We start from the raw sequence: 60,948 nt of genomic DNA on the forward strand, positions 1-60,948 counted from the left end.
TTAAGCCTTTTTCCAATGACAATGACAAAGAAAAAAAGATCAGAAAATCCATGCTACATCCCACCACTTACATTCCTTTGGCCAAGGATAGTGGTAAAATATATGAAAAGAGCTGACAAATGTATTTCTCACAAATGATGTCATTCTCTGAATATAAAAACTGGACTCTGGGCAGCTTCCACTGAGGAAAACATACTATGTTAGTACTAATTTCTGCTGGATGAAACTGTGTTTAGGATTTGTTGTCTTTTTAACATTGCATTTTGGAAAATACGCAAGCAATGTTCTGGTAACTAAGGCTAATTATTCCTAATGTAGAGTCAGCTACGCCAGCCAAGTAGTTTCTTGCTGATAAAGCCTGTTTTGGTCATGAAGGTTAATATGTAAAATAACAGTACAAGTGCTTGTTAGAGATTTAAGTTGCATCCAACAGCTCATTGTCAGTGGTACAGCTTTACCACAACACTTGTCTGCTTGCCTGTGGCCACTATAATTTTCCAACAGTGCTTGCCCAGCACATACTTCCTATTACCAAGTTACTACTGGTGGCCCACTCTAGGCCACTGCATTTCTGTAACACTTTCCTCACGTACAGCAGTGAGCTCCCTACTGCTGCTGTCTGTTGCAGCAATACAGTGCTGAACAGGAAGAAAAAATGAAATAGGCCTATATTGATGATCTGATAGAATATATTTCAATAACCAGCTCATAAGCAATATTCATAACTGTCTGTCATGCAAGAAATATGACAGATAACTGATTTTATAATTATGCAGGACATTGGAGGGGTTAGGACAATGTCCTGAGAAGTCCTAGATATTCCTGAATTTAGGCCAAAGGCAGACTTTGTGACCATGATGATCAATGCAATATATGCAAAAATAGCTTGCCTTTTTTGAGTCATCTTTCAAGAATGAATAATAGGACAATCACTATATGAAATTATTTAGTTCAACACCCAATATGATATTGGATAAAACAAAATCAGTCATAGCAGTTTAGAAAAGTTTGGGGCAGAAAGGATGTGTGCACTGTAACCAGCTGAAAGAAGAGAAGGAGACCAGAGAGGCAGAATAGATGATGTGTGTGAATGGTCAGAGTCTTATTGCTGTGCTTTAGCCTGAGATGTCATCTTTCAACAGCATAAGCAAGACTTTTAGGCAACTCACTTTTGCTGGGACATGCATATCCAAGTACCTTTATACCAGATGCCCTCCCAGAACAGTTCTGGAGTATTGGTTTACTTTTAATATGTAGAGAGGAGTGCTTCTTGTTGAATCTTTCATTATCAGCTTAGTGTAACGCAGTAACTCTTCACTGCAATTTCTTCCCAGCCAGGCACTGCTCCATACTAAATCCATTTAAAGTCGAGACTAACAAGACCACCACCCTCCAGAGAAGTATTTGCCTGTTTCAATACACGGTGTGATCAGCATCTTTCTGTGCTAGCTGAAGAAACGTGGCAATATGTACTAGAAGAGCAAAAACTGCTCACACTGCACTTGATATATTCAGACACCATATCAGTGGCAAGGTATAAAAATGAAAGATAAGTACAATTTTACCAAAAAGGTGAGATTTATTGTAAGGCAGACTTAGAGAGACTTCTATCTGGAAGAGATTTGCTATCCCTGTTTGCTATCCCTGTTCTACATAGTTTTACAAGGTAAAAAAGAAAAAGTGGTAAGACTATTACCCCTATCTTCAGGGTGAAGTAAAGTTCACTGTCAGTAGTTCCTGCAAAAGTTACCAGTTAACATAATCGATGATACAGAGACTGAGAGATACATTTGATTCTGGGAATGAAAGAGTGAAACATATAATTAGCTGCCTCAGATAACAGTTTCAGCAGATGGGTAGGAGAGCAATGTTTCTAATGGGCCTTTTTTCGACCCAAGGGAGATTGGCAATTGCTTTTGCTGACTGGATGCAGTATTCAGGGCATCTGGGAGATGAGTCCCTGATAAATGGGTTTGTGCAGTTTGTCAAACAAGCACATTTGTGAGCAGCGCTTTTGTGATCATTCCCAGAAAAGCATCACAAAAATCACTAATTGTTGTAAACCACTTCTCATGTTCTGCCAAAGACATGCAGGTGTACAAAACCTTCCTTTATTTCTCAAATAGATGTACACCATCTCCTGCGTATAGACATTTAGCTGTCACCTTCTCCCTCTCTATTCTCTGTGCTGTTTCCCCTCCTCCCTTTGTTCCAGTTATAGTACCATTTTTTAGAGGATCCTTTGATAATTCAGAGATGCATTTTGAAAGTTCCTTACATTTTCTGTATCTTACATCTTACTTTTTAGTACTTAAAGGCTTCACAGGATCCAAACAACATTTAAAGCCAGATGGCACTCAGAAGTTTCACTTTATGGAGAGTAGTGAGACTTTTAGTTTTGTTTCCACAGAATTAGAAAAAAAAAATAGATATTTTGAATTCCCTGAGAATCAGAAATGTAAAAATACTTACTGAAATTGTTTATAAAAATGCATTTGCTATTTAATTTCAAAATAATTTGTTGATTCAGAATTATTGTGTGACTATCCTATCACTTGCTTTATTTTCCTTTACTTCATGCTTGTCACTTTTTTTACAGAATAATAATCAAAATATTCTTTTAAATTTTGTTTTTGAATATACTAAGGCCAGCTGCTCCACAATACTGACTGAACCATGTTATCTTATCTTTAGATCAAAGTGTCTCCAGTTCATGCAGTAATTGTAAATTTTGACACTGATATTTTGATATATAGAGCAAGAAGATAAGCATCCGGTGCACTAACAGGAGAAACAGCTGGTTTCAATATCTTTGAGTACTGTTCTCTAGGACACCAAAAACTAACATAGCAACATCTGTAAACTGAGCATGCCTGTAATATTCTTCTTTCTAGGTTCTAATCTACACCACATCATCACTGCAGCTGATCATAAACGACTTAAAGTTCAACAATTATTTCAGAAGACATGCTCCAACTGGATTTAAAATGCTCACATCTGCTGAAGTAAATCCAATAGGATTGAGATAAAAGGGCAAAATTCATCACATGAATTATTTTTTTGAGATTATTCATACAGTTAGCTATATATCAGGGTTCCTTTGTCATGCTTCTACAAAAACATTTGTTGGAGACTGAAGTCAAAGACCGAAAAATTTTAATAGAAGTAATGCAATCGTGTGAATCACTTCCTACTGTCTACCAGAAGCATTTTTACTTTCTGGACCTGTAGGTCATTTGGCACTGGTTTTGCAGTCTTAAAACTGTTATCATCCATGCACTTGGGCATTTTTTTCTGAACCACGGACTATAGAAACAGGGAAAGTGGTCCCTCATCTTGAGGTAAATGAAACACAACTGTGGTGGGTTGACCCTGGCTGGTCGCCAGATGCCCACCAAAGCCACTCTATCACTCCCCTCCTCAGCTGGACAGGGGAGAGAAAATATAACAAAGGGCTCATGGGTTGAGATAAGGACAGGGAGGGGATCATTCAGCAATTACTGTCACAGGCCAAACAGACTCGACTCTGGGAAATTCATTTAATTTATTACCAATCAACCAGAGTAGGGTAATGAGAAGTAAAACCAAATATTGAAAAACATCTTCTCCCCATCCCTCCCCTCTTCCTGGGCTCAACTCCACTCCTGATTTTCTTTACCTCCTCTCGCCCAGTGGCCCAGGGGGATGGGGAATAGGGGTTGCGGTCAGCGCATCATACACTGTCTCTGCTGCTCCTTCCTCCTCAGGGGGAGGACTCCTCACTCTTCCCCTGCTCCAGTGTGGGGTGCCTCCCATGGGAGACAGTCCTCCACAAACTTCTCCAATGTGAGTCCTTCCCAGAGGCTGCAGTTCTTCACGGACTGCTCCAGTGTGGCTCCTTTCCACAGGCTGCAGTCCTTCAGGCACAGACTGCTCCAGCGTGGGTCCCCCGTGGGGTCACAACTCCTGCCAGAAAACCTGCTCCAGCATGGTCTCCTCTCTCCACAGATCTGCAGGTCCTGCCAGGAGCCTGCTCCAGTGCAGGGTCTCCATGGGGTCACAGCCTCCTGCAGGCACCCACCTGCTTGGGCGTGGGGTCCTCCACAGGCTGCAGGTGGAGATCTGCTCCACCGTGGACCTCCATGGGCTGCAAGGGGACAGCCTGCCTCACCGTGGTCTTCCCCACGGGCTGCAGGGGAATCTCTGCTCTGGTGCCTGGAGCATCTCCTCCCCTCCTTCTTCACTGACCTGGGTGTCTGCAGGGCTGTTTCTCTCACATATTCTCAGTCCTCTCTCCCAGCTGCTGCTGTGCAGTTTTTTTCCCCTTCTTAAATATGTTCTCCCAGAGGTGCTACCACCGTTGCTGATGGGCTCGGCCTTCACCAGCAGCGGGTCCATCTTGGAGCCAGCTGGCATTGGCTCTGTCAGACATGGGGGAAGCTTCTGGCAGCTTCTCACAGAAGCCACCCCCATAGCACCGCCACTACCAAAACCTTGCCACATAAATCCAATAAAATGACACACATAAATGACAGATATGCATCTTAGTTAAAATCCAAGCATACAAGTATTTATTTTTCTTTTTAACTATGGCCTTGTTCTTGAGTTGTATCTTCAGTGGTTTAAGTGAAAGTATCTCAAATGTACAATGCATTAAAAAGATTTGCCCAAACTCAACTGAAGAGAAGCATATTGTCTTATGGCTTCAGCTAGGAGCCTGCAAAGGGAAAATAAGGTATTTTTTCCCCTAGCACCTTATACAGCATATATATTCTATCTGGGAAGGTTGTCTTTTCCACTTGCCTCTAACACTGGTCACAGGTGGAAACTGGAGTAAAGTCTGGGCTGGTGCTCTCAAGTAGCACAGAGAATGCTTTTCCTTTTTGCTGCTAGCTGTCAGATTTTGATTATATGCCACCATTTCAGAATCAGAGGAAACTATCAGATTAATTTGTCAGGCATATTAAGACTCTATCCCTTGCTTTCCTGCAGGGAATACAGGTTGCCATGTATACATAAGAAAGTCAAAGCCTCCCAAGCCTGTGCTCCAAATTTTACTCCAGGGGTGATGACTGTCTCATATGATAAGCTGTATGCTGGGATCTTCAGGAACTGAGACATGAAAGACATATATCACCTGCTTCTGAAAAGAGGGAAATACAGAGCACCTGAGATATGGCAAAGGCTAGCTGAGGTCCCACTACTCCACTGGGAGATGTGGCTAGGCTGCAGATGAAGCCACATTGCAAGGTGACCTGATGTTTTTAGGCTCTTCAGCACATACTGTCATGCAATTCATGGGGTATTTGGCCACAGTCAGCCACGAGGCACAGGAGCTGCACTTGCTGCTTACAAGCTGCACAGTTTGTGAGTCACAGATTGGTCACTCTGCTAGAAAGTCATCTGTTTCCAGGTCTCTCTCAGTGTTTTTTCAGGTGATGTTATAATCAGAGAGAGAGTTTGATGTCTATGATGTCCTCCTGTGTTTCTAAGTTCTCACTTCTGTGGGTATGGAAGCCCTGGTGCAGACACCATCTTGATTTCAAAGCTTGAAATCTTGATTGCAAATTGCATTCACACATACATTTCTTTGCCTAACGCAGCTAGCTGCATAAGCTTTCAAAGTCCAGCTCCACTTGCTATCATTCAGCCACTCACTCACTCAGCACTTGCCGCAGCTCCTATCTCAAGTCCTTGATGCTTGGATGCCCCTTGCATCTCATTCTGCTCTCACATGTGCCCAGGGAAAACTGCACAGGTGTGTTTTGAGGATGTGGCGTGAGAGGAGAGCAAGGCATACTATCAAAACAAAAAGTAAAGACAGAAATAAAACATCAGAAGTCAGACAAACAGTTCAATAAATATTACACCCATTAAAAAAAAAAAAAACAAACAACAAAGCCAACCCAGAACAAAACAACAAAACCCCCAGAAAAACAAAGAAACAGATGAAATTGTCTCCTATGGTCCTGGTGATTTTAAACTGAAAGTGCTTGTCATCCTCCCAACTTTTAAAAAGCGAAAGACTGCTTAGCCCTGTTAATCACTGAACAGGTTAGAAGGGATCTCTAAGAAAGCTAAGGCCCTCATGGTGACAGACTATTCAAAACATCAGCCAAAGGGTAAGATGCCTTTAAATAAAACCTTTAAACCTATGTTCCTGTTTGCATCTATGTCCATCTGTATATGGCCATTAGAGACAGTATGTTTGGAGCTGAAAGGAAGGCTGAGAGTTGATACAAGTTCTGCAGTTGAATGTACAGGAGTGTCAAGGGGATCTGCAGAGGCAAGTTGGTATTGCATTTAGGGTAAAAGGCAAGCTTTGGAGAAGATCTGTAGCTTTGTGCTGGGAAATGAGCATATTCTTTAAAGAGTTCAAGAGGAAGAGATTTGATTTTTAAGAACTATGTATTTAGAGGTATTTAAAAACAAGTACTATTTCACGCAGAGCAACAGTGGAATAATAAGTGAATTAGTTGGTAAAAATAATAATATAAAGAATACAATGGATTTAACTGAGCTATATGTAAGGGACATTAGGCAAAAGACTCTGTACAAAGATTCCATTCTAATATGGCTATAGAAAGGAGAATAATTAAAGTGAGTTAATCCAAGCTTCTGCCTCTGTGAAGAATACCTGATTTCGTACATGTTACATTTTGTATGCATCTTAGAAAGATAACCCATGGACAGTGTGCCAGAATGAACTAAGTACCCAACATCATGTCAGCAAAAGGTCTTTTAGCCACTGAGTGATGTCGGAGCCCATTGTTGTGCATCTTCACTTGTCTTTGCCTGTTTTTTAACTCTACGGGCTAGCATTTCTTTCCTTTCTGGTATTTGCCTGTAATTACTCTTTGTGATTTCTTCTCTGCAGCTTGTGGCACCTGCTATAGACTGGAACATTTTCGAGTTTGGCTCTCATAAGCCATAAAAAATGATCTGCTATAAAAATCCTCTCTTAATGGTTTGCAGATTTCCTTGAGCTGAGTTTTTTCAAATCCTGCTATATTATATCAAGATATACAGAATTATAATTATCTTATATAGGAAAACTTTTTTTTAAACAAGTAATAACACTCTAAATATTTATCTTTTACTTAAAAAAATAACCTTGTTTTTAAAAACAATGAGAGTCATAAAACAGAATTCACTTATGGCTAAAAAAGATTTAATGCTTGGCAACTAGGTTCCGGATACAAACATTGCTCTCTCTCTGCAACACCATATATTAAGTACTTTACACAGCATGTATGGTAACTATTCCCACTATTTTTCATCCTTTGATGGTAATAAAAGTTGAAAACAATTACAGGGAGCAATAGAAATATTCACAAGTAAGTAGTGTGTATAAAAATAAGGACTGTGGGATTTGGCCCATACAGTACTTTCACATAAGAGCTCCCCTTTGCTCCTGCTGAGCAGGAACTGAAGTCTAATTCTACATGGTCTGGTTATTGCTTTGAAGAATGAAGTATTTGTTGATATATGGCAAAAAATAATGCAGTGAGGGGACTGGACTATATAGCTATTTCTATGTAATTAGATGGCAAATCTGTTTGAGGAGAGAAAACAGTTGTAGCAATGCTGGTTTCTGCTACTTAAGGGCTGGACAGAATCATGTTGGAACTCTTCCTCGGTTGGTTAGTCGGTCTATGTGACCAACAGTGATCCTGTGATGTGTGGAGTTTATCTGGGAAATATCTGAGCAGGACATATTAATACAGGGACTCCTTTGTTGAGCCTGGAGAGCGAGAGTTAAGTCACTGGAAGTCCTGGTATTAATGGGATGGAGATGTATAAATGGGAAAGTTATTTATTTTTATGTAACGAATTTGGCTGCTAGAGTCAAAACTCTTCCACATGTCAAGACCATGGAAGCTACTGAGCCAAAATACCTTCCTGATCCCAAAAACCTCAGAAGCTCTGTCATTGTATTAGATACTGTGGGTCTCTCTCCTTTGATGAGAGAGACTACATCTGCCTGCAATGTTAGTCTGTGACCATGGCTGAGAGATGGAGTGCTGCTGCTGCCGCTGGTGCAGATAAAGGTGTTGCTGTTATATTACATTTCCACCATCTGCTTGCTGAATCCAAGTGCTGCTTCTCATGGAGTATATAAATTTTAAGGTCTTTGGGGCTGAAACCAGCCCTTTAATTTTACAAATTGGATGCACACTATTTTATGCAGCAAACTTTCTAACAGATCGGGACTTGCAGGCATTTCTAAAGTAGCAATGAAACAGCCTTGGCCCCAGATGTTTTTTCAGAGCTGCCAAATATATATAAAGCCACTCTATTCTATCTACCCTGTTACAGGTTTCTTTCATCCTATGTAAGCTATAAAATCCCCACTGCAGCTGTTTGCTTCTGTGGAAAGTATAAACTCTGCAAATAAATTCTTCCTGACAAGCTTTGCAACAGTTCAGTGATGATTCAGACACTTCACCAAAGAAGAAGAGATCCTGTGCATTGCATAAATTCTACTGAGACCCTGCACAGCCTGTGAACTCTCTAGGATCCTTTGCAGAACATTCCAACAATCAAAACAGTCAGAAGAAGTAAAGCTATTATTATTCTTCCCAGAATCTCCACAATACTCCCAGGCCCAGTCAACCGTAAGAACTGGATAAAGCAAAATGTGCATTTTGTAATTCCAGTTGTTGTTGAGATACTGTTTGACAAAAGCAAACAAAAAACTCCTACCAATTTTCAACTCAAAAACATATTTTCCAACTACTATCAAGCTCCCACTAAACGATCTGCTGGCAAGAAACTTCCATGGTACAATACAAGCTGAATAGATACCAAACAACTTGGATTTTTGTGGCAATTTAATGTCACTTAAAAAGTAAATGTTACTGTTCTGGCACTGGTACTGCCTGTGCAGTTGCACAGGCAATTGCAGTTTAATCATAATATTTTAATAATTACAGCTCAAGCTTCTAAATGGAAAAAAAAAAAAAGATTACATGTTTGTGTTCAGACAAACACTTACAGGCATTAAAAAGGGCTGAGTTCAAGGTCATGGAGGTTTCGGTAAGTTACATTGGTGCGAGCTTGGATCAAGAGCTGGGAACCCAAGGCATACCAGTAAGCAACAGAGCATTCTAAACGCAGCAATGTTCCCTCACACACAACGATTTTAAACAAAGGACTTCAAATGCACGGAACATTATTGGAGAGTAAAGGCAAATGTAATAAAATATCAGTTTTAAAAACTGACAGTCTAGGTATTGTGATGACCAGCATGCAGCACATATTTCCAATAGCCCCCAACCCAGTCCTCACCTTACAGCTGGAGCATCAGCCAAAGCAGCTGGCTGTAATGCCTCTGTAGGTCATTGTCTAGGTTTATGGCAATCCAGCTCCTGGCCACACTGATGTCTTCCATCTAAGGCAGTTTCCATCTGTTTCACCATCAAGCTGCTTGCCTATCACCATATTACTGGTACTTCCACTGCCTCTTCACTACCACTGCAGGCTGCCATGTTGGAGAGGGTAATCTTTTACTGTCGGCAGCTCTCATAAAATTCTTTTGCTCATATGTTTCTGGACTTGGATTTCAATGTTTTATTTCTTTCAACATCCAGCTGGCATGTCATCTTAATAAGAAGGTCTCAAAGTCCTATGTAATACCCATATAAATAAGGTTTGGCCCATCCAAACATCTCTCCTTGCCTGCCAGCAGATACTGGTGCAGAGCTAAGTGTTTTTCTTTTTCCAGCTCAACAACTATCTGCAGTGGGTGCCACACTCTTGTCAGCACTTCTCTTGAAGTAGATTGTCTGTCTGATGGAAAATGCTTATCTCCTCTTAACTTCCTGGAAGATTTTCTTCTGTTGGGCCTTAGCCTTCCACAATTAAAATCAGAGCCACATCCATTGTCCCAGAACTGTCTCTGAACAAATGCACATTCGTTTATAAAATCCAGGGTAGATCAGCGCACAGAGGTTCCCTAAGTCGTAAGAGCAATGGGAGCAGACAACTTTCACTTTCACACGCAGGCTTTTTCAAAGTCCCCATTCTGAGACAGTGAAAGAGAAAATACTCAACCAGATGTGACTCAAATTTCATAATTATGTGTAATTACGGAGTCCAGGGCACACACTTTGGACAGGTGGAGGAGAAGCAAACTTAAATAAGTGAATCCTGTTTAAAGATATCTCGTCAAGGTTTCTGCCATTCTTAAATATTACCAGCCTTTTCTTACAGGCGCACATACTCGTGGCTGAAAGATCCACAAAGACTGTAGCTTTTCTGTGAATTTCCTCTCTCTTAATTATTTTTTACCTATGTAAGAGAGTGAATTATTGAGGAAATAACATTGAAGAATGAGTCCTTGGATTGGGATTGCTGTTGCAGCTCCACAAAAGCAAGAAGCAGACATATGACAGGAGACTGCAGCAGAACAGGATTTATCTTGCACTAGCCTGAGCGTTTGTGGAGCTATCCTCTGTGGGATTAAGAAAATTTTCCTCTGGCTTCTCCATAGTTCTCTGGCTGATGGTGCTCATCACCCTCGTGCACATGGGTGTGTACCTCCGAGAGGATTTTGTGTTTTCCTTCTCCCACCCCTGCCAGTAATTACCAACACACAGCACCAGGGAATGAAGAAGGAGGGAGAGCCCTAAAGGGGCCTACCACCAATTCAATAGGGCTTTGATTTAACAGCTCCGAGTCCTTTGAAAACATTTTGCCAAGAAAAGCTTGCCATCAACACGTATAATCTCTTATCAGGGGCCATTGAAAGCCCGGGCTCCGAGGTTAATTCTCCCATCGCAACGAGTTTCAATCAGTTCAAAACTCACATCGAGATGAAAGCTACGAAGCCTTCTCGCCCGGTTTGTCCCGCAAAACCCACTGAGATCAACCGACTAAGGAGGATTAGGGCATGCTCATCTGCTGGCTCTCCAGCAGGACGGGCAGGCTCAAAAGAAAAACAATAATTAGGGATAATTGCTTGTGTCCAAACACAGGCCTTAAAGCCCCTTTCCCCTTTGGTACTTTGTGAGCTGGAATGAAAAAGACACCCCCTGTTTTGACAGCTGGGCAGGCGAGCAGAGCTGGTGACAGATGAAGCCAGACGTCCCCGGGCATCCGCGGCGCGGCGCGGCGCGGCGCGGCGGGGCGGGGCGGGGCGGGGCGGGGCGGGCCGAGGCCGGCAGCGGCGGGGGCGGCCGCTCCTCGGGCCCGCCCCTCCGCGGGCGGAGCCGCTGCGCCGCCCCGAGATGGCCGCGCCGCCCCGAGATGGCCGCGCCGCGCCCCGCCCCGCCCCGCCCCGCCCCGCCCCGCTCCGCCCCGCCCCGAGATGGTGGCCGCGCCCTCGGGCCGGCTCCGCCCGGCGGCGCTGCCCTTGCCCCCAACGGCCGTAACGGCCGCGGGGCTCGGCGGCGCCGGCACCCCGGCAGCCGGGCGGTCCCCGGGGGACGCGCGGTCCCCGCGGCGGGGGTGGCGGCCCGGCCAAGGAGGGAGGCTGGGGGAGAAGAGGCGGGCTGAAGCGGCGGCCGCGGCCGGGGGCCGGGGGTGCCGGGTGCTCGGTGCGGCGGGGAGCCGGGTATCGGGACTCCTGTCTGCAAGTACTGGGTTCCCCGTGCGCTTAAGCGACAAATGCAAATCAGATGGGAAGAGTAACGCGCTTCAAAACGACTGACTAAAATTACACTCTCGAGCTGTAATGTATACAACGCCATGAGTGATCAATTAGGGAAACCCACATCCGACAAGAAAGATTTTTGAAAGGAATCTTGGAAAACACTGCAAATACAGCTGGGATCCAGATTAATACATTTATCTAATAAAGCTCTTCCCGGTCGCCGCCTGTGTCTCGCCCAGTCCCGTCTCCTCCTCCTCCTCCTCCTCCTCCTTCTTCTTCTTCTGCCTCGCATGAGGGTCGGCTCAGCCGGCGCTCCGCTGCCTAATCGGACGAGCTAAACTTTTTAACACGAGATTATATTTGCGTGTTAATGGCCGATACGATAGCGTTGAGGCGGTGGACACGAAAAGACGGGGAGCGGGCAGACGCTTTGCTTTTCCACTTGGGAGCTAAAGCAAGGTTACGGTCTGTGCAAGCGGAGATGAGAACGGCGCTGTCTGTGTTCCTCCGGCAGAACGAGGCACGGCGAGCGGGTTTCGTAAACGAGATCTTTCGCAGCAGCAGCATCACTGCTGTGGCAGCGGCGCTTGCGAACATAAATCAAGCCGCATTTTTGGAACCGTTGTTGGTTAGGTGGTGCGGTACTAATGCAGGCTGAACTGTAATACGGATTATCACACAAAACTGGTCTGAAGGGTGGCGGGTAAAACGAGGCGCTGAAAACGGTAACATATCTAATTCCAGTAGAGCAGCCTCCACTGCTAGAGCTCACTTCCGTTAAAAAAAATAAATTCAAAAGTCTTTTTTTTTTTTACATCTGTGTAAAATCCCAAGCACCCAGAAGCTGATTGACTTCAGAATACACCGAGGAGTGAAACGGATGGGAGGGTTTAAATCTCCCCATCTTATTTTACAGTAGTATGGCGACCTTACAACCGACAGCAGTTTTCTTCCCATTTATCCTGGACTTTAAGCATTCTTAGCAGCTAATCTAAATGTCTGCATAGCCAGAGTCTCTATACATAGGGAAAAAAATTCTTAAACATACATAGAAGTGTTAAGGCTATAAATAAAAATTTACAGTCTGTTTCCTTAACTCCCAAACACAGAGCAAATAAGCTCCCCACCTCCGTGCTCCCGCTTCCCCAGAGCCGAGGCAGGCGCTGCACCAGCCTGGGCAGGTTGCCCCTGCTCCTGCCCCTGCCCCTGCCCCTGCCTTCGCCAGCAACACCGTAAGCCCATGCAAAAATCAAGGTTGCAGGCAGCAAACTCTGCAAGGAAACACGGTGAGCCACACAGGGGCAATGCCAGCGACAGCATCCTCAGGGTTATTTTTTGTGGTTGCTCCTTTTCTCAACTGCACGAAAAATAATCGGCGGAAGTTTGGATGGAAAAACATTAAAATAAGTACATTTACCACACAAAATACAAGCCCGGTCTCACGGGAAGAGATGGAGCACGTCTCTGTACTTTCTCGAGGCGGTTGCGATTATCTATGGAGCTTTTCTATGACTAAATCTCCTGCTACTGGACGGGAGAATGGAACAATTATTAAACCGAGGAATAATCAGTTTTAAAGTATCTCTAAATTGGTTCAAACGCCAAGAGACACCTCTTTGAGAGTCCCGGGGGTCCCCCGCATATAACAGGTTGTCATTTAAATGCGGTGTATGTGGGTGTGTGGCGTGTGGTTTCTTTTTTTCTTTCCCCCAAGGGTAAAATCTTGACAGCTGTTTCGCATGACAATCTTTCGGGTGATTTTTATGGAGAAAAATTGACAACGTATCGGCTGTATGTCCTAGCCCAAATGCCCGCTGCAGCCCCACCAGCACTCTGGCATGAGCAAACCCAATTCGACTCGATCCCTAACCCGTCTCCCATCTCCAAAGTTACACAGCGAAATCCCAATCCTTTTCCTTCCTGCTTTCACTTCCTTTGATTAGACAAGTTTTGACAAGCTGCAGAGCCCTGATAGAGACCCTACCCTGCCTCTAGGGACTCGGAGAAGTCTGCCCAAATCTTTTATTATGTCGCCATACTGCGGTGTTCTCTGCTGCTGGATCAATATATTTTATTGGTAGTAGCCGCAATATCCGTGGTTGTGATTATAGTGGTAATAATCGTCAGTGACTTGCTAATACACCGTAGTTCGCTCTGAAAACTTCCTAGAAATCATAAGTACAGTTATGAAAAAACTAAGAGCAAATAATGCACTAAACTACCTTTCTCCAGATACGCCTGGAGAACCTTCCTACCTAGTGCAGGATCAAACACCAAACAAGAAACGTTGAACTTCGGTGTAGATGGTAATCCGAAGTTTGAATGAGAGGCGCAGGAGTCATCTCAGTCTGCTGCAAGACTGTGCCTCCGAGCACGAATGAGAGGACACCGCAGGTTTGTTCCTTCAGCTCCTCTTTTCCTAAAAAGCTTCTGAATAAATTATTAAGAAATTAAAAGTGAGGAGGAAATACCACGTACGCTAGGATGGGATTTGTCTTGTGCGGGCATAATTCTCTTCCGATCTTGTACACATTGCAAGTATAGGGCGGGAGGGGGTTGGTGGTGGTGGTGGTGGTGGGTGGTGGGTGAAGTGCCCTTTAAAACGAAATTTGAGCGGGTACTTTTACATTTCCTTTTAAAATGAGGTCACTTTTTCTTTTACTACTATTGCGTGACAGCCTGCCGCGGCCAGGCGCCTGCACACATCTGATTACAAATATGCGAATCAGAACCGTGGGCTGGATGCGGCATCAGAGCCCGGGGGTTTTATTCTAAATGTTACACTTCGAGGTTTACGTTTCTGTTTGTTTAATACAATTTATGCCAGGTGGTTTTATCCCAAACTAAGTAAGAGGCGCCGATCGCGGTAAGAATTAGCTTGTGTCAAGTTTTAGGTGGAAAAGGGAGTTTGACAATGCCGCAGTCGAACGTTTCAACAGCCATTTACCACTAAAGAGCGCAGCTTCCAGAGTTATATACCTTGTACTACAGTTCATAAACTTGATTTATGATGAAACAGAATTGCTGGGGTTTACTGCTCTGGCCCTCCCAGCTGGTAAGAATTTGACTGCAACATGTGGGATTTACAGTGAGCGAAAACAGTATTATATCGAAAGCTTCCCCCGTATACGTGATCCCAGTCAACAGGTAATGGAAAATTCGCTGTCTTGCGAAAACACACACGTACTCAAAACCGGATTTTCGCGGTCCGACGGCGCAGAGGATGTCTGCGCCCTCCTCCGCTCCCAGACCTGCCCGCTGCCGCACGTACAGCACAAGTGCCCCGGCGGTGGCTGTCGAGGGGCGGCGGGAGCCCCCTCCGGGGACCCGGATTCCCGGCACCGGGGGCTGCCGCCGGCGGTGCGGACGGGATCGGGATCGGGAGCAGCAGTGCGGGCGGGGAGCGCTCCCCGCTCTCGGGTGCGCACAAGCGGCCGGCGGCGGCCGAGGGGCAAGGGCGGGCGCTGAATTTTTCCGGAGCAAACCTTTTCCCGAGCATCCGTGGTTGCCCTGGTGCAATCGCACGGATGCAGGTCAGGGAAGGGGGTGGAATTTGTGCCAGCTTGGCGTGCTAATATTTGTGCCCGAAAGACGCTGTCGGTGGAACCACGGAACCTGGTGTGTGTTAATGCAACGGGGTGGACAATATGCACTACCGGGTGTAAATCCCCGTCTCCCGGCTCGGTCCCCTCATAAAATCATAGCCCGGCGCAACGATACCGCAAAGGACGAGCGTGCTGCAACCAAAGCAGTGTTAACAAAACGGCTGAGAAATCACGACGACGCCCCATAGGGTTACCTCCGCAGCCCCCCACCCTCCCGAGGGGCGCACGGACCTCTGTTTGGGGTCGCTCCCCCCGCGGAGCCGCTGGCACCCTCAACCCCGCCGTTACCGGCGGCTCCGCCAGCCCCTGCGGGGGCACCGGTGGCTGCCGGGGAAGGGACCCCCCAGCCCGGCGCCCCCTCTCGCCCCCCAGCGAGGATCCCGGCTTTCCCCCGGCTCGACCCTCGGCTCTGGGGCGGCGGATGCTTCAGGGGACCTCAGCGCTGCGGGGCTTCGGCTGTGCCCGCTCTGGGGGCAGCAGGCTTGCGAGGGGACCCGCAGCTCTCCCCATGGGCACACCCCTGCTTTTTGTCCTCCTCCAACCCTCTCCTTTCTCCCCACGGACCGCTCTGCAGCCCTGTCTTAAAACGTGCGGCGTCTTACCGAGGCGCGCTTGGCAGAGGTACTACCTGTCACCGGGGGGGGGGAAAGGGGTTTTCGAGCCTGTGTGGAGGATATGGGGTGGCCCAGGAGAGCGGCTTTCGCTGCCTGCACCCCGGAGGGGCTGCGGCCGTGCGGTGGGAGCGGGAGCCTCTGGCAGAGCCCCGCTCGCCCGCCGGCTCCGAGCATCGCAAAGCGACACCCAGGGGCATTTTTGCGGGTGATTTGTACAAACCCGTGGAAAGCTCGGGAGAGGGAGGGAAGGAGGGAGGGAGGGAAGTAGAAGACACTTGGGAGAGTGCAAAACCCGTGCTGGAGAGGGAGAGCTTGGCTTTGGAAGTACGGAACTATCTTGCCAAGGTAATAATTGGAAAAATATCCCTGCAAGCCAGCGTTTCTATAGGTTTGGTTTTCCTTTTTTCTTTCCCTTAACACCGCCCCCCCCCCCCTTCCCTGGTACGGCACAAGTTCTTATAAGCTTTCGACAGCTAAAGTCGTCAGAGTTTCCATCCCTCATCCAGAAAGCCAGTAATCAGAGTTGCTTTTGCAGTGGCTATGTACAGGCAATTATAAGATGGGCATATGTTACCGAAAAGCAGGAACGAATGTGGTCTTTCGTCCTCTTTCATGCTTTTCATTAAATGGTTCTCTCTGTTCTTGCACATTTAAACACTTTTCTTTTTTGCTTGCCTCCAAAGCCCCTTGCTTAAAAAATACTGCCATACCATAGGTTTTAAAGATTTGAATTTTCTTTTTTTTACTGCTGTCTTCTCTGGGCTAAATGAAAAGTGATGGTTTCACTTTAGACCATTCATACGCTGGCAAGAAGAGTCAAATAATGATTAACGAGCGTATTTCGCTCCAGGGGGTCCCAGGGAAGGGGAAGTTTTGCTGGGCGGCTGGCCGGAGTCTGGGGTCCCCTCCGACGCCCCGGCCCGCCGGGTGGGTGCTCGCAGTCCGTGGGTCTGTCACAGGAGCGGAAGGTGCTGTGGAAATAAAGGGTGGCATCATCATTATTACTATTATTGTTGTTGTTATTATTATTATTATAATTTACGGAGGAGCAATCATGTAAACAGGCACTCGGAGATGTGAGTGAGCAACTTGTAGTTCCAGTGGTTTTGCGGGATATATGGCTTTTCATATGGTCTTGGTATTTTAATTGTTGCTCCTCTCGCTGTGGAGATGCGGTCTCGACACAGATGAGTTGTTAAGTCAAGAAGCCAGCAAGAGACAATCACAGGCAGGGCTGTCTCCTTCGCTGAGAAATAATAACCGAACACATTGTAAACCCATCGTTATAATCTCAGCAGCAGTTTAACTTATGCTCACCAGTGCTCTTAGCATAGAGATGCTATTCATAAAAATTTCTCCATAGTAAAATGGTTCGTTTTCGTTTGAGGTCTCTATGCATGCCATTTCCCAATTTTCTGTGGCGTACGTTCTTTGTTTGGAGTTCACAAAATTAACAAAACTGGATTTAAAAACTCCGGAATAGTCCCTTGCTGAGAATAAGCGTTGTGTTCTCGGGCTAGTATCTGCTATTAAAAAATACCGTTCTTCTTTCTCCCAGATGAGCTTTCTGGGGAACAGGATATCAGGCAACTACTCTTTGCAGCAACATGGGGAGAGGAGAATCCCCCTTGATAACACTACGGCGAGTGGTCAGGACATTCAGAAATTTTGACTCTAAAATTGTGTTTTGTTTTTAACCCGACTCTCAGTGACTATCCCCTTCCGTCCCATTTGTCCACACCTCATTTTTCGCTCTTTTTCTCAGCCGAGCCTAGCATTCCCTTCTCTAGACCCAAAAGTTGCTTTTCCTTAAGCTCTTCAAACCACCCCCCTCTTTTCCCTACACACCTTTAGGACCTTCTCCGTCATTCCTGAAAGACACTCGTTATTAGGAGACATCCATCCCCCCCGGCAGTGCATTCAGTCTTGACCGCAGCCTGTGTGTCTCCAGTCTGACATACTGGGAATTCAAGAGGCACACTGGTTGAAGGTCCAGATCAAAAGAAGACAATCCAAACGACGCTGAAGTTTGAGCTGTGTCCTTTTCCCCTTCTTTCTAAAATATTTATTGAAGGCAACAGTTCATTAATTGGAGTAAGATAGGATAGCTCTATTGATGCCAGTGGTATACCACAATTTATAGCAATTACAGATCCGTATCACAGTCAAATGTCAACCTAACAGAGGCAGACACTTCAGCAAGGAAGAAAGCCTGTTATGAGGTTGGAGAGGAAGGGACAAGAACTAGAACTGGGACTTCTTTTGAAATGTAAAAAAGGAGGCCGATCTGATTACACTTGAGGTTTGTGCCATTTCTTATTTTATCCTTGTGGTTCACCAATTCCTTGCTAAACAATAATAGACATTCCTACATAATTTGATATTTAGCTATTAAAATGATTCAACATGTTCTATACAAAATTTAATTAAGATCCCACCTTAAATCAAGCACTCATCTATAACAAGCCTAAGTCCAATGTGGGACAATTGCTTTGCTGCTTTGAAACCCTGGTGTGGTGTGTGCCCACGTTAACATGAGGCAATTCCTGGGCTGTTTGCAGCCGGTCCCTGCGGATCTGGGCCTTTCCCTTTGTTAGACATCTGCCATGAGATCTATGTGGAGGACTGGAAAGGGCAGCCTTGTAACAACATTATTTCAGGAGGATAATAAGTAGCCATCATAAATTCCTTTTTTAATAGTTTATTGCCGGTTGTAGTCTATTGACAGTGCCTGTTTTATAGCATGGAGGAAAACAGTTCCTTGTTGGCACTAGTCACTAAAACTGTTTGATAGCTCTGGCCCTTTTTAGTGCCTTCAGAGAAAACCTAGTGTCTCATGAAATGAATCATAAATAGCTGAGTTGAAGTTGAACAAAAGACGGAAAGAGGGAGGAAGAAAACAGTCTTGCACTTACTGAAATATGTTTACTTTGGACAATAATCTATTAACCAGTTTAACAAAGATACTTTCAGGCTCAATCCTGCTGTCTTAGCTGGAAGAAAAAATAAATTCCATGAGGATTGTGTCTTGGGCCTCTATAAGGAGACTGTTTAGAAAAGATTGTCTTTCTTCTAGCTCACAGAGTAGTACATGCAAAACTATTATGTACCAGGCTTCACCTTTTTGAAAGCAGAAGCAATGCAGTCTAATGCTTAGAGCTGTCTTGTCATTGCTATCCTGTTGTGTAACACTGGACAATTTATGCGTCTGGTGCGGTAGGGTACAATGAAACACATAGGTGTTCAGAGAGGGCTGAGGAGGAATCGGATGCCCACTGGGTCCCACAAAACCCCAGCTAGGCTGCTGCGTAACTCTTCAGATGTTTACATTTACAATCCCTACCCTGAATCATTTTACTCTGAACCCTAAGACCATCGCTCTTATTTAGGTCTGTTCAAAATTCAGAAACCTGGGTGTGTCAGTCAATAGTGGGCTTTGCTGGCCACATAGGAGGCCTTGCAGTCTTTATGGGCACCATTGTACAATTTTGCTAAAGGTTACTACCCAGTCTTTCTCTTTACACCTTCTCTCCCCAAGGGTTGATGAGTGCAATGTGGATCCCAATTGTCCAGTTTCAGCTTGAAATATTAATTTAAATTTTTGCCAGTTTTCTCCCTAACCAGCCCTTCCCTATGTGACCTGTCTGAGCAGGTGACTTTTAAGATCATCTAGGAGACACCAGGAAGATCTGACTTTTGACCTAATTTATTTTGAATGAAATATGCTGGCAGATGCCAGCTTAAAAGACAGGACTGAATGATGGAGCCCATTTTATATATAATACTGAGACAGAAGTGAGAGACCTGAGTTCAGTGCTCTCCTCAGCCTCAGAGGCCAAAAAATCTTAGATGAAATCTATATTCCCCATTTGTCATGAGATTATCTAAGCCAACACCCTTCTTAAGATGAGCTGCACTGCAGAAATTAATCCAAAACTCAGTGTGATGGAGCACAGATCTGGATCCTTGGTTGTCAGGCATTCAGTTATGCTTCTGGTACCTGCTTTCTGGTCTGCTAATACTTTTAATCTAATGCTTTTATTTTTAATTCCTCAGAAGAGGACTCAAATCCCCAGAACTCCCATGCGTTCCAAGTGATGCTGGTTATGAGGTTAGAGCCATGCTTCTTCACTGTGTTAGCCTAAATTCTTCTCTCCATACAGCTACAAGAGGAATGAGGAACGTCTGTGCTTTTATGGATAGGACAGTTGAAAGTGTGAGCCACCAGCCACTGGGCTAAGACAGAAAATAAAGCCATCCTTCCCACTTTCAGAGAAATTGCTGTAATCCACTTTAAAAAAAAAAAACAACCAACCCAACCAACCCCCCCCCCCCAAAAAAAAAAACAAACCCCAAAACAAACTATATAGCCAATGGTAATGTTTCCTTCACCTGAGATAATCCCCATGCTCTGCGTGGACCATAGGATCCAAGGTGGGTATTGGCCCATATAACTCATGTAGGTGAAGACAGCTTCTTACAGAGATATCCATCAGGTGCTTAAACTGCAGGTCAGATAGGATTTCACGTGTTCCCCTGTCCCTAGCTTTCTTCATTAGCCCATTCTGTACAGCTCCATGCTCCATCTTATAACTGCTTGGGCCCTCTTCTTAGGTGTGTATGCACCGTATAGGAAACCCAGGCACTTTAGGCTGAATTCTGAATTCCAGTCCAGACTGACTGGTGCTGCACCTAGTTCATGACAGCTTTCCTTCCTTATTGTATTGCAGTCTTATGATTTTACGATGTAAGAATCTGTGGGGTTTTTTTTCCAAGTAGGCTCACACTACTGTAGTTATCCCTGCCTTGTTCACCTCAGGATTAGATTTCTCTTGAGCCCTCTTTTTGGATACTTCTGAATATCATCCATTTCAATCTGCTTTTCCATCAGACAACATCGTGCCTATGATTTATGACTGGCAGTCGTTCTCTGTTTTGTCCTAGGGCCAACACAAAGCATTGGCCTTTTCTGATGATCTGAAATGTTGTCCCAGTAAATGCCTCTCTCCTCATGTCATCTCTTGAGCATTGGCATTGGATGAGTAAGAATAAGTAACATCTCTGGTTTTGGTGCAGGGAGAGATACGTGCCTTTCTTTAAAAAAATTTAGTGAAGAGTTATAATGGTGGAAATTGTGTACCCCCTGTGGTATGATCTGGGGTAGAATTCTCTGAGGAGTGTGCAAAGTCTGATCTGTTACAGAATGTGTTAGAAACCTGTGGAGGGGATAGGGAAGTCCAAGCAGAAGTTAATAATAAATATCAGATCCCTCCTTCATTTCTGGCATTTTTTTTTTTTATTCACTATATGCTTTGAGTAAGATCTAAGGGCATTAATAAATGAAATAAATGTTGCAGTAATCCTGTCTGGTTTTTGTCAACCATCTGAAACTGCAGATGACAGACATGATTGGTGCCAAAATGAGTATGCAATGCATATCTTGCATATTTTTGCTATGCCAAGCATGAGGCTCACATGAACGGATCATTGCAGCCACACACAGCCCCAGTGAAACCAACTGTGCAGCTGTTTGGATGTAACAGGCTACAGGGTTAGGGCCACAAGTCCTAATTTGCATGCGGTTACACACAGGTAACTTTGCACTGATGGATGGTTTCCTTTATTGCCTCTGAAGCAGAGATAATTGTCTTCCTTATTTCATTTCTGTTGTAAATGCAAGTTGCTTGTTATCTTTTAGCACTTGCAGGATCCTGACCCACAGCAACAAAATAAACAAATAATTTATTTTATGTCACTGTTTCTTTTTAAGAATTCAGTCACCTGTGAGCATCTGGTGCAACAGCCCATGTTTTATTAGTGTGCTCTACCTTTCTTTCAATTGGGTTTCAAAGTCCACTTGCTAGACAGAGTCAGCAAATCCCTTTTATCCACTGTCATAGAACTTCTACAGTTCTCAGAAGTTTGCAGAAATGTGTTTGCATGAAGAATGAATATAGGGGTTTTTTTCCCTGTGAGATACTCTACATATTCTGCCATAATATTTTGTCTTTCCAGATAGTTCACTCAGTATTTTATTTGATATAAAGTCTTAATCCTTTTCCCTCCAGCTTTTCCTCTGTCTTTGGGACACAGTAAGGTGTGGAAATGCTGTGCAACACTGACACCTGCCAATATCTGTCTGGAGAGCACTAACCAACTTACCAGTGTCTCCTCATAACCTGACTCTCCTGCAGGGAGGAAAATCCTCTTTACTTAAGGAATTGTTGGAGAAGACAGGCAGAAATGTTGGGGTCTTCTACCCTTTTCCCTTAAAAATATTTATTTTTCTTCAGCTGGGGAAAATAAGTGTAGCGAAGTCTTCCAAACCAAAGAGAAATTTAGAATCATGGAAGCAAAATACATATGCACCCAATCATTTCAGTGATATATTACTTTGCCTAATCATTAATTTAAAATGCCATATGAGAATTTGTAATCCACAGTAAATCATTTGGTAAGAATGATTTAAATGCACTGCTGACTAATGTAAAACAGTCTAGTTTCCACACTCAGTTGGCTGCCAAACATTGTTTAAGAAAAAGGGGTGTGTGTGATCCAAGTTGACATAAGTTATAGCAGATATAATGCTCCAATATAGCGGTGGTTTGCAGATTATTGGGTTTAAGAGATAGGAAGAAGACGACATATTATGTACCATGAGGATTGCTAGGCCTATTTTGTGCCTTAATTATGATGCATTGCAACTCTACATTTAATTCTTCTCAAAGCCTGCTTGGAAATGCCTTTATGACCATCTTATCTGCAATGATACTGGAGAAGTGAAATGCTGGTTAATTTAGTAACACAACAGAAAAATAAAAAGGCTACTTCTATGGTAGAGGCACAAGGTTGCTCTTAAGTGTGGTGACAGAGGGGTTACTGTTTAAAAAACAAACCAAGCATACTCTGTGCTGAGGTGCAGAAGGAAACAAGGAGCAGTGATAGGAGACACATCAAGTGGATGCGTTGTTGAGGAGGGATACTGGGAATGGCCTTGGACTTAAAGAATAATGGTGATATGAAATGCAGCAAGCAGTCGTAAATAGTGAGCGTGAGGGAGACATCTTCTCTATCGCCAAGTCTTTTAATTTAGATTTTTCTTTGAAAGAAAGGAAAAACCAAGGATATATAAACACTATTTTAATGTAGACAACAGTCATTTCAGTGAAGTGCTTCCTATTCACTATCTTGTAACAGATATATGATTTCTTCTGTCACAATCAAAATATTCTAGAAAATGAGCCACTTCTGGAATGGCCTGCATGTTGTATCTTTCATCTTTCCTCGGACTAAGATTGTATCAGCACCACAGTGGTGCAAGGAGGGGGGAGGAGGTCTGCTCCACAGCCACTGCAATGTGATGCAGCACAGCTGAAAATCAGCTTTGACACTCTTAGTAGTCCAGCTGTAGCATCATGGGTGAACTGTTTGAATATTTACTCAGCTTTTCAAACAGTTTGTTCAGGCCTCCATGCTGCCTCTGCTACATGATTGCCAGTACCTGAGGCAGCTAGCCCTAGGCTCGCTGGCACTTCTGCCTCTCGTATTGTAGCTACAGCAGTGCAGTAGATCCCAGCAATCTGGGCAGGTTGAGTATGATCTCAGATCCCTTCAGTGCATTGGAAAACATCCACCCCATGGTGCCTGTCTGCAAATAACGCCATCACAGCTTTGCCCTTGTGTGAGGTATGAGAGCACCTTCCCAGCAGAGGAATGGTATGGAAATTAGATCATTCTGCACAGTCACTATGCAGTTCCTGCAGACCTCCCCTCCATGCCATCCCTTCCAATACTCCTTTTAAAAATACATCGTGATCAAGTGGGTGTGACTCTTCTAGACACTGTGCAGAGAACAGTCTTTACAAACTCAACTGTTACTATACCAGACAGAATCAATGGGTTTACAGAAAAGCAGAGATGAATAACATTGGGAACGCTGTGTATAGGAGTATGGAAAGCAAGGCTATTCCCTAGGAAGTTAAAAAAATCCATCTCATTCATATATTTTATAGCCTAAACGGCCACAGATGACTAATGACTTCTGAATTAATAATTTTTGGAGTACCCAACTATAACACCTTAAAGCTATGTGATTTTTCAGGGTGTTATTAAGCATTTTCTGACAATCTGGTTGCTTTTAGGCAAAGGTGCTCAAAAAGCAGATGCATCTGAGATCAGTGTTAGAAGCAGACAGCAAAGAATGGAGGAGGCTTGTTAGAATATATTTGAGAGTAGGTGACGTTGAAGGGGGAGGGAAGGTTTTGTGCAGCAGGAAACAAGCCAGCCAGGCAATTACAAAGAAACTAAGATAAACAGTTTCAAGAGAACTATTTGACCTGTTTTGACCTACTTTCTCCCGCTATTATCACTGACCAGGATCTCTACGCCCAGGGGTAACTTACCTCCCACATGGTGTAGCACATAGTCCTATGGAGCTTTAGCCCTTGTGCTTGCAAGTCAGAAGCCCCCAGCAAGACTTGCTAACTTAAGGTTGGTTGTGGCCATGGCTGGAGTAGCAGAGCGGAGCCCTGGAGAAGCAGAAGCAAACCTGACTACATCTGCAATATCAAAAGCTGTACCTGGACACAGGGACGAAGCCTTGGGGCAGATCCAACAGAGAAGACAGCAGAGGATGGCCACCCCTGCCTTTGTGGCATTTATGTGTCAAGTCAGACCCACCGGTGGGTGTGAGCACCAGTCTCATTGCGTGGGGTAGCCAGCCACCTTCTCCTCCGCTTCGGGCACTGCACAGCCACCTGATCAGGAGCTGGGGGGTAAATGTCCCCTGCAAAGCTCCTGACTCACATACATGTTCAAGTGTGAACTTGTTGGCAGAATTTTGGTGCCACTGCCCCTCCTCTCTGTCTTCTACCCTCCACAGATGATGATGCAGCAGGGGTCTGATCTTGGCTAGGCTAAAGGTGGCCAATGACACCTGATAGGACCTTGAAGGTCAGGAATTGGGCATCATCTCTGTATGCCACCCATGACTATAGACAGAGGGTGGGCATGCCAGCTTTCCTTGCAGCAGAAGAGCAGAGACCTTGTCTTTCACTCTGGAGCATAAGCTCAGCTCCCTCCAGGTGTCTTGGGTTCAGAGTATGCAGCTGCTTCCCACACATCCCTTCAGTCCCTTTAAATCTTTTTTCCAACATTTTCGTAGCTCCTGGTTCAAAAGGAAGCCATCCACCAAAAGGAAGCAGCCACCGCTGCTTCAAGGCTCCTCTGCCTGAAATTCTTGCCTGTCCTTCTCTGCCATTTCCTTAATCCTGTGGCTGAACCTGCCATAACCTCTAGCAACAGAAATTTGCCCTTTGAGGTCCTCCTTCCATCCCACTGTGTCCAGCACCTGTGATGCTCCTAAGTGCTTGGCCTGTCACAGTGGTCTGTATTTTCACTCCTGAGGGAGAAAACCCTGCAAAAATGGCACTCCGGGCCACAGCTTTTGTTTGGCTACCTCAGAAATTCTTGTCTGCTCAGCTGATAGCCTCGTTAGCTGTGACAAAATTAATGTGTAAAAGGGTCATATCTGCGTGCATGTGCACATCACTATTTTGTCTAAACAGCGACACCTCCTGACACCCCAGCTGCAGCTGTGTTAGTGGGTTACTACTCCAATAAAGTTGTTGTTGTTGTTACACACAGTAAATGGCCTCCCGAGGGCCACCCTTAACAAGAACCATGTCTGCTCCTGCGTTTCATTCAGTGCCAAGCATGCTGTCAGCACTTAACAGCTATTAATAATAACAGAAGGAATTACAAAGCTTCATGGGATAGAATAAAGCCTGCTTAAAGGCAGTTCTTTAAGGGCTGTCCTACTTTGCTTGTATTCATACATACAAACTGGATCTATTTAAGATGATAAAGTTAAAATTACCAATGAAATGCAGTTCTGAGTCTGAAGCTTTGCCAGACATTAAGACTAAGTTTAAGTTGCTAAGACTATTTCTATACACAAAGTGCACTTTCTAAAGGAACATTCGCTTCAGCTTTTAACTGTGATTTCCTGGGGAAAACAGTTGTGCTGTTGGTGAAAATTCAAATATGCAGCTTATTCATATGTTAATTACAAATTGTTTATAAAAGCAGCAAAGATTTCTGTTTTGGGAATTTTCTGGCAGCTATTTAATTAAAACTGGTTTGAAGAGTTCATCATATTCTTCGGCTTCTATATCTGCTTGGTAAATGGCATCAAATACCTGATATGAAGATAATTATTCTTCAGCTGTATTGGGCCAATCTGGCATAACTGGGGTCAAGTGACATTATTTTAAATGATTGAGCCTAGGGAACCATGGGTGAATTTATTCCAATATTGCAGGTAATAAGCATCCTAGAAGTTTTCACAGAGGGCTGAAAAACATATTCATGTATGAAGCATGAAAGGCAGTGTGTAATTTTCCACTTTTGAAACAGATTGATTTCTCTCAGTTCTCTGTGGCAGGTCAGGCAAACTTAGTCACGCTAGTGAGAGGCAAGAGAGCTGGATAACATAAAATTCTTCTGTTGAGGGGCATGAGATTAGGATTAAATGGCTCTTTAGTAAATGGAAGATGGAAAATTTATCTGCAAGATACAAAATCTGAAATATTTTTATTATTACACAATATATTGTAACTCCTATTAAACTGAACAATGAAACTAATTTATGCTTTGATAAACAATGAACAATAACATCAACTTCTGAAAAATACCAATGGATAGTTTTTTCCTAATATTTTTGTTCTTCAGTCTTCAGCAACTTAATACAGATGTGAGTTAATAGGTTAAATGAAGATGTGTGTAATTCAGGCATAACTGCATGTGCATATCCACTACATACACTCATGCACACCAAGATGCTCTAAATGGACATGTGACTTGACTCTGAAATCACATGCTGTCTTCTGTCCTTGTTGCTTGCACTTGACTAAAATGTGTGACCCAGTGCAGCAGAGAAGCATACTAGCAGAGATCCTGTTCTATGTTCAGAATCCTGTTAGCATCTCTACGCCTTTGACAGTGAGTTCTTCAGACTATTTCTCTTATATTTCCACATTTATTTTCATACACTGTTGAAACAATAGCAAAAAATAATGACCAAACAAAAATGGTTATATTCAGTTCTGTTTGCTGGACATATAAAAGCACATGATGAATCTGGCAAACATAACATTTTTGTTAGTTGTTTTATGGGGTCTAAGAAAAATCTCTTATTTGTATTGCTCTGTGGCAGTTTAATGGTGTTGCTTGTTACAAAAAATTGAAGGACTTAATGCTCCCAACACTAATATAAGCAACTAAGTGCCAGATAAAATGAGCCTGAATTCATTAAGTTACACCTGCACCAACAATACTCAGGCTGATACTTAGTCTGAGCTGATGATATTACAAATGAATTATTATCCAGTTAGATCACAAGCCTGGCTTTGATTATGAAGGCATGTTTATTCACATTAAGGTTTCATTATTTGTTTGGAAACAGGACATAGTTTTGCAGCTCATTTGGATTTTTTTTTTTTTTTGTGCTAAACAGATGGAGGAGAGCTTGTTTTTTGTGAAAATAACAGAAAGGTAACATAAAATACTTGAACATGTAATGTAAAACTAAAACATCTTAGTAATGCTGCCCAGTGGGTCACCATCTCCTGGTCTGTATGGCTAAGTAAACATTAAAGATCAACACATTTGTTGCTTTATTTTGATTAACCATCAATATTAACTGCAACACACAGAGCACTGGCTGAGAAGGTAGAGGCATTTGAAACAGGTAGCATAATGTGTAAAAGGAGTTAATTTTTTTCCCCCTAGCCGTTACCTGGTTCTCCCTTTTCTGCCATGTTGGGTCTTACTCCCTCTTCTTGACTTTTTCCTACCTTCCATTAAAAGCAAGGCCATATCCTAACTAATTTTAACATGGAGCTTGAACAATTTATGAAAGGGCTTGTGCAGTTGCCTACCACAGCAGGAGTCGTGCAAATCTTTTCCACTTTGATGCTCCCAGTGCTGCAGTCTCTCATCAATTGCCGCATTAGTCCAGTTCCCACTGACACAGCCCTACAGTAGGTGATTTTAAGCAAGTTATTCTACTCTTTGAGTGTGCATGCTGGGGTTCATGTGTATTTATGTTTGTGTATTCTTGTGCTTCACACATTTATCTAGCAGCTTTTTTAAACATAATGGAATTTATTCAGAAATGTGGTTCTAGGAGGAAATCTCAAATGTGCTTACTTGGAAGAGTTAAGAAATTACTTTTAACAGAAACGTTGTTTAGGGAAGTGTTCACTTCTGTCATTTGGTGGGGTGAAGAGCTCCCTGTTTTTTTCCCTCCCCATCACGGATTTGTTATGCTTGCTCTTTTTTCCCAGCCTTTCCTCCTCCTCATAGAAGCATAAGAATAGAAGCCATCCTCCACTGGCATTCCAGCAATTCCCCATTTTTCTATCTTCCCACTTTTGTGGACACTTATGCCTTTGCCCTGTGGCTTTCTTGAAGCTGGGAGGGATTTGATGTCACTACAGTTGAGGGAAGGATTTGCAGATGTGATTGTGCCACAGCTTCTTCTCTATGTTCCTTCCTGTTTTTTTCACAGCATATCCAGGTTTTAACAGGCTGAAAAAACCCACAAACACACAAGAAGCGTTAGACATTTCATACTACTGCCTTTCCTTACATTTCATACTACTGTCTTTTCTTATCCTATCAAGCTTTCTGTGCCTCTCAAGATTTGTTAGATACAAATAAAGGCCACATTCAAGGATCTTAAAATACAAGAATAAAGTCCATATCTGATGTGATTGATTTGTAAAGATGAAGCATGTGCATATTTGTACAGCTTTTACAGATACAACTGTGCTTCTTCTGTCTGTGAATAAAGGCATCTTGCCAAAAACCAACCCTGATGCAAAGGTGCTCTGTGCCCCTGTGGCAGCACAGTGCTGTCTATGGGTGTCCTGATCAGTGTCTGTCCAGCCAGCTTGGAGGGCAGGAGGAGCAAGTGCCTGTGTCTCTGCAAAAGACCAAAAAGACATAGAAGACTATAAAAATGCAGAGTCTTGGCACATCACAAAGCACTCAAGTACTTCTGATTCTGAAGGCAAAATCTGGGAAGTGGAATACATAAGCCTTATTTGAGCAAATATGGTAAAAATAATATTTATTTTCCCTTAAAGTTTTATCAGAATTAGTAAAACCACAGTCTTGACAGATTACATTTGTACATATTTGACTCTATGTGACTTCACTATTTACAATAATTTATTTGCCTTCTTTCTATGGAAGATTTTGCAGAGAACTGTTTTATTGTGGCAAAAGTCCTATCACATCTCTACAGTTCTGAAGAGATTAATTTCTGCCGAAGTCTCATTAGTTTATTTTCCTCCTTCCCTTAAAATGGCATAAGCAGAGTGAGGCCAACTGATTATCTAAAGAATGTGTTTTTTGAAAAAGATAATGAAACAGTTGTCATGATACATGTGCTGTGGTAACTTCTGTCCTGCTTTACATAAATGAAGAAGGTGGCATGTTAAATGGTGAAAAAAAAATGACGACAAACAAAAACAGCAAAGAGGTGCAAACCACAGCCTTCTGAAGCTGCCAGCTTTTGCCAGGCCTCTGTGTGAGGCAACGCTGTGTGAGCTAACCTCAGTGATGTGTGGCAGGTGCCTGGGGACACAAGGCTGTGACAAGACAACGCTGCCTTGAATGCCAGCATGGCCTGTTGCTGGCTGGGTTTGGGCTGCAGAGCAGCAGAAAAACAAGAAGGGCACCCCAAGAGGTGTCTGTTAGTATGGAAGCTACCACTAGTTTCATGGTCAGAAGTTTAAAATGCACACCTATTTCTTTTTTGGTAGCCACCTACTCAGACTGCATTACTGTTCAATACTTCCTTAGGTATGTCTTCAGCCTGACAAAGCCTGAAGCTTTACCTTAAAGCTATAGTACCCACTGAACTGCAAGTAAAAAGGAAGCTGCAGTTATGCAAAACATGAAAATATCAGGCCATCTACCCAGGACTGTTAAATAGCATGCCCTGTTCCCTAAGCAGCAAGCACAGCATCTTACATGTAGACTGATGATTCACCTGCAAAAATAAACACAAAGCATCCACTCTCTTCTCTTTTAAAAATCGGACACAATATAACCCAAACAGGAGAGCAATGATCTCATCCTAGGATTTTATAAAAGAGGTACAGAGGCTACTCTGCTACAAAATGTCCCATGGTGTTTGCTAAATACTGTGTGTAGCTGCAATCAATTGCTCATTAGAGTTGCCACACATAGCACAGATACAAGCAAATGTGGCATTACTGATTTCCCCTTGACCCTGTGCTGTTATCACATATGGGGTGAGGTTCAGGAGGGCATTTTCTGACTGATTACATGAGCTAGGGAGTAATTTTTGCCTGTTCCCTATGGAAAAACTTCTCCATTGCTTTGCAAATGTTGTTTAGGAAGACACAAGCCTGCTACATCTCAAAATTAGACTCCATGCAACTTTGGAGATGTTGACATTGTGCCCTGAGACCTCTCAAAGTAACCTCCATCAATACTGGGAGAGGGTCTCCCATGAGCTTGCTGGTGTCAGGAAGATGAGGCAAGCCTCTCATGTAGGTCCACATCGGTCTCTGCTCCACCACATGAAACTCCTGCAGCTGCTGCAAGTGACCCCACGCCTGTAGGGCAATGAGTGTTTCTAAGTCAGGCACTTTTGAAGACACCCTCCCTACAGTCCCCACTTGTCCTGCGAGGCTTTGCATCACATCACAGGTGTGAGCTGAACAATGTCTATTGGATGAAGCCGAACCAGAAAATACACCCTAGAAGAACAACTTGTGTATTTCAGCTGCTCATCAGCATTCAGTCCACAGGGCTGGGTCTGATATAAACCTCTCCAACATGCAGTGAATGTGGACACCAGGCTCTCCGCACCTGCTGTTTCACTTTGCAGACCCACTCCTGCTGAGCAGCGCTGCTCAGCTAATGCAGGCACAGCCCGTGAGATCCCACCTGGCTGTGCTGTAGGCTTCTCTGCCAGACACACCGGTGTACCCTTGGGGGTGGAGCGGCGATAGTGATGTGCAGCAAGTCCTGCCTGATGTCTATTCACTCTGACAGCTGAGTCAATAATGATAAGTGGAGCCAATAATGATACTTGCAGCAGGCACAGATTATTTTATACGCTGTATACAAACAGCATGCCCTAGTTCTTTGCAAATGACTCTTGGACTACCCCCTACCCCTTCATGCAGAGAGAGGTCGGTCCCATTAGATGACAGGAGTGAGGAGGAGGAGGAAGGTGCACGTGAGTGCGCTGTGCAGCATCTCTCCCCAGGCTGAAGTCCTTCCAGACGTGCACTCCTGTGAAAGCGGGGATACCCAGTTCTTTGGTGATTTCACTAGGTCTTTCAGCACAGGTATTTTTTTCCTCAAACAAGCCAACTGTCAGCTGTGTGGGAGCCCAGGCTACTTTTTAATGGCATCTTTAGTACTCGTAGTAAGGGAGAAAAGCTTCAGCCCTCCTGGCTCAAAAGCCAGGTGCCGTACAACAAGGCAGCAGCTTAAAATGTACCGGCTCTGCACCCTTGCCACCTGCCGAGTCAGCGGGGACGCACGATCGCGTTCTGACCGTCCGATTTCAACTTGGGCGGGCAAGGAAAAGGGGGGTCCCGGCGGCGCCTGCCAGGCAGGCGGAGGCAGCCGCCGGCACAGCAGCTCCGCGGACCGGGACTGCACCCGGGAGGCCTCGGCCCCGGCCCTCGGCCCGGTCCTGGTCCCGGCCCCCGGCCCCGGCCCCCGCCCCCCGGCCCCCGGCCCCCGGCCCAGCTCCCCGGGCCCCGGCCCCGGCCCCGGCCGCCGCTCCGGGACACTGCGGCGCCCCCTGGCGGCGGCGGGACGTGGCGGGGGTCCGCCGTCATGGCGGCGGGCGCCGGCCGGAGGCCGGGGAGGCGTCGGGGCGAGCCGCTCCGGCCGCTTTCGGGGTGAAGCTGCTCGGCCGCGGCCCAGCTGGGGCAGGGGAGAGCGGCGCGGCCCCGTGGGAGCGGGGGCTCGGGCTCCGCGCGGAATGGGGGGCGCGGAGCAGCATCCCTGAGCATCCCGCGGGGACCCCGTGCCGAAGGCCGGCCGTGTACGTAACTAGGGCTCTCTGGAAAGGAACGAGCCCTACTTACGGGTTTATTTTTTTCCCGAGACCCCAATTTCCTAAATCCCGATTCAGTTTAAAAATAACTCTTTGAGGGCTTTCAGCACTACTACCTTTGAACACCCGCTTGCACGAGCTTTCTGCTTGGGTACGTGTGTGCAGGCACTTGCACAGGAGCATCAGCGGCAGAAACAGGCACCTCTGGTGAAATTAGGCTTTTGTGAGAAAGTGCTACAAGACCAAAGCAAATCAAATCTTGACTCATATATTCCTGTACTTCCTCACAGATACGGCAGCACTGATGTTAAAAAGCAGACTTCAGATTTAGATTTTATCTGAGAAGAAATTTGCACTCTGCAGCTGCATTTGGCATGTGGCATTCAGTGTTTTGAAATAGCTCCTCAATCTCAGAGCAGCTCTGTGCAAAATTTTTACTGCAATGAACAGCCCGTGTTCAGCTTCATATCAATAGACATGTCTACTGATTTCATATGTTAACAAACTTATAGTCAAAACCGTATAAGTGGAGTCATATTAGGAAAAAAATCCCAATAACCCAGTCAGTGTTGCAGAGTTGAATACTCACCTACAACATTTGGTCACTATGGCTAGAATTCAAGATGCCTCTAACTATAATAAAGCATCATTCTGCATGTCTGCAGTAGCATTGCAGGCAATGTGGGAGAAGGTAATTTTGCTTAAAGAGCATGAATTTAAATGAAAAGTGGATTGAGCAATATCTCAAATACAATCTTCCAGCTGCTCTGAGGATTTAAATCAGCATAATCTAGCAGAGCTGTGTAAGATCACCTTGATTGAAGGTCTGGCCAAATAGGTTTGTTCTTTCACTCGTCATAGGGCAGAAGATCATAATGCTGAGAGGTGAATTCATGTGATGGTTATATCACTGATCATACACTAACAAAAGCAAAAAAGCCCTAAAGAGAAAAAAATTGTTAAAACAGAAAAAAGGATGAAAGTAGAAGGTGGAAGGAAGAGGAGGAAGAAAAGCCTTCATAGAATATTGCTCTATTCTTAAAAACAGTAATTAGCAATCAACACAGCAAGGAAATGTTGTCAGACTGGAGCTTCCCAAATATCTGTGCAGCATGAAAACACTCCTACAGAATTCAGGCAGAATTCATCTGATGGGTCAAGATCATTTTAATACGTACTTTTTAAAAATTATTTATTCAGCCTTCTCACTAAAAAGAAAACCAGGTCTATTTCAGTGAACTTAGTGTCTACAGAATTACACTTTAAAACCAATATGGAGTCCACAGTGTAATCTTCTAGATTTCTCATATTTACTCTGACAGTACGATTTGATGTCATAAAAATAAAGCTATAATTACACCATGAAACATGCTTATGCCAAATATTGGGGGGGGGGGGGGGAAGAGCAGCAGCAGAAGCCTCTGGTTTGTGACTGAAGGAATTTTCTTGTTGTGGGGGAGGGTGATCGGGTAGAAATTTTGACCCTGGTCCTGCAATTGGATCCATCAAGCCTGACCTCTGTGCTCCTGCAGTGCTTGCTGGAGTCAGCAGAACTACGTGCTAAGTGCAGGGATCTGTCCATGTGGAACTAACTGGGGATTTGGGACCTTCCAGTTTCCTGCTGTGGAGGGAGGATGAGTTCACCTCTGTGTAAATTCTGGAAGAGGAGCAAGAGATTTCCATAAGAGAAACTTGCATTTATTTTTAGACCTTCTGTTCTCTCACTCAATCCCATAGAGATCATGCTGAACACAGAGTGCCTGCTTTTCTGCAACTACACATGCCTACCTGCTAACACCAGGCCATCACTGCTGAAAATCAGTGTGCTCCATATTTCTCTAGTGAGAAAAACGGTGCACATAGTTTGTAGTAACTGTCCAGTAGCTGCTGCTGCAGTTACTAATCCAGCTTCGAGTCCGTTTAAATGTTGCATCCCAAATATGACCTCTGTGAGTGTCATGTCCATCCCTATGGAGGACAGTGGTTGTCTTGTGCCTCTCCAAAAATGCTTTATTTCTTGGCACCCTCTAAGTATGCAGGACAGGGAGGTTGGTGCACACCTGCAGCTCCATGCAACTGGACAAAGCTCTGAATGCATCTCTCCATCCAGAGCTATGTCTCCTGATTCCTAGGAAGGCTGGATGGACACTCATTGACTTCCAGCTGCCAGGTACATCCGGTACTGCCTGCCCGTTCTCAACACCAGGCTTCTCCAGCCTTCAGGAATGAGATCAATGAGGTCAATCACAGATCGATGACAACTGGCAGGAGCTGAGACAGCTGTGTTGGCAAATCAGAGAAAGTTCATGCATTCCATAACGGACACCTGCTTTTAGCTGTGCTATTCCAGGCGAGGAGACTGACCCACAGGTACACCAGTAGCACACCTCTCGGTTACTTTGGATGGTGACCGTTGCCCTCTAGATCGTTTTGTATGGTGCTTGCTCCAGCAGGTGTGGGCTGAGAACAGCTTTTGGCTTGAGCCCTTTGAGGGAGGTAGGCAAAACTGATAGGATCCTGCATGGGGAGGTAGTGACTTGTCCAGCTGTGTCAGGGCACTTCTAGGCACACTCAAAAGCAAAACTTGAAGCATATGTGGAAATACAAAATAAAAATCAAAGGACTCATGGCGTTCTCATTGCTCTGGGGCTTAGAGTAAAGCTTTTTGGGACCTCCATTCTGGATTGCAAGATTTTGCAGCTTATGCACTTCATCCTCTGTTAGATACGGCTGAAAATCCATTTGTGGTTACCAGTGCCTGGAACCATGTTGATCTTGAAAGTTGAACAATAAAGTTCACTGCAGCCCATAGTTGTCTGGATGCTCTGGGGGAACCTACAGCCTGAGTTGTGTGCCTAGGACCCAAACTCAAACAAGAAAGGACCTCAGGAGGGGTTCCACCACAACTCTCCCATAGAGTGAGGGTGCAGCAGGGACAAGCTGTGATTGTTAAAGGCTTTAAAACTGGTAGGACCACACACCTCTGTCAAGGCTTCAGAAAGGTGCCGTTTTCTTTAGGGACATTAACCTAGTAGTTGTTAGGACTCCTCTTTGCATTCCATCAGGTGTGGAAGGGAACTGAATGTGATGCATGCAGAATCTCTTAGAGGTCTGTGTAAAAATGGACAGAGGTCACTATTCGTATTTTCTTTGTTCTGGGATGCTCTGGTTCAAGCAGGGTGCTCAAAAACTGACTACAGGACTGGGTTGTACAGGTGAACCAAGCAGAGGAAGTCTCATCTGTAGACTGGAGTTATTAATGCATGAGCTAATCTAAAGAATCAGGCAGAATTAAGACATTATAGGCACTTTCATGGATCAGCCACTTGAGGACTTTTGAAGTTTCCCAAACAATCAAGATGGAAAATATATCAAGAATAAATGAAGTGTTTTCTAATGATGCTGAATGTCCGGGAGCAATCATGACCTTCCACAAAAATCTTGTACATTCACAGTTCACACTGGTTTCAGCAAGTCTGAAAATCAGGCTTCTTGTTGGAGAACCGTAATATGGATTTAGATCCTTGAGTTTAATAGCTTTGCTGTTAATAGTTTTGCTATTAAATAATTAATAGCTCTGCTACTAAACTGCATAGCAAAGAGCTAATGAATTTTGAGGGAGAAAAAGAGGGGATTGGTTAAATATCTTCAGTGATACTGAACTGTGTTTCAGTGCCAAGGTCTTGCTCACACTTCCTTATCATGCAAGTGTTTAAAGAAAAGATTCTTGGGGATAAAATGCTGGCATGTCTTAGAATTGTCGTCTGTCGTCCATGGTTATTTTATGAAGACAGTGGGTATATTTCCTCATAACGTGGAGGTGACAAGTGGTCACAGGCGTAGTCTTCCAGCAGTTCTTCTGGCTCATCAGAACCATCCTCTGACCTGAAAATAGGAAGAGGAGCAGGCGCAAAAAGAATTCAGCAAGCACAAATCATGCAAGTAACCTCAGTGCTGCATCCTGTCAGCCTTATCTGGGCAAAGCACTTCCTGACTTCTTGAGCAGATGCTATGAGATGAAGTTTTACTGTGATTCACCCATTTGCTGTGTTCTTTTTGTAAAGTATAAAGATGTCAGGACGTGACCTTTGTTTTCATGCTGCCTATGCCTGTCAAACATGTTCCTGAGGATGATGGGTCAGTCATCAGTTTTTCAAATAGACTTTGATAAATGAACTAAAAGTGAGTTGTGTTCTAGGAATGATATAATTCTGAGTAATTTCTATATTCAGAATATTTTGCCTTAGAGGAAAGAACTATATAAGATTGTTTTGTGTCTGATTAAAGCAGTTTTGTACTGCTCTGTAATATCGATGATCTTGTTTATGACCCCAAACTAGGAAAAGAATAAGGGCTAGAAGGTTGCTACAGTGGGAGAGGAGCATGTTGTGACCAGGCGTAATCAGGAGAGAGAGCATCTGGTACCAAACTGACTCTCGCATTGTCGTAAAAATGCTGTTTGTGCGCTGACTCGTGTGTTGTGATTGTGTTTGAGTGGAAGCCTCTGGCTGTACATATAATAACCTTCTGGTCAACAGACTAAAGGTAGTAAGATAAGCATAAAAAAATCCCATGAGCAGCAGCATCTATAATAATATCTTCAAAAATAACAAGAGATTTAGTAGACTGAAAATTGAAAGGGATTCATAAGGGAATTTCATTTGGATAAAAATGCTTTCCAGAAAAAGTATGTCTCCATAGACTTTACTCAAGAAATACTCCTAAGAAAGAAAAAAAAAATGTCTGAAGAAGGATAGCACCCTGGACCAGCTTTTGTTTCCTTTAAAATCCTATACAGCACTTAAAATACTTAGAAGGCTGTGTCCAAACACACTAAGGCATTTCAGAAGAGGTACCTCTGATTCCGGGTATTCTCTGCAGGATAAGTAGCGTAGTTCTCATCTCCGGTAAAAGCTGGGTTGTCCAGGGGGTACGCAGGGCAGAAGTGAGCAGATCCTGGGGTGGGAATTGGTGAGGTGCTGGAGGAAACAGCACCGCAGCAGCTGAGCACCGGGTGAAGGTAGCCAGGATTCACAGTGATGCCTTCCTGGGCTGGGTACGGCGGAGGGATGTACTGTACCACTGTGGCACCGTGAAAAGTTATAGGCTGGTTAATGCCAGTGAAGACAAAGGATTGTCCACTTGCAGTCTGATCGAGGTCTGACGTATTTTCCTCTCTTTCTTTACAGGGCTTGCATGTAAGCATGTTAAATTTACAAACAGCAATCAGAATAAAAGTCACCCCGACAGACAGCAGAATAGGCCCTAGTAACTGAGTCCACTCCAGGTGAGTAATGCCATCGTATTTTATCCATCCCATCACGGTGAAAGTGATCCCCACGAGTCCCAAAAACACACCCGAAAAGAGCAAAGTGGCACCGGCTTTATCCCCATCTGACACCAGAGCATCGGATCTGTTTGGTTGATAAGGAGTGACAGAAAAGACATTCAAGGAGAAATCTTCTACATTGTTGTTGTTCTGCTCCATTACTGAGTATAATGTATCTTCCGCCTCAAGAGAAAGCAGGCTTGTAAGGGACTTGGCAGAGCATTTAAAGTCGAAGGTTCAGGTTAGTTATACAAGAACTTTGTGTGTGTATGGTTAACAGAGTCCATCATGTGAAAGAATAAACTTTGCTTAGAAGAATAAAGGTCTGGGAAGTGAAGCCTGAAGCGATCACTAAAGACTTCTTGAATTACCACCATCGCTTCCGAAATGGCTTCACCCTTGCTTGGCTGCTTATCTCTTTGTTTATCCTCTTCTTTAATTTGGCACCCACTGATACTTCCTCACTGTGCCCATGCCATACGGGAGAGAAAGGAAGCTGCAGTCACCGCAGCTTTTCCTAGGCCCCCTGCCAGCTGATGCATCCAACATATGCACAGCATACGTTCAGTCAACAGCAGTATGGCGACTCTTGCTCTCCCTGGGCCACCACTCCAGCAACCCAGATCTGCAGGAAAATGCGTGGCTATTGCTGGGAGTGCTTTGCGGTGCTCTGAAGCGTGACATTTATTGCCACATCTGGACATCTGTTGCAGCTTGTTCTGCAGTCCACAGCTTCTGTGGTTTAAAAAATATCGAAGTAGGCTTTCTGGTATTTTGCCAAGGGGGAGCAGTGGGTGGGTGGGAGGGTGAGTGGCAACAGGGTGGTGAGTGCTGAATGGCCTGGGAGAGCTGCTGGTTGTGGGAGAAAAGTTATTTCAAGCCAGCCAAAGCTTTCCAGCTGTTGAAGGTAGCATAATTGCTCTGTAATTTCCCCTTAATTGTGGATATTTTTGTTGTGGGATCTGCACCCCTTCCTCAAAGTTTATACTGAATAAAGCCCACATACCCTGAATAGTGCACCACTGCAGGAATGAGAAAGCATCTCCTGTAATGTTAAACCTGGTAAAGCGAGGGATCTTATCCTGTACTCAGAAGTACTGAGAATACTTTTTTTACATCACAATGAATTGTTCTGTTGAACATATGTCCCATATATTAAACAGACAGATTAATTGAATGTTGAGATTTTCTGTTTCCTAACAGTTTCAGACTAAAGTAATTGCTGTCAGAGGGTTCTGGTAGAACAGCTTTGTATAATTCCTTAAGGAGAAAAAATCTCCAACTACTCGATCTGTTTTGACTAACATGGCAGGGGAGTACACACAGGACAGAGATTACTACTTAGGTGGTAGAACGTATAATGCTCTTTCCTGCTACCAGCAGCTCTGGGGAAGCAAGCTTATCCTGAGATTTATAAGATAAAAATAGCCCTAGAACTAGAAAACACAGCTTTCAGACTACTTCTTCAAAATCAGTAAAGGTGCCTTTAGTCTACTGTGCATTCATATCACACAGTGTGACAACAGCTCTCTTCTGAAAGGGGCTGCTCACCAAATTTGGCACCTTCACAACTGACGCTGAATGCAACTGCGGGTATGTCTTTCTCACTTGTTAACAGATAGACCTTGATGAATATTAGTGCTGGAGTCCTTCAAAAAGCATCTGGGAAGTTTCCAAAGCCAGTATTATGTGTCTTCTATTACCAAGGGTGCCAACAAATTTTCTGACAAATACACTCAAGATCAGCTTTTCCCACAGCACCAAGTCTAGTCAGGACTCTCTGCACCACTTGAGCAAAGTGTTAGGGTTTGCAATGCAGTGGTTTTGTATGACAACTAAATTAGAAAGGGCTGAAATACTGGATAAGCTGTCCTTGTATTGGTAATTATAGCCAAAACCTAAGTCACCTTTAACCTTATATTTGGTAAACTTAATGGAATTAACTTCTGTTACTGCTCTCTGCAAGTGCGGTTTTTCCATACTATGAATCATTCTTGTCACTGTTTGCTGAATCTTCCAGGCTTTCCAACATCCTTTTAAAAGCAGCATCGTATCATAATAGCTGTCTAACTAATGGTATATACAGATGTATATACAGATGTAGTGTCACCTTCCTCCTCTCATTCATTCAAGAACTTTGCAACTGCTGTTTGCAACAGGCTTGTGCTGGAGCACTTCCTCGGTCCTACGCAATGGTCCTTAGATGCTGGCTGGAGTCAGAGTTTTCCAAGTAGGGTGTTGCATCATCTGGCCTTTGCCTCCGGCCTAGGACATGACTTCATGGTTGTTGAGCAAGTGCACAGCAGAGCTGGAGAATACAGGCGGTTTCTTCCAAGGCTGTTTGTCACTGGAACTTTGAAAATGGGATGGAAAACACTTTCTGTTTGGTGCAGTAGGATCTAAATTAAAATTACACCTTTCCCTGTAAACTGCACCCTCTTTGTAAGATACAATTTCCTCAAAGCATCCCCACATTTCTCCCATTATTTCCCCAGACAGTGGCAATGCTGCATTCAGGCAGCTGTCAAGGTCTTAAGAGGTTACTGGATCAGATTGATTTTTTAAGACCAGCACTTTTCTTTGCCAAGTAAGTGTATGTTCTGGGAATTCACTTTAAGATGCTGATTTACTAAATGCATCCCCTTTTACCTGGAATAATTCCCAAACAAATGAAAACAGTTTTGTGAAACCTAAGGAATTTTTCAGAGTAAGGTTTTCGTAATGGGTGCTGTGTTCAGATCTCACTACAGTTTTGTTCCCATCTGCTTCATGGACCTTACTCCTGAGCAGAAGCACTGCTTTGCTTTCTGTTCCTCTACATAATTTTCTATCACCAATGCAGACTTTCCCGGCAGCGCTTGCTTCTGGAAGCAGGTTTTTGTAATGCTCTGCACCTCCTCAGTTCTCTAATCTGTTTCAAGAGTCATCCTAGTAAACACTGACAGGCCTTCACTTAATCATTTTCTCCTCTCCTTCTGCTTATTTATTTTTACATAGTTGTTCAAATTATCAGCCTGTTGTAGTGAGGTTTTATTTTCTTACACACCTGTAATAGTCAGGCACTTAGTCACAGAACATGCAAAAGATGTCATATAAAAGAAAATTATACTATAGTTTTGCACACTGATTGGCTTTAAAAAGAATAGGTACAAAGTATCACTCCATAACAAAACATTCAATTGTAGGGAGATTAAGGACCCAATGATTTGACTGAGAGACACTTTTTCCTAGAGAAAGGTGACTGCATGTGGCATCTTTAGTGGAAAACACAAATTACCTGTGTAACAGCAGTACCTAAGGAACCACCATGAGTGAGCCTTGTGCCTTGGGGCCCTGTACTACTGCACTGCCAGCCTCAAAGCGTAAATAAGCTGCAAGGAGCAGGTTCAGCCAGCTGCCCACAACTGAATCTACCTGCAAGGTGGTTTTATATGCTCCCAGGGAATGTTGTCTTGTCAGCAGCCACTGAAGGTATTTCCATACCTAATTATCCAGATACATGCATGTGTGATAGAGGGAGGAGCACAGATCTAAGTGAAGGCTGACATGGTTGCTGTACAAACATGGAGGTATTGGTAAAAATGTCTGCCTGGATACAGAAGTGCCTCATGAGCCATGACTCTGAAGAGGCAGGAGGGAAAAGGGAAAGCTGGATACAGTGCTACCAATCACAAAGGGCAAGGATGGAGTGGGTGCAATCCAGCAAGTACTGCTATCTGAAAAACACAGCATCATTGCAGAGATCTGTGCAATCTCAGTTTTTCAGATGAGTTAGCTTTCCATTTTTTTTTTTAGCTGCTGGCGATGCAGGAAGAAAGACTTCTCCTAGAGAAGAGGCATGCATCTATATTTTTGTGAATACTTCTCATATCCAAAGAACTGCAGTGCTGCATTTAGAAGCAGAGCAATGCCAGTGCAGGCAGCAAGAGAGACCTTAACTTTACTTACAGAAGATAAGCGATCCTTACCTCCCACTTTGCCTGTTTAAGTAAGTGTGAATCAGTAACCAACTTGATTTGCTCCCTAGCATTTGTATGTCAAGCACTTAAGCTAACCTTAGGGCAGAAAGGGGGTTATAGCACCATTAGTGTGACAGTAAAGTATCTCACTTCCTCAATAAAAATGCTATTCTGTATTATTTTAAGCTACTTTTATAGTTTTACAAGGTGTTGCTTCCTTTCTAATACAGACATTTCACCCTACTCCTCACATCAAAAATTCCTCCCACTAATGCAGTTCACCCAGTGGTAGCCTTCAGTTGTGGAGGCAGATCTGCCAGCCTCTTACTCAGATTTTCTGACCTTGCTGAAACAGATTTCAACAACACAGTAAGCAAATACTGTTTTCCTGGCTATGTCAGCTGTCAGTGCTGAGCAGGTTATGGAGATGCACCCAGCACATCCACTGAATTTTCAAGGAATGATTCTCCAAGTCAAAAATAGATGTCAATACAGATGTACATCAAACTATTTCCCAAGCATCTTCTCAACATGATACAGAGAGAAATTCTGTTTTCAATCCTCATTTTCAGAGATAAGTAACACCTACACTTCCCAGAAAATTCAGGTGCTGACTCTGAAGAGTCAGGTCAGCGGCTTTCTAAAGCATGCTTTCTGTAAAGACTGCTTCTTTAGAAATAAAGTGATCCACACTGGAGTCTCTGCAGTAGAAGATCAAAACACAATAACCTTGAAAAAACCCAAGAAGATCATGTTTCAATTCCAGAGGACTCAGCTCAGAGTCAACATAATCTAGTTGATTTGTCTGGTCTCTTGTGTACATCTTGGGAACAACTGATTGAGCAAATTGCAGGCAGCCCAAAAGGTTAATACCTTTACAGTTAGCAATCAGACCTGACTGTATTTTTGTTGTGGTTTTTTTTTTTTAAAGATGGTGACATATTTCCAGACTTATTTGTTTAAACACTTTTTGATGTTTAACCTCTTCAGCAAATGAGTGTTCATTTGCAATTCAAACAACAGAACAAAGCCAACATGGGTCTTTGTTTGTATGGGATCTTTTAGGTAAAATACCCCAGCTTCTGCGCTTGCTATATAATAGCATGACACATCCAGAGAGACAGCCAAGCTCCTTTGACATGTGCAAGGCTTTGTATGCACAAATCATTCAGGGCAGTGGACATCACTGTTAAAAATCAGGTTAGAAAAAAAAGCTTTAAAAAAAAAAATCAAAAAGATGGTAAACCATAGCTTGGATTACAGAAGGCACTCAAGGAACAGCATAATTGAAAAACTTACTAGGTAAAAAACACATGAGAGAAAAGAGGACAAAATGGTTGCTGGCTTTTGTGGATTCCCTTTCTTCATATAGACATTTCCCATGGCTGAGTCATGCCAGTTTAATCAGCTCCCACATACTAAATCCCTCTCTGTGCTGTGTTTGCTCATTACTCTGCATGCATAAGCCCCTCAGCTCTATTGCTGGCTAAATATACCTCCCTCACTGGCTGGTTTGTTTTTGTGTGGCTGCACAAAGAGCTGCCCTAGCACAACTGAGAGAACAACACAGAGGTGGAAATAAATGGCCAAATGCAGGAGCTCCTGAACACCTCTCTAAAGAACTCTGCAGGTGAGAGGCATGTTCACAGGAAGATGACACGAGGCAGTCACCTTTCCCCAGGCACAGGAGGGAACTTCAGTGCTTAATCCAAAGCTTGGCATTCTGTTACAGCCACATTCTCTGAAATTCAACATGGCAGAACACAAGCCGAGGTGTAGCTGAGGTCCCAGAGCATGCAGGTGTTCAGAGACTCAGCTGAACAAGAAAGAGGTTGCTCTTGCAAGATGTTCTAATGCTGGTAAGTTCACCATGCTGAACCAAGCCCAAACAGTAGCTTTGCCACCTTCTCTTTCTGGGCACAGAATCAGGTCTGGTTTACTCAAACTCAGGGCTCAGAGCAAGTCGTAAAGCGTCAAAAGTCAGCAGCAACAAAGTTCCTGCTAATTATCCTTACCTGCTACAAGCAAATCCTTCAGTTTGGGAATGTGTGCAGACAATTGCAAAACAGAACAAGAATCTCTTGTCACTCCATCCTGAAGGCTGGCAGGTACCACTAACTTATGGGCTGCACTGGGACAGAGGAGCTAGGAGGCCTGTATTCCTGAAGGGTCTGTCAAGTGCTGTGTCAGTTAAAAACATCTGTTGCATGACTTTCCATGAAACTGCCTCTCTTGCATTTGCTGGTAAGTAATGTCTGCACTCGGAAAATACTATTGCTGAGTGGTGCTCACTCTCACAAAATAAGCACTCCTTGTATAAACCATGAATGATGATATATAACAGTAGTATAAACCTCCCCAAATCAGTCATTACCACAGTTAAACTGTTAGCCTATTAACTACCCTCAGTGTTGCCTTAGAGCTCTTAACTGCTGGCTAAAACTGATTTTCACAGGGATTATACTTACACAAGGACCAAAGAGGGTCTAAATTAAGATATGGACTGTTTGTTACCAGGCAGACCAAAAAGTAACCATTTAAGTTCTCCATAACTTATTTGGTCCCAATCTTAAACAACCCTATTTGTGATGCTCTCAGAGTATATATAAACTCAATAACTCTGCAAACAAGTATTTTCCACAAAAGTCATACAGAAATAGAAATAAAAACACTTCCTAATTTTTTCTTTTTTGAAGCTCCAACCAGATTTAATTAAAATAAACAAAAAAAGTTGGTCTCTACTTAGTGCCTCCATTATATAAAGAACAACTAAAAATAGAAACTGAAGCTGTAACAGAACAAAATGAGCATTTAACATTCTTGCAGTGAACTGAATCCCTTCAGACTACTTGCTCAGAAGCCCAGCATTATCTAATATTTCTTGAAGCCCAAATTAATCATTTACACTTTTTGATGAAAAATTAGACACAGACAGTGTTATTGCTTTTATTACAAAATGTAAATAAATTCAAAAATTGTAAATCTAGGTGTACAATTTAATTTAAAAATGAAGTCTAACTGACAGTCCTCTATGAGCTGGTGTCAGATGTGGCTAAGGAAATAGATGAATAAGATGAAGAAGAAGATGGAGAATATTCATTATTTGTTATTGATGCTTTTTCTTCATATTGTGGAGGCGATTCAGAGGAGAGGTATAGCATCGGTAAAATATCTGATGGTGAGCTGCTTCCAGAAATTGTATATATGGTTTCATAGTCTCTAACAGCAACTGTTCTTCCATCATCTGCAAGCTGTGCTCTATAAAACACAAACCAGCATATTAGCATAATTCATTTCTCTACTGTGAGTGAAATTCCACTTGACTTACATAAACACACATGTATGCACACGCTCCCTAAAAATCCCTGAAGCAAAGAACTTGCATAAGCATTAGGACTTCATTCTGTGGGCTACATTATGACTCATATGAAAATTCTATTACTTCAGAGGGGAAGGGCAAACAACCTCCCTTCTAACCTTTCACATCACCAGCCACAGCCTGGCTTATGGGTATTAGCTGCTTCTGGCAGGGCTATCTCACAATCTTACTAAATCTTCTTATGATCTTTGGTTCCTAATGTATCTTCCCTTTTGTAGTCTATCACATACACACTGTTCCCTTCCCTTAAGAAAGACAGTCCCTAGACTTAGAATTGCATCACAAAAATCACAATCCTTAGCCATTTGAGATCTTACATGAAAGGCAACTTGAAACTTTTATTAAGCTTTCCAGCAACCCATGATAGACATAAGGAGCAGCATTCCAGCTCAGAGCTGGAGAAGCAGAAGCGACTGGACATGACCAGACTGCTGAGTTCCCAGTGACAGTCAAGGAGGGTAGCCAAGTATTCACTGCCCTCCTCTGACCATCATAACTGGATCCCAATTGGTTGCACCCACATGGTTCTGGTACCCTGCTCATCACGCCCTGGAGTTCGCCCTCAACATATTGCTTCAGCTGCTTCCCAAGGAAAGGGAAGAACTTGATCCTCATGACTCACTCCCAGAGCTGACTCTTGCCTTTTTGCATACATCTGTACCCACACCAATACTGCGTGAGGAGCAGGAATATAGAGTATAGTCACCTCATCTTCAGTGCTGTTACTGGCATGTGAGGGTGTGTGTTTAAAGGAGAGAGAAGAGAACATACTACAAGACAAATGCTGAAGTGCTGTGTAACAGACTGCAGGAAAAAAGCAACCACTTCTGGGATCACCATGGCTCAGCTTCCTACAAGCGCTCTCATCCAGCACAGCCTCCACCACAGCACCTCCTGACAAAACATGCAGCAATGGACTAAAGAGGCAAATCACATTTGCCTAGTAACCACCCATGTATGAAGTGGGTATTCCCTTCCAGCTTTGGGATCTTCAACCATGGCACTATGTTAGGAGGAACAAGGCCACTGCTTCTCCTCCATGAAAGGGCTTGGGAACCAATTTGCACTAGTCAGGATGCCATGGCTGCTACCAAGTGCTGAGACATGGGAAAGCATGATTGAGTGAAATATCCAGAGGTGGTATCAACTCACAGGGTCTCTGTGAGGACCTTAGGGAGCATGGAGGGGCAACAGCTGGAGCACCCCAGCCGCAGAACACCAAAGCAGGATGTCAGGGTTTCTGCATCCAAGGCTGCAATGTTTCGTCCACTCCACTAGAAACTGTCCCAACAAGCTGGGCTACAAACTGCCTCTTTGCGTACATATGTTCACAAGACAGAGAAGTCAAGACAGGCAATTGACAATGATTAAGCTGATGGAATCACACACAAAGTTCAGAGCACCAGAAATGGACATTTGTGGGTTGAGGCAGTTGATCCAGCTGCAGGGGATTTTGTAGAAGAATGGGTAAAGGAAAGAGGGGTCACCTGGTATGTGCACCAGCAGGGAGAGCCCACAAGAAGTCTGAGGAACTAGCTTTTTTGCCATTCCCCCACTGCCCTTTGTTTTTCCTTTTTCAGTGCAGGATGTACTGCTTGCATTCTTTCACACCTTTTGATAATCCACACATTTGACCAAGCAAATGGGCGGGCAACCCACTCAGGGCCTGAAATTACAGGGTAAAGAGGACTTGTGGCCCTCAGTTTTGTGCATTGTACTTTTACAGATAGGTGGTACAAGTGTCACTCTGTCTCTCAGCTGCTTGTAAGGCTACAGCAGAACATGTATGTTCCCATATTTCTCCCCGTTATCCACTCCAGCCTGGTCTTCTATATGTATTTAAACTGAAATGTTTTTTGAGGGTGCCCTTAGACCATACTTGAATTGGCTGCCTGGGGGTTACCAGAGGTCCAGGTTCACACTCAGGGCAAGCCACTTCTCCACACATCCACTTGTATGTTGTACATACAACTGGGATGTACATGCCAGAAGCGAGTTACAGCACATGCTGGAACTGTAGCACAGACAGGCTCAGTGTGGTGCCTAACTGCAGGACTAACAGCAGCTGGTATGAAACACCTTCCAGCTGCGGACGCCTTCACCAAGCCCAATAAGAACACAAGACACTTCATGAAAATTCCTCTTTCAGCAGCAGGAGTTTATTTTCTCTCCTGCTTGCTCTGGGTGCCCTTTGACTGCAGTAGTATAGTTCTGAGCGCCGATATATTTCACTTGCAATCTGAGAACAGGCAAAGACTTTTATACTTAATAAAATGTTTCTTCACACAACACTTTGTGCCTGGTCATGAGAGCCACTGCTCTCTGGAAGGCACTTTTGCTTGATCAACCCTGACATCCTTCTCATCCTCCCATCTACCCTTGACATCCTGAACTGGCAGGTGTTTAGGGCACTGAGTAATCAACAGATTCTCATCAGCTTTGTACAAAAAGTACTCTCTCTGAAACCATTTAATTGGAAAAACAGCAGACTAAATGAATTATGTGTGTAGCTAGGGTTTATTAGGCATTGCATCCTTCAGCACAAGTCATCAACCTCGACCTCAGTCAGTGGGAACCAAACACTGAGCCATCTCCCTTCCCATGTGGTATGAACACGTAATTTTTTTGTTTGGGGGCCAGTCCCACTGTGCACTAGAGAGTGTTGCACTAATAACAAGAAAGACTGAGTAGGGTTTTCAACAGAGAGGTGTTTATTCCATGTAAAAAAAAATATTTTGAGAAAAGGCAGAAGGACAGTCTGGCTTGTGGTAATAGCAACAGAAAAAGGCATCTGCTGTCTCCAACAAAGATGGGGAGAAAATGTTTAGAGGAGGGCACTAGGGAATAGAAGACAGTATGAGGGGTTGATGGTGATTGACTAGAGAACAGTGTGTCACACAGTGGGGCCGAGCCTCAAGAATTCACCAGGTATACTTCAAAAGATGACTAAAAAGCCACAGCCATGGCTGCACACAGCATGGTAACAAGAATAAGCACCATTGCCAACACAAGTATCTTCCTCCTGCAGCATTTAGGTCTTTGGGCAGGAAGAGGGTTTGTGCTTGCTTGCTTCAAAAGGAAGATTAGCACTAGAGTTTTGAAGAAGTACAGACATCAGGCACACAGCTGGTTCAGCTGGTCATCGAACGCACTACCTCATATGAGCAGAGAAGTCTGGAGTTTAGTGGAAAGCTATTAAAGCAATGGCCCAACAACTACTACAATTGGATGCAACCAGGCAGGCTGGGGCTCTTGCTGCAGTGATGGTGCTTAGAATGCTGCAGGTACAGTCTTGTAAACTAAAGTAATTCAACGAAAAAGTCCCACACCACCTACTGACTCACAGATCAAAACCAAGCTGGCATAGGACCTTCCAAAAGGTAAAGCCAGTCAATTCTGGATCATTAAGGGCCTGAAAGTAAGTTGGGAGGTCTAGGCATATGTCATCTAGCTCTCCTGGCCAGATCTAGTTCTGGATCCTAGTATGTGGCCCTTGCAGTGACCTCTTTCACCCTCAAGTTAGCAGCCTACTGGCAGTAACACACAGGGAATAAATGACTCTGCAAGTTCTTGTGGTGAAGACAACTCTTCAGTCAGTTGGCAGCTCTTGTTCCCTGAGCTTGGTGGTGGCAGCATCTAGCAAATCAGCTGTACTCAGTGTATAGAAGGGTGGCTGCATGGGTAAGGTACAACATCTTGAGATGAAGTTAGCACTGCAACCTCCCTTTTAAGCTCCCTGGAGCCTCCTGCTCTACTCCTGCAGTATCAAGGTATCCTTTTATCTCAACACGCTGACACAGCAGCAACAAGGCAGACCAGCACGGCAGGTCTCAGTTCCTCAAAGCAGTGAGATAAGGGTCACAGGGAGAACAGAATACACTAACATGGCATTCCCAGGGTCACAGGGCCTGGGGACAGCTGTCATGAAGGGCTCGCTGCATTGATTCTACAGAGGTTTCCTAAAATCTGGCAGTGTAGATATCATGCTACTGGGGCACTGCTGTCAGGGGCACTTTCTCTTGGACAATCTGTGGAAGAAATCTAATCTAAGTATATTTAATAAGGCCACGGATTTAAGGCTTTGTTTTCACTTCAGAAGTTCTTTTCAGTCATAATAAACTGGTAAGAATTCAAGCTTCATGAAGGACAATCTGTGGTTTGTGATTCCCCTTTTACACTAGGATATTTTAATGCCATTTCAAGTAAGGTATCCAAAGTTAGTCGAGTGATGCACTAGAAAACTTTGTAGTGCCTAGTAGAGAGTTAATTCACAGTGATTATTTAAGAACATTGCCTTGGATACATTGAGAAACAGCTCAGATTTCCAAAGCCAAAGAAGAAAACAGTCTTACCCATCACTGAAGATAGAGTGGTATGGTGGAGGGTTTTCACTTGTAGGCAAACCACTTGACATAAGACAATGTGTCACAGTTGGTGACACAGCGTCCACAAAATAAGGAGGTGGTGGAGGTGGGAATACCATTACAGCATCACCTAGGAAAAAACCACACCAATTACTACCTCTGAAAAATTGAGCACCACTGTTTATTCTAACCGTATCCTAGAATATTTCCTGTCCTTGGAATTACAGTATTTGTACTTGTCTACCTTTTAAGATAAAATGCAATGATCCCACATACAGAACTGTTATATTCTGGGCTGTTAAAGTACATTGGAGTTAAGTTCAAAACCCAAATTATCCCAAAATAAAGATGCAGCATATTCATAAATGGAAGATTTCATTTAGAAAATACAGCCGTGCAAGGGGCATGTTCCATCTAGCTAAGACACAAACCTCTTTACTGCTGGCTGTCTTCAGAAACTGTACACAGTTACTGTTGGCTTACTTTAAGGGTAGGCAAGTATTCAGTTTTCCTCACATATCTACAATAGGGCAGTTTAAGTTTCTCCACATCTACTGCAGTGTTACAACAAAAGTATTCAAGTCATTAATGGTTCTGATGATTGGTTTTGTGTGCCTTGACAGCTTGCCTACTAAATTACTGGTAGCTGAAGGTGCACTACTAACATTAGTACCACGACACTATTGATACATAATTCATTATTAAGTGTATCCAGTACTAAGTGCAGCGTATCTGCCAATTTCAATTTTGCAATTGAGGAGTTTCAATTTTATTTTTTTTTAAAACAAAGTTTGTATCAATCACCAAGCTTGCATAAACATTCACAGCTGCCTGGCACCTTTCTTCTTTCGAAGCTTGTGTGCAGAGACAGGTCAGGGAGCATCAAAAATGTTGAGTAAGGTGGGGGGTGTTTTTTAGCTGAGTCACCAGTGTTCCAGAATGTCACTATGCCAACCAGACCTCAGTCTTCAGCCTTTCAGTTTTACTTTTCTTGATGGAAGTATAAAAGGAATCCACTAATTTTGCTTTTTTGCCTTTAAAGACTATCTGAATTCCTTTTTATGACCCTTGGATTTATCCTGGTGGCTAGAAAACTAACTTTAAACCCTCACATTTTCTGAGGGTCACCAGGTTACAGGTCTATACACTGGTTTGACAGGCAGAAGGAAAAAAGTTTTGCATAATGGATTTCAAGTCCAGTCAGTCAGATGACAGTCAACCAATACTACAATTGACTCATTAATCCTTTCTGAGAGCTAGAAAGTTACCCACATAATCTATGCACAGAATGTATTCATGGGGTATTAAAAGCAGTGCTATATGCAGGGGAGCATTCCCTGCTAACATACCACATTTACTCAAATACTGTGCAATTAACAGAAGCATCTTGCAATTACATCTCTGACTGATGGAAGATGTGGCCATGACAAAAAAGAAAACAAACAAAACAATACACTGCTTATGAATCAGATTCTTTGTTTAAGGGGTCAGAGCTCAAGGCTAAAATAAATCTTAAATATAGTCACAGAAGTCATTAGACCTGTGATTTGCAGTGTCAGCTACACCCTTGGTGAAAGGAAGTGGATTGGACTCATTTGTGTCAGATGACATGGCTTCTTTTGCACAGACAGTCGGACCTTTCTTTTTATGCCGAAGGAGAGGTGTTGTCTTTGAGAGAGAGGTAACTGAACTGACCATGCAGTAAACATACAAGGCAAAGCAACATTATTCTGTTTTGGCTGGTTTGACATGCCAGAACTGACATGCTTAGAGCTCAAGTGAGTAATATTCAGAGATAAATCATGAAGGGAAAAAAAATCCCTACGAACTCTCAAATGTAAAGTTCACACATTATTTACCCACCTACTGTAACCTGAAAAGAGTCAGGGCTCTCAGGATGTTCTTCACCTTCGCAAGATTCTTGGTTGAGATTTAAGTTTTGTTTCTTTTTAACATGAGCTATCACGAAGAAACACAACCCAGTGAGCACAATCAAAGGTCCCATGATTTGAAGTGACAGGAATCCACAGCCCTGGAGGTCCACATCAGAACTGCCGGTGTGGTTGAGCTGTATGCTGTGCCAGCTGGGGCTGCAGCCAGGAACCCAAATGCCCAGGATGCTAATTAGCATTCCACTAGTTAAAAACAGGAATCCAAATATGAGAAACTGGGCAAACTGACAGCTACCGCGACAAAAAATAAGGCTGTACACCTGCTCATTTTGCAATTGTCTTTGTCTTATGTACAGCCTAGCCCTTGATCGTGCCAGTAAAACACAAACCAGTCCAGTTACAGCAAGCACGGGCCCCGCAGCCTTGAGGACCTCATTACAGTCACTGAAGGTTCCAGATGGGCACGACTGGAGAATAAAGACTGAAAGCAGGAATCCAGCGCAGAGCAACACAGCTCCAAAAACAAAAAGGAAAAAAATAAGTTTCCCATGTTGTCCATTATTTCCTTCACCTCCTGGTGCAGGAACAGCCATTGGATACATTACAACAGAATGTCCTCAAGCAGATGAGTTGGTTTTGTTTGTTTTTTTTTTTTCCTGTTAGCATTAAGTGGCAGAAAACTACAGTAGATCTGTGAACATGAAAATATACAAATCAAGAGAGGGAAAAAACCCCAGTGCGACTAGCTACTTTATAACATTTACTTCTGCATTTGCTACTCAGCCTATATTGTATACTCCTGGTGTATTTTCTGTTTTGTAGTACCTCCATTATGAATGAAAGGGCCTAATCAAGTTTGCTGCTGTTGAATGCCAATGAAAAGACAGAACTTGCTTTACAGTTAGACTGAAAACACCTGTAATTGTTGTTGCAGAGCTAAATGAATTGTTTCTTTAGAGACACAGTCTTATGATTAAGGGGATATTATGTTCAAAGGCTGAATCTTGGGAACAAGGACAGGCTAGCCTTCCCCCCGAAAACAGAAAGCTAGGGGAAATTTCTGTAGTGAATGACAGGAAGTGACAGCTCTTGAAAGAACCTTAACGCAAATGAGTATTGATGACTATTGGACTTTTTACAAAGTAAATCTTCTAATACATACCTTTTTGAAGTATATAAATCTTGCTTCTCCTTCCACAAGCAATAAAGACTTTTCTGTTCCTCTCCTTAAATCAGCTTCCTGTCCTATACTGCTGCAAGAGCAAGTACACAGAAGATTTTTGGTTCCGTTCTGAAAAGAAAAAAAAAAAAAAAGAAAGGAAAAAAGCCATACTAAAGACTGTGTACTTCAAGTCTCACTGATTCCATAGTTAGAGTTGGTAAGCAGACTGCTCCCACACTTCCTTTCAACCTCCCCTACTCCTGAATCCTTTGTCTATGCTCCAAGAAAGCTTTAAAAAGAAATATAAAACATGTCTCCCAGAAGGCTTCTGAGCCCACAGGAGTCTAGATTCAGAAGTAAAACAGAAGAAAACAGAAGGTAGTGCTGAGGCCAATAACAGTCCATATGGTAGTATAGATGACAAATCTGCTGGATGTGGACAAACTGGGGTGGGGAGTACCACTCAGTGAGCTCTAGGAAAAAAAAAAAATTTCTACCATTACCCACAAGGAAGTTTGTGCTGCTCTGACACTCTGGCCTACAGGGCTCAGGTGGACACCTGTACTCCATACCACGGTGACTAGCAATCACAGAGATTCCAGTCCAAGTGGCTACTATCCATCAAAAACCAACCTGAAACCCAGGGGAATTTCAGACTATGGAAAATAGTAAGTCTGGACTGATCATGAGAAAGCTGTCCCCTACCAAGTGTAGGAAGTACTTCAGCATGCTCATACTGCAGTGTTTTAACACTGCTCTCTTCCCCTCACCAGCAGTCTCCCATGACAGACAACTTCTTCTACAGCTTGGATGTATCAGGAAGGATATATAGGGACTAAAAGTTACTCCACAAGAAAAACAAAGTATTATGTGATTTCTGGAAGTAAACTGTTGAACATGTGTCAGCCACAACAAGCTTCACGTCACTCCCCAGTAACTGCAGTGCCCCACTGGGATGAAAACAAAACACAACCATAAAACCCACTAGTCACTCAAATACATAGTTATCTGTCTGCGATGCAAGGCAATCTATCAAGTCACTTTACTTAGCCACTTGTAAGAGTAGGACCCAATTAAAGAATTGGCTAAGCAGATACACGAATGATGAAGTTAAATGCTTTACTGCTGAACATCAAACCAGACCCCCAGCAGCACAGAAGGTGGCAGAGAGCAGCATGCAGGTAGAAGGCCCAATAAGCATGAGACTTGATGGGCAAGGAAACAGGCTGCACCACACAGCAAGAAAGCCACTGCAGGAAGCAACAAAGTCTCCCAGCTCGCTATCTCAAATAGCAAAACTGAGGGGGACCCTGCTTAATGCATCCCATTACTGTGGTCAGTTAATTTGTAAACTATGTCTGCTAAGCGATTCTTCACTGTTCTGAATTCAGTCTATCCCTCAACTAAGACTGCTTTGAAAAACTGCTAACTGAGGGTCCCTTGGCAGAAGAGTCACAGCTTCACTCTGGAAAAAAAGAAAAAACGGTTATAGAGAGCACTAAAGATAGGACAGTATGTCACAAAAAAAGAAGTTAAAGAAATTCTGATAGATTTCAAACTGAAGACCTTTAGCCAGCCACACTTTTAATCCTGCATGAGCTGGAGTCAGTTTGGGGGGTCTGCTTCTGAGCAGAGAAAATGGATTAGGTTGATCACTCCTTCCTTGATTTCGCTGGTCTTTCCTAAGTTAATAAAATTGTTTCTTGTAACTGCATATGCTCCTTCATGTTTAGAAATGTTTCCCATTTTCACAATTGATCTGAGGTGGCTCAGATTTACTGACCTACCAATAAATGCACAAAACCAAGAAAAGGGCCTCTGAAATAGAAAAAAAACCCAACCAACCAAAAAAAGCCCCATTTCAGACACAACTGTCTTGAGATATTTTTCTGCTGAGGCACATTAACCATTGTAACAGCAATACACTATAATTAGAGAGAACTCTGAATCCTTTCTTCGCAGTTCCTTCTAGGGAGGAAAACATGGAAATAAGTACAAGTAAATTAGGACAAAAGGAAATAATGTGAGGAAAAAAATTCAAACACTTAGCCCTTAAAAAGAAAAATCTAGAGATTTGTTCTCATTACTCCAACACAGCGCCTGCTTCTTTTCCACCAATCTTCTTGTTATGAGATTAAGTTAAAACACACATTAGAAATGAAGCATGTGCATATTTTCTTAATTCCTTCAGGCCACAAAAGAAAGAACATTCAGAACAGTCTGTTGTGGCTTTGAAGATGAAAGCCACAGATTTTATGCTGCAAAATCCAAGGGAGGACTAATTTTCATTTACGCTACCACCAAATTTTAATAGAAAACCCAGTGCAAGATTAAGCTTTATTTCCTGTGTTTCAAGAAAAACTATTTTAAGAAAGAAGCAAGCCTTATATTGGCTATGTGCTTGAAATATTTCCATCTGATATCTCCACAGGCATCTTGACATAAAGGAATTTTCCCTTCATATTGACCCCAAGTCTGAGAGCAGACATGGAAATACTAGGTCAGAAACTGCTAGAACAAAATCCAGTAGTGTGGAGGCAGTTAAGCGTGAGGGAAGAGGGAGCTGGAAACATAGCTTGTAAAGGAAGTCTGGTTATAAGCTTAACTTGATATAGCGCTTTACCCTTTTGTAAGTCTGGCTCATGCCAGGTATACAGAACAGGAAGTAACATCACAGTTTCTTGTAATTTTTCTGTGTAACACTTCTTTTGCAACTTTCACATTAATGGACAACTCCAAGGATTTTAAAATACAAGTTTTAATGATTAAACTGGGACTTCTTGCTTTCTGTTTGAACCTTCAGAGTCCATATTGTCCAAGATTTCCACTGCAAACACCAGGGCTATAAATTTACTCCCCCTTACTCATATGAAATTTGATAGCCCCATGCAGTCATATGAATACAGGAACTGAGGATTAAAAGAGAGAAGCATTGGAAGAATTAAAACACTGCTGTCCCTCTGTTTTATGTTTCCCAGAGTAGGCCCCGTTCCTGTTCTTTCACTTGCAAAAGCACCCAATCATTTCATGCAGAAGGATCAGGTCTAGTCTGTATTGTTGAACTACAATAACTACAAGAACTACAATACCCTGTCAGTCGTAGTCCACAATGGAAACCCCATTAGAAGTCACAAGCCACCCTTTTCAAGAGTTTTCCATTTAAGTGTTTGCACCCATACTTCCAGTTTTTTAACTGCTACTGGGAAGTTGCCATGCCATTGTGTAATTTTTTTTTTTTTTTGATTTTTAAAATTTTTCTTTTCTTCCCTAGTTTCAAATTAAACCATGGCTCCTGATAGGACAAGCTACCTGGAAGGAAAAGTCCTCTCAACTTCATTCAGTTTAACTTCCATGTCAAAACATGAATGGCTCTCTACTTCCTCTCACTCTCTGTATCTAATTTTCTCCTCCATTCACACCTGCCTCTGTATGTGTGCCATTTTCTGTTCTTTATCATATCACAGTTTCACCACTGGATTGCACTCTTGACATTCAGCAGAAGCACCCATACATGAGCACAGCTAGTTAAAGTAAATTGGAGTTTGCCACCTTCAGCCTCACACTCTTCCTCCCTCATGGTGTTTTTAATCACTTCTATGAAGACCTTGGGGGAAAGGCCCCACAGGATGTACATTCAGTTTTCCACTTTCAAGCAACATTAAGACTACAAGTTTTGAGATGTCAAATATATCCAGTTTGATCTTATGTATGCAGACTCTAATTAGTCCCTGATAGCACTCATCTCACAGAACATAGAACTCTGATAGCCCAGAGGAGGACTTCCAAGATTTACATGCTGTGCAAAAAGATCCCTAAGCAGGGAGCAGATGCCACTGAAACAAACGCTGCCCATATGGGTTGACAAAATGATTGTGTCAGCTCACAGTATAAGAGGGGTAACGCTATGTTGTTATTTACGACCATTGTGCGTGGGGCAGGAGTCAATGTCTGGAGAAGTGCTGGAAAGCAGCTGCAGTAGGAATTTCCAGAAAATGGCATGAATCCTGCCAGTCTCCAGACACGTGTGCCAGGGATCCTCCTCACCACAAACTGGCAGAGTCAGGGATTCTGCCCTGTGCCAGACAGAACTGCGTTCCATGAAGAAGCTGTCAACTACTATCCCCGTGGGCTACAGGAGAAAATCAGCTGGAGCAAAAGCTGGTCCACAAACGTTCCCCCTTACTTTGGCAGGGAAGAGAGTCCCAATGCCATGGTTGGATGCAAGGACCCCAAAAGGGCGTCTAGACACAGAGAGGAGCTTGCAAAGCAAAGTTTGGTAACCTACTGGTTGGACGCCATGCAGGCAACTAGGACAGCACCTAGATTAAACAATGGGCTCTGAAGTGTCCCATGTATGTGGGTGGGATGCTTTTCACATGATGCACTGGTGGCACGCATGAGCCGGGACAAAGCAACTCCTATTCTCTGGAGTACCTGCAAGGAGACTGGGGGGAAGGTAGATGGACACAGTTAAAGCCAGAGCTGACTTTGTTCAGACAAATAACACAAGACAAAGCAATTTCTGGCAAATTCTGGGAAGGTCTGCCCCATAGGGCTGAGTACCCCAGAGCAGCAAAAGACACACGCAGAGACATACTGATCTTTGAGAGGAGAGGATACGACAGTGACCACCAGGAAGATGAGGACTCTAAAAGCTCCCCAAAGCCTTCCTGTCCCAGTTTCTTGATGCTGGCCCGGGGCATTAAACCACAGCCAACTCATGGACAAGCAATTAAGCTCTATTCCATCTGGGAAAAGCTGCATCCCACGGCATACTCCTCCTCATGCACCAGCCCGGTTTTCAACAGAAATGGACCATGCCCTGAACGTACAGCTCCGGTGCATCATGCTGGAGCGAGGGCTGGGGCAGGGCAGCCTGTCCATCACCTCCCTGCGAAGGAGCAGCACCCGGCCCGCACAGGGCCAGCCCACCACCCTAGCGAGAGCCTCCTCCCCAGTGCCTTCCCAGCCGTGTGCCACCAGCAGCAACGGGAGCACTGCGTGTCAGCAGAATAACTTGAAGAGGCCCCTTCAGAGACATCCCGTCCTCTCACAGGGATGGCGTAAAGGTCACTGCAGGGAAGCAGTGTGGGGAGCGCTGGGCTCTCCAGGGAGGAGATAAAGAGGCTTTTCTTACCCCAGGACGTTCACGCCCTGGGTAAGCGACACGCAGGGGCACAGCCCCAGCCTCCACCCTTCAGGGGAGTAAAAAACACGGCCACGACCGCGGCCGAGCCGCCGGCGGCCGCTGCGAGACACGGCACAAACCCACCCGCCCGCCGCAGCCCCCTCCCTGGGGGCAGCCGGAGGACGAGCCGCCCTCCAGCAGCGCCCGCCTCCCGACAGAAAGCCTGCCCACCGGAGGCGCCCCCCTCTCCTCACACCGGCGCTCCCCGGCTTCCCCCCGCCCCGCCCCGACCCCCGGAGGAGCGGCCGGAGACCGCCCGCTACTTTCGCGCCCGCCCGGTCGCTTTCTTCAACCCGCGGCGGGAGCTGTGCCGGCCACCGGGGGCCCGGGGAAGCGCCCCGCCATGGCGGCACGCAGCGGGGCGGCCTCCGCGCACCACGGGGCGGCCTCGGGGCACGGCCTCGGGCCCCGGCGGCCGCCCCCGGGGGCGGACAGAGCGGAGCAGGTGCGGGAAAGGGTCGGCGGCGAAGGGCGCTGAGCGCCCGCCCCTTACCTGGCCGCAGTGCGAAGGACTGCGGCAGCGCAGCCGGCGCCGCTATTTAAGCACCTGCGCCAGGCGGCACGCACCTGGGCGGTGGCGGCGCGGGGCAGGGCTGAGCCGAGCCGAGCCACCCCGGGGGCCCGTGGGCGCGGCGGCGGCTGCTGCGGCGGCGGCACCGCCTCCCCCGCCTCCCCCGGTACCGAGCGCCCCGCCCGGCGGCGGCCGCCCCGGCCGGCCGGCCTCGCCCCTCAGCCGCCCCGCCCCGCCCCGCTGCGGCCAGGGCGCTTCCCGCCCTACCGCGGCCCTCAGGGAGGGGGCGGCTCCGTCGCCCCTTGCCCACGGACCCGGAGCGCTTCGGGGCGCTCTGCCGGCGGTCGGCTCCGCGTTGGGGCCCTGCCAGCTGCCCTGGCGGGTGAGGAGGAGGAGGAGGAGGTGCGAGGCGACGCCATTGTTAGTCACCCCGCCTCGAGGCGCTGAGGTAACCGGCCGCCCCTGGCGCTGGAGGCCGGGCTGAGGAGATCCTCCCGGCTGGTTGTGAGCCGGCTCCGCGGCGGTGCGAGTGTGTTTGCCGCCCGGCTGGGAGATCTCCAAGCTGATGGGCTGGAGAGCGGGCGCAGTTGGCTGGGCAGGGCCGTTGCGGGCGTCTCTGGAGGCGTGCGTACGTGGCCGAGGTCTAGTGTGCCCCTGAAATAGTGGTGGCTTCGAGGTGAGGCGGGTGAGCCGCCCTCTCAGAGAGGTTGCGCTGCATCTCCTGTTTCAGGAGCCCTTCTTCTTGTGGTAGGCACTTTAGCCTTGCCAAGGTTAGCCTTACTTCCGCAGACTTGGGAACTTACTAGGCATTGAAGACTGGCCAAGCCTAGATGTGACTGATTTCCTTCAGTGGTGAGGTGGTTCAACCACTGGGAATGGGAGAAGGTACTTTCTCTCTTGCGTGATGGGTGCAGGCAGTGCGGAGGAAGAATCTGGCTTTGGTCGCAGAGACGAGAGAGCCGTGAAGTGCCAGAAGCAGCTGTGCGAGAAGACAAGGAGCCAGCGGAGGAAGGTCGGGAGGTGCCTGCCACTTGTAAAGTGGGTGCAGCAGTGGTAGGACCTGCATGACAACAGGGCTAAAGCTGCCCCACTGGTTAGGTGCAGCGTGGTAGCTGGTGAGGTGTGAGGGAAACAATTTGGGTTTATGTGAGTCAAAATGAGAGGAGCCAGAACAGGTGGGAAAGGTGGAGTGATGCCCAGGAAATAGATGGCAGGAGGAAAAGGGAGCGGATTAAGGTCTTGCTTGACAGGGAGATAGTTTGGTTTGACAATGAGATTGGGGGAAAATGGGATATGTATGTTTTTGGAGGGGATCTGGATTTGCGTAGAGAACTAAGGAAGACTTGGAATTGAATGAAGAACCAAAGAGTGTATGAAGATACATGTGGGGTGTAGGAAGGGAGCTTGTGATGAGGTAGAAGGCTTCAAGCTTTCCAGAGTTACAGATTCCTGGATGGTAGTGACCCTTTGCTGTCTCAACTGTTTTATTTCCCAACTTAGCTACCACTGACTGGAAGGTGGGCTTCAGTTGTGAAACACTCAGGTACTGCTGTGAAGAGTCTCATAGTAAGGAGAGACTGGGAAGTAACAATTCCTGTTATTTTGTGAAGAGTGAAGTATTTCAGTGAAGGAAAAAAACAGGGAATTAACTGAATAGAACAAAAGAAGCACTGTTTGTTATGAACACAAGCTGAAACTGAAGTCTTGCAAAGAGTGAAAGAGCATCAAAAGAGAATCAGACTATTTTATGATGTGTGACAACAGTGACACAAGGAGATTTAATTATGTTTATATGGCAGTTTTCTAAGACCTGATTCTGGTTCTGTTGTTCTTCCAACATAGAGCTTTAATAATTTAAAAAGAGAGAAATATTTCTGTGGTGCTCATTTCTGCATGAAGTATTTTGTCAGGCTAAACTTTCTTCAGTTGTCTGATACCATTAAATGATTGGACTACTGCTGTGATATATGTTCTCTCTCTTTTCCTGTTATGTAAATATTTTTTTCCATTTATGTAAATACTTCTTGTACCAAACCTAACATGTCTTAAGAATTTTCCTTTTTTTTTTTAAAAAAAGGTCAGTCTTGACCAAAGTTAACAAGCTTTTTGGCCCACATCTACATGCAAATGATTCCTCTCTCCAAAGTTTGTCATCAACTTTTCCCCTTCATCTATCACTTAGGTTTCTTGTAGTGTTGGGCTTCAGGGTTTGACACCAATGATGAAAGAAGGGATTTCAGGAATATCATTCTTCAGTTCGTGAGATTCTGACTCAGCCTGGTGTGAGTTTTCAGTGGATTAAGTGGATGTTGATTCCTGTCATATGAATACAGTCATAAAACTGTAATCTTGACCTATATCCTGTGATTTAAGATAAGAATTATTTTTTAACTTTTTTTTTTTTTAAACTTTTAAGATAGTGACTGTTTAACTATAAGTAATGCATATTTTAATTCCAGACCCTAGGTGGTAATATTTGGCAAAAATGGAACCAAAGTGTTTTTCTCCATATGGGAAAGTATTGAGAGAAGTTGTTTCTGTTAAGTCTGGACATAGTTGTATGACAGTGTTTTTCCCATGTTGATGCTAATAGAGAAAATAAAGTATTTTGGACTGGCGTGGAAAGCAATCTTAGAGCTATGGAAAGCTACAGTGCATTCACACCTGGAGTATGACAGGGAACCGAGAACTACCAGAAAGTCGTTGCTTTTGAAATTATTTCTGGGGTCTCAGTCAGTAACACTTGTGAAGACAGTGACAAGAAGATTACCATTTGGGATGATGAGCAGAGAAATCTAGTTGTTGATAATTTATTGGTTGGGAATTAGTCAAGGCTGTTTTGATGGAAGCCACTACTTATAGCAATAATCTGATGAAATATAAATGAAAATTACTAACTTTGCATTCCTCTTTTTATTTTTTTTTAATTAGCAAACATGCTTATAAATGTCAAAGCCATTCATGTGGTTTGGATTGTTTGCCTAATGACGATGGTCTCTAGAAACGAGAGCACAAGTGCAGTAAGTAAGACTAAATGCTGGTCACTCCTAGAATAAAATTCCACTGTGCAGAAGAGATGTTAATCTGTTATGAGCAATATGAGACTGTTCAATAAAATCTTATCTGTCAGAGTAATTTTTCTCTTTTGAGATTAGATGTGCAAAATACTGGATGTGCTGCGATTGTGCTTCAGTTCAAAACACTAAATATGATTTGCAGAACCTATTCAGATGTTTGAAAACACAGTCAGAGA

At 44.2% G+C, this 60,948-nt stretch overlaps 2 protein-coding genes across 3 annotated transcripts; both read right to left on the bottom strand.

Annotated features, from left to right (window-relative positions):
* Positions 1-35,693: 35,693 nt before the first annotated feature.
* On the bottom strand, positions 35,694-37,399 carry TMEM174 (transmembrane protein 174). The gene is made up of 2 exons (XM_075021842.1): positions 36,768-37,399; positions 35,694-35,796 (listed from the first exon to the last, which is right to left on the bottom strand). Exons 1-2 carry the CDS (start codon positions 37,397-37,399, stop codon positions 35,694-35,696), a joined length of 735 nt encoding a protein of 244 aa, XP_074877943.1.
* Positions 37,400-44,131: 6,732 nt separating this feature from the next.
* On the bottom strand, positions 44,132-57,749 carry TMEM171 (transmembrane protein 171). Of its 2 annotated transcripts, XM_075019957.1 has the most exons (5): positions 57,678-57,749; positions 51,997-52,125; positions 50,806-51,525; positions 48,931-49,072; positions 44,132-44,457 (listed from the first exon to the last, which is right to left on the bottom strand). In XM_075019957.1, the coding sequence occupies exons 3-5, from the start codon at positions 51,434-51,436 to the stop codon at positions 44,229-44,231; spliced, it is 1,002 nt and encodes a 333-aa protein (XP_074876058.1). In that variant the 5' UTR covers positions 51,437-51,525; positions 51,997-52,125; positions 57,678-57,749; the 3' UTR covers positions 44,132-44,228. The 2 variants fall into 2 exon arrangements, with proteins under 2 accessions (XP_074876058.1, XP_074876057.1); XM_075019956.1 differs by lacking the exon at positions 57,678-57,749 and having other exon boundaries at positions 51,997-53,233.
* Positions 57,750-60,948: the final 3,199 nt, after the last annotated feature.

This window comes from Buteo buteo, chromosome Z (assembly GCF_964188355.1).
Source record: "Buteo buteo chromosome Z, bButBut1.hap1.1, whole genome shotgun sequence".
NCBI lineage: Eukaryota > Metazoa > Chordata > Aves > Accipitriformes > Accipitridae > Buteo > Buteo buteo.

Bases quoted from the DNA above. Each gene is read 5' to 3' on its own strand.
- TMEM174 (XM_075021842.1), bottom strand. From the start codon at position 37,399: ATGGAGCAGAACAACAACAATGTAGAAGATTTCTCCTTGAATGTCTTT. The intron at 35,797-36,767 runs GTACCTCTTCTG...TCCTATTTTCAG, and splicing joins GAGAATACCCGGAATCAGAG to GTCAGAGGATGGTTCTGATG.
- TMEM171 (XM_075019957.1), bottom strand. From the start codon at position 51,436: ATGTATCCAATGGCTGTTCCTGCACCAGGAGGTGAAGGAAATAATGGA. The intron at 49,073-50,805 runs GTGGGTAAATAA...GTTTTTTCCTAG, and splicing joins CTCTTTTCAGGTTACAGTAG to GTGATGCTGTAATGGTATTC. The intron at 44,458-48,930 runs GTAAGACTGTTT...TGTGTTTTATAG, and splicing joins CACTCTATCTTCAGTGATGG to AGCACAGCTTGCAGATGATG.